Here is a 60,948-nt window from a genome sequence, read left to right as displayed (position 1 = left end):
TAGTAATCTGGCAATTTTAAGAGTGTCTAACATTGTTTTCTATGTGGTCTTCAGAATTGCTAAGATATGAGGCAACCTATAAGCTCTGGAGTTGGCAAATTATGACCTACTTGTTTTTGAAAATAAAATTGCATTGGAACACAGCCACACACTTATCCATTGTCTATGGCTACTTTTGTGTTATAACAGCAGAAGTAAATAGCTGTGACAGTGAACACATGGCCTGGCAGCCTAAAATACTGGCCGTCTATCCCTTTAAGAAGTTTGTTGACCCCATAAGAAGTCATTTCTCATCTAGAGCAATGGATCACATTGCAAAGCACCTTTGAATGCAAGCTTAGTCTGTCTGAAAGCCAGCCAAGATAACACTTTTTCTCCAAAGCTGTAAATACATAAAGATTTATCAGGAAATATTTTCTATATGGTGCTTCATTCAGGGGTTATCAGTAGGGGCCACGTATGTAAGAAAGAGCTATACAGGTAGAGACTATAGGATCTGACTAGAAAGCCCATTTCCAGTACTAGGTGAGTGATTAAAACAAACTGCATCAGAAGAAAGCATCTTGTCAAAATTACTACTTGTGAACTAAAACAAAGGACACATTCCCACTAGAACAGAAATAAATTTTAATTCATTGAAAAGTGCAGCAGTGAACAGGGTCCTTTTGAAGGGCACTTTCTAAGTCAAATGACTGAGATGACACAGAGCAAGGGCAGAATAGGAACAGAGGATGCAAACACAGGAAGTTACAAAATTCAGTGGGAACTAAGTGGTGGTAAAACTCAAGAACCCAACTCTACCCATCTAATTCCATTGGTGGATCAGTTGAATTAACTTTTGCTTTCTTTAGTATGAATCCTGGGACAACTTTCCTTTAAAAAAGCACTAAACCTTAGTTTAGACACTTAATAAGTTTAAGAACACGTCTCATAGAATAAGGTAAAACTTCCGTGGCTATCATTACTATTTTGTACAAGAGCCCTAGTGTTGTCAATTAAAATGTGTTTGCAGGCCGGGTACGGTGGCTCACACCTATAATCCCAGCACTCTGGGAGGCCGAGAAAGGTGGATCACCTGAGGTCAGGAGTTCCATCAGCCTGGCCAACATGGTGAAACCCCGTCTTTACTAAAATTAAAAAATCAGCCAGGCGGGGTGGCAGGCGCTTGTAATCTCAGCTACTTGGGAAGCTGAGGCAGGAGAATTGCTGGAACCCAGGAGGTGGAAGTTGCAGTGAACTGAGATCACGCCACTGCACTCCAGCCGGGGTGACAACAGCGAGACTTCATCATCTCAAAAAAACAAAGTGTTTGCAACAGCACCATTTGTCAAATTCAAAGATGCTCAAAAGGTGTTCCCTACTTTGCATGACAGGGAGAGCTTTGTAACAGGAAATTGTATAAGGCAAACTCTCTATTCATTCCTAAGGCCTCTGTTCATTCCTAATGTTTACATGGTTCTCTACTCTGAAGGGCACCAACATGGACCTCACCTTCTTAACGTGGAAAATCAAAATCTAAATGAATACAATTAAAAGGAGGCAGCAAGCTTCTTGCAGTGGGTCCCTTAAACATTATGAAAACATCAGTGCATTGTGTAGTCTGTTACGCTATAAACTGAGGTCTCTTTATGAAAGATTATTTTAGCACAAATTCAGAATGAAGCCAGTCCAAGAAAAAAAGAATTGGAAGCTATTTGAAGGTTAGATGGGAAATATACCAAAAATAGAAGAGCGTAGAGAGGGCCGCACCACATCCTACCACGCAAGCACACCCACTGAACTGAGTAAGAGCGGCGTGGCTGAGGTGCCGTCAGCAGCTGACTATGTCACTCTTATGAGTTCTGCTCAGGAACCAGCATAAAACTGAATAATATGACATCACAGTCCAAGACCTGGTAAGAGTTGGTTTCTTTTTATTTGGAAATAACTATGGTCAACTTTCATTAATGTGGAAGTTGACTGATAATGTTAAGAATCAAAGTGAAAAAGAAAGCCGATACCCATATTCAACAATGCTTTCAGTTAAAACATTTTTTGAATTTCCTTCTCTAAGACATTCACAGCAGAGGTGTCCATTTCACTTGCCTGTTTCACCTCTAGATACCACCACGGTTGCTGGGATCATGTGAGGTAAAGGAATAAATCCAATGACTGTTAGCCCAACAAGACTATCTGCAATTCTGATAGAAAAGCTACTTTCAGCCATGTCTTACAAAGTGCTTAAAGCTAGACAGAAGACTTTAAATAAAGCTAAAATCACTTATTGCCTGAGTTGAACAAGTTACAAACCACAGCTCTTCCTCCTCCCCTGCTGTCTCACCACCAATTAGCCTTCTTGTGAGGACAACATTAGAAACGGAACTGGTTTTTGAGCCAAGAGACACAAAAATTTAGGTGTTCTTGGCCAAGCGTGGTGGCTCATGCCTGTAATCCCAGTACTCTGGGAGGCCGAGGTGGGTGGATCACAAGGTCAGGAGTTCATGACCAGCCTGGCCAACATGGTGAAACTCCGTCTCTACTAAAAATACAAAAAATTAGCTGGGCATGGTGGTGCGTGCCTATAATCCCAGCTACTCAGGAGGCTGAGGCAGGAGAATCGCTTGAACCCAGGAGGCAAAGGTTGCAGTGAGATGAGATCATGCCATTGCACTCCACCCTGGGTGACATAGTGAGACTCTGTCCCCCCTTCTCAAAAATAAAAACATTTAGGTGTTCTCAACAGTGAAGAAACCTGAATAGATTTGATTTTGACAGGGAAATACTGATAATGATACAAGACTCCAAAACTCAGGAAGAACCCATCTAAAAGGGAAGAAGGTAGGGTAAAGTAGTTGATACTTTGCATCAACTGTAAGAAAATTTTCCGTCTTAAATGAAGAGAATTGACAGAAAAATGCAGATAGAGCCAACAGCTTCATGCATGGAACTGAAATTCAAGCTCCCTGCTGGACAAACCCTTCCTTTATCCCCGGTACAGCCCTTCCACTTGTCTGTTCAAGAGCCCTGTCTTCAGAAGGCCCTCAGAAGAGACAAACTTCACCAACTCTTGGCAGTTCTTCACTGCTGATGTTCCTAAGCCACTTCATTTTTCAGATCTCAGAGGGGAGTCTCAAGAGAAGGGACCTTGCCTCAATCTTTCCACTGTTAACTGGCACTCCCTGTGGTTGGCAGCCACTGGAAAGTAGATGACTATCACCTTCAAGAGCTACTTGGAATTGGCCTTTATCACAAGCTTACTGCTCTATTTCAGTGCAGCACTAGCCTAGAATTCACAAAAACATGAACAGAGCTTGGGTGACATGTTTTGAATTTGCAACCTTACCACACTTTGATGAACATCATAAAAAAATGTATCTCTACTTATCAATCAACAGTGGTACTTGTTCTTACTCAGATGATTCAGCTCTGATGGTTACTCTTCAAGCCATGTGATGTTAGTATTTTTGATAGTGAAGTGCTCAATCTGAAATGCTACACAGGTCCTCTGATTTTAGGTCAAGCTTATATATCAAAAGGTGTGTGTGTGTGTGTGTCCTAAAGTACTGCCACTTATCTGAATGGGTTTACAAATTCAGACTCTAACCACATGAGGAATAATCAAGAACTGTGGCCCCAGGACAAAAAGAATACAGTGAGAACAAAGACCTCAGAAGTGTCCTTGTCAGCTGAAGGAAGAGACCAGAGACAGCCACTCCTGACACATGGGCAGAGTTCACAGTTTAACACATTGCACGAGGAAGTCAGCTGACTGGGTTGCTTTTTCAAACAGGACTTAAAGCCAGCCCAGAAACTCTTCCAGGTGTGGTCTTGAAGACTAGCTACAGACACCTACTACAATCACTTCATCAGAAAGAGGCGTGCAGGGATCCATCTGCAGAGGCTGTGTGAGGTCACTACAGAAGATGTTTGGAAAATCTTCGAGTCCTGACACTGCCGCGATTGCTGAACATGAGACGGGGGTCAAATCTGTATCTGGGGACGAAAAACCAAATGTAACATTAGCTCTCACTAGCTTCTCACTCAGAATATTATTCAGTGGAAAGGATAGCAGGAAGGGGTGTAAAAGAAACAAATCACCAGAAGGGACTCTAGTGAGAAAGTCTATGGTACAAAACATGAGCCCTCAACAGTTCCGAACATTTCCATCACCAGTCAGCACACACAAAGTTACACAGTGCAAGTCAAGAGGAGAAAAACAAGTAGGTTAATCTTGAAAGGTGTCAGAAGGCAGCAAGATTTGAGATTTTTTTTCTTTTGAGGGAGTAGGGGTGGATCAACTGTTACATTATTACAGTGCTTGTGTTCAAGTCACCCTTATTTTATTTAATAATGGCTCCAAACCACAAGAATAGTGGTGCTGCCAATTCAGAAATGCCACAGAGAAGCCATAAAGTGCTTCCTTTAAGTGAAAAAGTGAACGCTCTTGACTTAATAAGGAAAGAAAAAATCGTACAGCAAGACTGCTAAGACCATAAGCATGAGTCATTTCTGGTGGGGGGCTGGCAGGGGGACACAGTCAGTCTGTCGCCCAGGCTGGAGTGCAGTGGCACAATCTCAGCTAACTGCAACCTCCACCTCTCGGGCTCAAGTGATTCTCCTGTCTTAGCCTCCAGAGTAGCTGGGAACACTGGCATGTGCCACCACAGCTGGCTAATTTTTTTTTTTTTTTTTTTGTAGAGACAGAGTTTCACCATGTTGCCCAGGCTGGTCTAGAACTCCTGGGCTCATGTGATCTGTCCGCCTTGGTCTCCCGAAGTGCTGGGATTACAAACGTGAGCCACCGTGCCCAGCCAGGAATGAATCTTCTATCTGTGAAATTATGAAGAAGGAAAAACGAATTCTAGTTTTGCTGCCACACCTTAAACTGCAAAAGTTAGGGCCACACTGCATGACAAAAGCTTAGTTAAGATGGAAAAGGCATAAAATTTGTGGGTAGAAGACATGAACGGAAACATCTTCCGACTGATGACAACTGGGACTGGCACTATCCTTGGGGCTTCACGCATCCACTGTGGGTTCTGGAATAGATCCTCTGTGGATAAGGGGGGACTACTGCATTTTAGAACTGCAATTGACCAATATTTTTTGTAAAGGGCCAGATAATAAATATTTTAGGGTATGGGAGCCATACAGTCTCTGTCCCAACCATTCTCCTTTGCTGCTGAAGCACACAAGCAGCCGAAACCAGGTAAAGCAATGTGTGAGGCTGTGTTCCAGCAGGTGGGGCTAGATCGGGCTCACAGGATCTGGTCTGATGACCCCATTTTGGAGGACTCAACGGGCCCAAATGTTTGATAGGAAAGTAATAATCATGGCTAAGGAATTTAAAACAGAAAATCAGATTAAGTTTAAGTAGTTCAGGCTAATATCAGCAAAGCCAGCATCTAGAACTTTAGTTATAAGCTTCTAAAATGTGAGGAAGACAATTTGTTGCAGTTAAAAACCAAACAAAATTTGCTTAGGAAATAATGTATTCACTTCCTTATAGGGTGACCCTTGGGCAAATCACAACTGCAAGCTCAATTTCCTCATTTGAAATTTACCCATTTGGGCTCTAAGGGCTGTGTGGAAATTCTATGAATTCTAACACTTAGAGCCAGATGTTCAGAAGAAACAGACAGCTGGCTCCATCTACCTTGCACTGGCCAACCAGATGCTAGCCTGGCAGGTCCATGTCCTGGCAGTGGTGTGGTCAGGGACTGTTTGGCCACACATCATAATCCAAGAGGTCCAGTCCCTTGACCCTCCATTTAAGATTTAATCAGATGCTGGCTTTCAGTTCCCAGAGTCAGCCAGAGAGTATATGATTAAAAAACATTAACTGCTATCGACATCTAACTTAATTTGGTTTCGAGCTAAGTAACTGTTGGAAATTGCAAAGTCAGTACATGTAAACTGGAAGTCTTGTGCTTTTATTTTAGGGACTGGACTTCCTATTTCAGGTAACTGGTACCAAGCTAGGATCTATTTCACTAACTTGGAGGAAAGACCAAAGGAAAGACCAATGGTCAAAATTCTTGACCATTCTTATTGTACTAATGGGATTATCCATATAAAAACAGTTATTTAAGTGATATAAAATAATAAATATTATCTTTTTATATTGTTACCTGGCTTTAGTTTACTGGTGTCCATGCCACTTTGGCACTACATACATTATTTAAAAGCAAACAATGAATAGTCTATCACCGAGTTTTTCTACTCATTCACATTCATTTGTCTCTAATTTGGACTAAAGATAAAATTTAATACAAAGATGGCTAAAAAATTAAGTGATAACTTTCCATCAACTTAGGACATCATTCTTCCCTCTCCTACAGTCTGAAGGTAAGAACTAAAATATTCCTTTCCCAGTGGAAGTTTGATTTTTAAACTTCATGATCTTCAAGCAAAAGATAAATGACAAGCTTCCTGCCACCAGCAGCTCAAATGCATGGTGTACTGACACCCAGTGTTACTGCTGAAAAGTTACTAAGAAGGACCATGTGGGGAACAAATCTGACTTAGCAGGTGGTAGCTAAACATCCTTCATACCTCCATATCGTGCAGTGGGCTTACATATTTCAACATCTGAGTTTACACCTTCTATTTTCATTGTGTGTTTAATATATTAAATTCACCAGCAAACATTCAAGTTTCTGTAGTAGGGGTTTCTGAGAAATGAAACGAAGGCATATACTCTTGGAAGCTCTAGGGAGCAGGGCAGCAGCTTACTTAAAGAAGCCCCAAGTGTCACCAATGCAAACAAGTGGTACCATGACAATAATCACAGCAGGAAATTAAGAAGAGCCCCATGTTTGGTGGGGAGCAGGGCTGTACCTCTGGCTAAAGTACCAACTGGCAGTGGAGAACAAAAGTTTCAAAAGCTTGATTTTCCCAGCACAACGGGCTGATGCACTAAGAACACAGTATTCCCTCTAAAGCAGAAGAATCATCATCTCACAGCAAAAAGAGCTCCCTTTGCCTTCAAGAACAGCATGGCTACTAGAAAAAACTTGGCCAAGTAAATGAACGGAAAGGAAACTTACCCAGGGTCAAAAACCCCTGGAGTGCGACAGGTTGGCCCAGAACAGGACTGTAACATCATTAACCGATAGTTCATCTTTCCTAAAAGCTCTGGGTCTATGCTTTTAGCAATGTTAGTGATCTGGTCTGGGTCTGCAGTCAGATTATAGACTTCTACAAACACCTAGAGGACACGAAAGAATGGAGGAAAGAAAAGAGCAAAAGTTAGCCGTGAAGAAATACTCTTAACGTGACTTATTCCTAAATGGGAAGGGAGGAGGTAAATAAAAAAAAATCAAGGCCCTGGAGACTCTCAATCTGGTCTCAAGATCCTCAAAGAGCTCACTGCTTCCTTGAGACGAGCGAGCATCTGTTCTGGGGGTTCAGTTGCTTCGGGTCTCCAGCCACATGCTAAAAAGGGGCCCCTGCATACCCTGTGCCTTCAGGCAGAGGCAAGAGGGGGTATGTGGAAGAAATACATTATCTTCTGTAATTAGAACAGAAAGCAGGAGCCTCCAATGGCAAGGTCTCAGAAACAAGACTTGGCAATAAAGTTACTAAAGTGAGAGCGAACATTTAAAGGTGATTTTTGCCCTAGAACTGTGAAGTTCAAATGAGAATGGATATGAAAGTACTCTTGCCTGTGTTATACAAATGTTAAGTTTTCCTATTATAAAAACTAATTGTGGATATATTGGGGAAGGACACAATACTAATTATTATTTCTAAAATAAGACAGGTCTAATGCAGTACTTTTCCCTCTATAATCTGTATGCTGTTCTCCAAATTGGAGTCAAATGTTAGGCTAGAAAGATGGTAGGTAATTTTGCCTATAATGGCTTCAGGTAGCTGCCCTCACTCACACTATCACTTATAAAGTAGTTATCAAACTGATAAACATTACAGGGGAGTGGGGAACAGGAACTGAGTTTGAGGAAAGCTCTCTTGCTTGTTGTCCAAAGTGCTTATCAGCTGCAAATGGAGTGGAGAATGAGTCCATTTCTGAGAAACACGGATAGGCATCTGTTCCAGATGGTCAGATGAGGGTTGCCAGATGGGGCAGGTGAGCATACGCTGATAACAGTAAGAAAACACAAGGGACTAGAGTCCATGGGATCCTTCAGATAACCCGGTATACCAACCTGTGTTGGCCACAAACCACCTTCTTCCATGGATGGACTCCTGGGCCTCTGACCCCCACTCTAATCTATTAGAGCAGCATTGGATTATGCTGTGGTGGGAACAGGAGTTTCCGAATATACCAGGTGCTGGTAAGCTTTCTAGAAAACGCTCCACCCAAACTACCAGGGAAGCTAACAGACAAAGCATTTATCATTCGAAAACATGAATTGTGCATTTAAAGTGTATATCTGGGTGGTGGTGGGAATGGAGAGAACTCAATTCAGAAAGATTACAGTTAGAGAAGTGAGACATGGCCTTACAACTGAAGGAAACCTAAAGTGAAGCACAGATAAGAAACACAACCTCTTCCCTAGGGAGCAGCCTTGGAATTGCTCTTATGCCACCAAGTCCAGCTAACAAACCACCAGCAAGAAAGGAGTGGAGGAAGTGTAGGCAGAAGTCCCTCTTACCTCCTGGTCATCAAATTCGCAATACTGCAAATTCCACAACGCTGACATTGTCCTCACACAGGCATAGGTATTGTTATAAGCATCTTCACATACACAGTCTGGGAAACATTGCTGTAGGGATATTTCAAAAGTTAAATGAAGACAGTTCTTCCATAGTAACAAATACCTAGTTGCCTAGAAGGGCAATCAGCTTGACTCATGCCGGACGTGCAATATGACAGCAATTAGAAAACCTTCCATGGGGAAGCCAGTGACTCAAAAATAGATGTGAGGTTTTGTTCCTTTGGCTAACTTGATCAAGGTATATGGGCTGTTCCATTTGTAGACCGTTGCCATCCTTGTGTGCTAAACTCCTGATAATAATTACTTACAATGGGTACCTGTAAAAGGTATGGGTTGGCAAGGAGAAGAAATCAACTCAAATGTTTTTTTTTTTTTTGAGATGGAGTCTCACTCTTGTCGTGCAGGCTGGAGTGCAGTCGTGCGATCTCGGCTCACTGCAACCTCCACCTCCTGGGTTCACACGATTATCCTTCCTCAGCCTCCTGAGTAGCACAGGCATGCACCACCATGTCCCGCTAATTTTTGTATTTGTAGTAGAGATGGGGTTTCGGCATGTTGGCCAGGCTGGTCTCGAACTCCTGACCTCAGGTGATCCACCCGCCTTGGCCTCCCAAAGTGCTAGGATTACAGGTGTGAGCCACAGTGCCCGGCCCAAATGACTCATTTCTAAGAGCTACTAGGAAATGTCACCCTAAAAAGTTGGAGAAGGCTAAAATGACTTTTGTGGAATCATGTACAAGTAAGTTATTTATGAGTGTTCTTATCACCAGGTGCGACTTAAATCTAACTTCTGTCTACCATATGATCTGTTATTGCACTTTTGGTTGGTTCATTATACTGTAACACTTTGGTGTTAGAAGAATCAATCAACTCCAAGTGGAAGCCTATTTTCCCTTCTCCAAAGTGGGGCCAACATGGCTGTTTCCCTCTTTGTGACCTGCCTGGCTGCCGCCAATGCGAGGCACTCATAATGGCATGGTTACAGGCAGGAACCACATCTCTCTACTGCATGCCTCACTAACATCCCTAATTTTAAAAAAATGGTACTATTATTGGGAGGGGTAGAAAAACAGGGAAGAGGAACTGATAAGAACATGGGTGGATACATGCACTTGCTACATAAATTGGAAGAATTAACAGTGCACATTCTGATGACAGGTCAGCAGCATCATTTCCAAGATCACTGGATTTACCTTTGTCCATCTACTAACCACTCACAGTCAGTGACAAAGGAACAGGACTCAGATGAAAGGTTTCAATATTTGACACATGGAAACCAGCACCTTGCCATGTTGTCAGTGAGAAAGCTGTCTAAGTTGATTCAAGCTATTACTCACAGATACGCCAGGACTCAGGGAAGGGCATGTTGGGTCAGTGACGTTACGGCCTTCTCCTTGGTATTCCACCAGGACGTCTGATCGCCAGGTCAAGTTACTGGCACCTCTCTAGAAAGAAGAGCAAGCGGAGTTTCTGTGATGCACATAGACTATGATAAAGATCACAAAGTAATTGACTGCTAAAGGGGACTTGGGAGTCAAAAGTAATTGGGCTGTTCATTCAGCAACTAAAGGGAATGACTAAAACAGGTACATATGAAAGCTACTGAGCAGTATGTTTGGTACTTAAGGGCCTTTACAAATGATGGTCAAATGCTTTGAAAATTTAATAGTTCCTTCCCAAGGCTACTTCTGTGAATCAGGTCAGGAATGGAACCTGACAAGGTAGCTAAGCAAGAATCAAAGTCACAGTGCAAGTTGCTGAAAGTCCAGACTAGAATAAATAATACTGTCATGTGCTCTACGTAAGAACTGTTTTAAGCTCAGACTAAGGAACTTATAACCTAATAGACACAAGGACAATAAAGAAATATTCCACAGACTTGTGTGCTAAAGACTGTAACAGGTTCAAAGCACCTCTTGATGGTCAGAATGAAGGTATAGTATATTAATTCACTCACTCTTCAATGTACATTCATGGTGTGGAAGGAAAGAAGTGGCAGCATTTGAAAGCAGCAAGTTTAAGACACAAATGGTGAAAGGAGAAAGAATCTAGGAACAGGAGCAAGTTTTAGATTCAAAAAGCATGAATATAGGTTGAACGCAGACCACTCAGATGTGTGGCTTCCTGAAACCCAGCTTTCAGACAAGGAAGCAGTGTACAGTGACGGTGGAGAGGCAGGCTGGTACCACACAGGAAAAGGCCCTGAACATCATGCTGCCCAGGCTTGTCCTATAAAGAACAGCAGGTGATGGGAAACCATAGCAGGTTTTTGAGCAGGGAGGTAACACAATCAAGGCAGTGATTTAGAAAAGTCAGCTTAGTGGCAGAATCTAGAGACAGAAACTGCATTATTCTTAACAGCCAAAAAGTGGAAAGACAGGAAGACCAGGTTAGAAGCTGCTCTTAAAATGGTCAAAGTCTGGGTGGGAGCTTGGTGAAATGCAGAATCTCAGGTCCTACTCTAGCTCTAATAAGCCAAAGCCTGCATTTTAGTAAAAACTCTTGGTGATTTCCATGCATCGTAAAAATCTGAGCAGCACTGCTCTAAAAAAGTGGTTCTTAAAATGTGGTTCCCAGGACAAGCAGCATCACCTGGAAACTTGTCACAAATGCAAATTCTTAGTTCCTAACATAGGTAGACAGCAACCTGGGCTTTAGCAAGTCCCACAGGCAATTCTGGGGAATGCCTGTTTGAGAATCACTGCTCTAAAGAATGCTAAATGGGGGTGAGTACAGTGGGGAATGGGTAACGGCTTGTGCAAGGCCTTGAATGCTGCAGCCACCTGAAAAGGGGGAGTTAGAGATAGGAATTATTTCCTAACTTCTTGTTCTACAATGAAACTTGAACAATCCTGTGTGGCTCAGGATCTCAGAAATCATGAGTCACTGAAGACTTAAAAAGCTCATGCTGGCTGGGCATGGTGGCTCACGCCTGAAATCCCAGCACTTCGTGAGGCCGAGATGGGCAGATCACCTGAGGTCAGGAGTTCGAGACTAGCCTGGCCAACATGGTGAAACCCCGTCTCTACTAAAAAAATACCAAAAAACTAGCTGGGCATGGTGGCATGCACCTGTGGTCCCAGCTACTTGGGAGGCTGAGGCAGGAAAATTGCTTGAACCCGGAAGGCAGAGGTTGTGGTGAGCTGAGATTGCACCACTGCACTCCAGCCTAGGTGAAAGAGTGAGAATCTGTCTCGAAAAAAAAAAAAAAAAAAAACCTCATGATGCTGCCAAACCTGAGCCATGGAAGCCGGAAGGTGGAATTGAGTGAACTGTCAGAATTGAGTGAACTTCAAAATCCCATCCTTGAATGTCAAAGTGTCCAGAGGAGAAAAGAGCACCTGAGAAGTCTAGATCAGTGGTTCCTGAACTTTGCTGCATATTAAAATCACCAGGGAAACTTGAAAAATCCCAAGGGATTCTATCTCATGCCAATTAAATCAGAATCTCTAGGGGTGAGGCCCAGGCATTAGCATTTTAGTTTCCGAGTGATTCTGATGTCTGACCAAGTTTGAGACTCATGGTCTGTAGGAGTTGTTAAACTTTTTTCGTAAAAGGCCACGGAGTAAATACTTAGGCTCCTGGCTATACAATCTCTGTCACACCTACTCAGGTAGCAGGGAAGCAGCCATCAACAATACATAAATGAATGAGTGTGGCTGTATTCTGATATAACTTTATTTACAGAAACAGGGGTGCGCTAGATTTGGCCCACAGGTTGTAGTCTGCCAACTGCTAGTCCAGCAGAACTTTCCGGCTGAAACGTTCTTGATCTTTGCTATTCAATATGATGGCTACTGAGCACATGATGTGCAGCTAGTGCAACCGAAGAAGTGGATTTCATTTTTAATTTAAATAGCCACACATGACTGTTCTAATACATCAGTATTTCATCAGAATAACCTCCAAAAACAAAACATGAACAAGGAAAAGAACCACACCTTAAGTGGCACTTCAAGAACTGTGCAGAGAAATTATACACAGCATAATGATTTTTACCCCTAGAGTGAATCAGTTTTTTTTCTAATTAGAAATAAACTTAATGCTGGGCGCAGTGGCTCATGCCTGTAATCCCAGCACTTTGGGAGGCTGAGGAGGGCGGATCACAAGGTCAGGAGATCGAGACCATCCTGGCTAACACGGTGAAACCCCGACTCTACTAAAAATACAAAAAATTAGCCAGGCCTGGTGGCAGGCGCCTGTAGTCCCAGCAACTCGGGAGGCTGAGCTAGGAGAATGGCGTGAACCAGGGAGGCGGAGCTTGCAGTGAGCCGAGATGGCACCACTGCACTCCAGCCTGGGCGACAGAGCTAGACTCTGTCTCAAAAAATAAATAATAAATAAACTTAATAAGGTACAAAGTTTAAGACTTGTATGAAAAGTTAAAAGACGTAAAATTTCCTCTAACTGATCTATAGGTTAAATGCAATTCCAACCAAAAGCCAACATTTTTCAGATAATCTGAAAAGCTGATTCTAAAGTTTATGTGGAAGATAGGATCCCCATGAGAACAATAAGCAGAGAGGTATGCCTATGCAAATTGAGATTTAGTTACACAGCTTTGTAAGACAAAATGATATTGGCACAGGGATGGACAGATTCGTGGAGCAAAAAAAGACAACTGAGTATCTATAGAGAAAGAAAAAACTGAATCCCTGACTCCTATCTTAGAAGAAAATAAATTTTAGATACATCAAGGACTTGGGTGTAAGAGGCAGAGCTATAAAACTTTTAGAAGAAAATATAGGAGAATAGCTTTCTGGCTTCAAAGTTTAGAAGCATCTTTATAAATATACAAAGGACACTAAACATTAAAAGAAACAATATATACATTCAATTCTTGGAGTGCAGTGGTGTGATCTCTGCTCACTACAACTTCCACCTCCTTGGCTCAAGTGATCCTGCTACCTCAGCCTTCCAAGTAGTTGGGACTATAGATGCACACCATCATGCCTGGCTAATTTTCTGTATTTTTTTGTAGAGACTGGGTCTTGCCATGTTGCCCAGGCTGGTCTTGAACTCCTGGACTCAAGAGATCAGCCTGCCTTAGCCTCCCAAACTGCTGGGATTACAGGTGTGAGCCACTGCACCTGGCTCCCATATCTTAATATATGGAAAAGATAAGTCATAATAAGGAGACTATGATATGCAAAAATGCAGAGGCATTTCTCAAGGGAAGAAACACAAAAAGGCATAAATGAAAAGTGATTCCCTGATCAATAACACAATTTAAAAAAACTGGGCAAAGGATCCAAATATGAACACATCTCCAAAGAAGATATATAAATGGCTGACAAACACATGATGAAATGCTAACCACCAACAGTCAGCAGGGAAATACAAATCAAAACCACAGTGAGACAGCACTTCACACCTACTACAATATAATAATCACAAAGACAGATAATAGCAAGTGTTGGCTCACACCCGTAATCCCAGCATTTTGGGAGGCTGATGGGGGAGGATTTTTTTCTTAAAATCTTCTTGGAAAACAAGGGAGGTTCTTTTGAGCCCAGGAGTTGGAGATCAGCCTGAGCAATGTAGGGAGACCTCATTTCTACTATTAAAAAAAAAAAAAAAAATTAGCCAGACGTGGTAGCCGGTGACTGCAATCCCAGCTACTAGGGAGGCTGAGGTGGGAGGATCCTCTGAGCCTGGGAGACTGAGGCTGCAGTGAGCTGTGATCAGCAACACTGCACTCCAGCCTGGGTGACGGCGCAAGACCCCATCTCAAAAACAAACAAAACCATTACAACTGCATTATTCATAATAGCCAAAAGTGGAAACAGCCCAAATATCTGATGAATGGATAAATAAAATGTGATATATTCACACACAGAATGTTATTCAGCACTAAAACGGAACAAGGTACTGACACATGTTACAATGATATGATCCTTGAAAACACTATGCTCAGTGAAAAAACCAGTTACAAGAGGCCACATATTATGTAATTTCACTTACATGAAAAGTTCAGAACAAACAAATCTATACAGATGTAAAGTAGATTCGTGGTGGGAATGGGAGCAACAGATCTAATCAATTCCCTGCACCACAATTTAATCAATTCTCTACTAGATATTTGGATTTTCAGTTTTCTCCTATTAGAGTGACTAATGTGCCTGGGGGTTTAGGGTGCTGAAAATGCTCTTAGATTATGATGATGGTTGTACCACTCTGAATATACCAACAACTATTGAATTGGACACTTTAAAAAAATGATTTATTTATTTTGAGATGGAGTTTCACTCTTGTTGCTGAGGCTGGAGTGCAATGGCGCAATTTCAGCTCACTGCAACCTCCACCTCCCAGGTTCAAGTGATTCTTCTGCCTCAGCCTCCCGAGTAGCTGGGATTACAGGTGCCTGCCACCATGCCCAGCTTGTTTTTTGTATTTTTAGTAGAGACGGGTTCACCATGTTGGCCAGGATGGTTTTAAACTCCTGACCTCAGGTGATCCACCCACCTTTGGCCTCCCGAAGTGCTGAGAATACAGGCGTGAGCCACCGCACCCGGCCGACACTTTAAATGAGTGAATTGTATGGTATGGGAATTAAGTTGTTAAAAAATAATTCACCTCATTATTAAACAAACAGATGCACAGTAAGACCAAATGCCACTTTTCACTCACCAGACAGGCAAAAGTTAACTTCTATGACTGTTTATGACGTGTGTACTCTGAAGTGGTATGTCTTGTTAAACTAACCTCTTGATAAGTTATACTGATTACACTTGTATGAAAAGTATATGAAGTAGTTTCCAAATTCTCAGACTTCTGAAATCTTGGGTATTTTAAAAATCTTTGCCAGTTCAGAGAGAGAGGTCTCCTTCAGTTAAAGCATTTCTGTGATTAGCACTGAAGTAATCTTTTTGCGTTTGTTTTAGCCATTTTTAATTCTTCTGCAAGTTGATTAGCCACTTTTTTTTGCCCATTTTCCCACTGGGATATTAATCTTTGCTAAGAACTCATGTATTTGGACTAATGACTCTTTTTTATATATGTTGCAAATGTGTTCCCAACCTGTCACCTCTCTTTATTTATGGTGGGTGTTCTTAGAGGAGAGCAAAAGAGGGGAGGAAACAACTCTCGATTTCACATGTGGTAGAAAACTCCTTCCCATCACAAGCTTTTCTGCTCCCCAAATTTAATAGTATTATTTAATATTTAAATGTTTAAGTCTTTACACAACTCAGAATTTATTGCGGTCTTGGCTCAGGCCTGATTGAGGGTGCTATACTTACCAAAATGGGCAATAAGGACATCCCATCCATCTGTGTCTTATTTAGGTCGTAGCCAGCAATGTCCAAAATAGTAGGACCCAAGTCAATGTTGGCAACCAGCATCTATAAGAATGAGGGAAAAACAATCTAGAACACAGCTGGTCTCATTTTCCTTTTCTACCTATACTAAAGTTCTCTTCCCCCCACCCCACCCATGAGACAACAGCAGTTACTATTACCTTTTATACAGCCCATGCTTTGGTCTGTTTCACAGATTCGAATATAACTATAATAACTTAAAACAAAATATAAAGGCTTATAAGGCTTGTATAATTGTATATCCCCCTGGTAAGTTACATATTTATTCTACCCATTCTGTTATTGATCAAAATGTTTTTTGAAAACTCCTTTGGGACTGCTTTGAGTTTGTTGCAAATCATGAGAAAATGTTGGTCTAATTATTTTATACAAAGTGTCTTACAACTTGATTATTCAGATTAACTAAATTTGACTTCAAATGAACTCCAGACATTTTGGAAGGCCTCAAAAATGGAATGCTTGCCATCAATGAGAATTATTAGCTCTTTTTATAGCTTCTCAAAGGGACAACACTGCCAAAATATGTTTGCAACAGGCTGTGAAGGCCGCAGAAAATTTATTCCAAAAATGTAGCAATAAAAGTTTTTTTAAGAGCAACAAACTTAGATGTTTTTAAACATTCTAGAAACTAAAGGCATTGTCCTGTATTTATACTTTGACTTATTTCCTTGGTTATTAGACTATTTTCCTTCTGTAAGACAACGCCTCTACAGGGCCTAATCCAGAGTAGCCTAATAGAAATATAAACGGGACCCCATATGTAATTAAAAATTGTCCAATAACCACATTAATAAAAACAGGTAAAAATGTATATATTTTAACCTCCTATAAAAATATCTGAAAATTAATATTTCAACATGTAATATTTTTTAAAAAATCAATGAGATTTAACTTTTTGTGAACCAAGTCTTTGAAATCTGGTATTTCACAATAATAATACATCTCCATTTGGACTATCTACATTTCAAGTGCTGGACAGCCACAAGTGGACAATGCAGGCCTAGACAGAATGTAAGCATAGAAGTCACTTGGTCAGAGGCTAGAAAAATCCTCAAGCACTGAAACAATCCATTGGGGGAAACAAAGAGGAAGTGAGAAAAACTGAGAGCTAAAGTTTACTGTGCCAGGCATTTGACATTTATTCTCATTTATTCCTCATCACAGTCCTTGGACACAGTGTTTATAGGTGAAGAAATGAAACACAAGTCACTGGAGCAAAGTTATCAGCTTATAACTGGAAAAGCCATCAGTTACTGACAGGAAATAACAGTCTTCAAAACTGTTGAGAACACTTAGATCATCTTAGGAGAGGTCAAACAGGGAGATAAAACAAAACAAAAACACCCCAGCCCTGCCACTTTTAATTTAAAAACAAAACCAAAAGTACAGATATGAAAGGCAAAAAAAAAAAAAAACTTCAGAATATTATCAGGGGCCAGGTTTCCTGATGGCCAGGACAGCTCTTACCGTGCAGAATGATAAATATCCTGGCCCTGAATCAATTAGTCTAACTCTGCAGCAGTCAGATATTACTGCCCAGAGGCAGACACTTCCGGAGAAAGGCAATCCATATGTTACTCAGTGGGGGAAAAACCTCACACACAAAAAATGATGTCTCCAGGGACGATATAAGACGCACTGTTACAGATAACTTTCCTGGTTCCAAGACCCCCAGGCAAACTGAGCAGCTTGGAAAACAGTCATCAAGTGTGAGTGTCAATATGGAAGAGGTCACAGCAGGAAAGGAGGGTCAGAGAGAGACACCATCTCCAGAATGAGATCAAGACAACAAGCCATCTACAGACCCTGAAGTGTGACTAACAGATCTTCAGTGATACCTGTAACATGAATGAAGTGAAGCCAATTCCTCAGATACTACTATGATGTCCAAGGCAGTTTTAAAAGAAAAGAGGAAACATCAAAAAACCCAGAGATATAAAATGGTGACCGTCATCTCACCAAAAATCGCAAGAGCCACCACCTGTATAATGGGAGGCTTGTTCCTTTTTTTGGTGAGATGGGGGGAAGCTCTTTTTTGTTTTGTTGTTTTTTGAGACAGGGTCTCATTCTGTCACCCAAGCTGGAGTGCAGTGGCACAATCACAGCTCACTGTGGCCTTGACCTCCCAGACTCAACTGATCCTCCTGCCTCAGCATCCAGAGCAACTGGGACTATAGGTATACACCATGATGCCCAGCTAAATTTTGTATTTTTTATTTTTAGTAGCGATGCCATGTTGCCTGGGCTGGTCTCAAACTTCTGAATTCAAGTGATCCGCCTGCCCTGGCCTCCCAAAATGCTGGGATGACAGGTGTGAGCCACTGAACCCAGCCGAGGCTCTTTCTAATGGCATTTTGCTCACTGGAGAGAAAGGGGTAAGTTCCAGTATAAATCCAAAGTCACTAAGATTCAGCACAAGTACCGTAAGCACAAGTCATTCCACGACTCTTTCTCCCTAGAAATCTGTAATGATCACACTCCCCTAAATATAATGGATAAATTGTCTCCTCTTCTAGAATTTTATTTGAATAAGCAGACAGTTTCAAAATTAGCATACTATATCAGGAGATGGGAGACTTCTAGCAAATACCAAGTATGAATGAAGAGTTCAAAAGAATTATACCTACCTCTGGTTTTTATATAACCAAGAATTTGGAAGGATTCACCCATCAATGTGATGACTTTGAGAAACACTAGTTTCAGAGTATTGCTTTTGTTAGTATAAACTTAAAAATTCATTTAAGGGCTGGGCACAGTGGCTCTGGCTGGTAATCCCAGTACTTTGGGAGGCCAAGGCAGGAGGATCACTTGAGCTCAGGAGGCCAAGGCTGCAGTGAGCCATGTTTGAGCCACCACATTCCAACCTGGGTGAGAGAGCGCCTATCTCAAACAAACAAAAAATTCATTTACGGATTGGAACAGAAAAAGCTTTGACAAGACCAAAAATATATCTATTTTTTGAGACAGATTTTTTGCTCTGTTGCCCAGGCTAGAGTGCAATGGTGCGATCTCGGCTCACTGCAATCTCCGCCTCCTGGGTTCAAGCAATACTCTTGCTTCAGCCTCCCAAGTAGTTGGGATTACAGGCACCTGCCACCACACCTGGCTAATTTTTTTTTTTTTTTTTTTTTGAGACGGAGTCTCGCTCTGTCGCCCAGGCTGGAATGCAGTGGTGTGATCTTGGCTCACTGCAAGCTCTGCCTCCTGGGTTCAAGCCATTCTCCTGCCTCAGCCTCCCAAGTAACTGGGACTACAGGCGCCAGCCACCACACCTGGCTAATTTTTTGTATTTTTTAGTAGAGATGGGGTTTCACCGTGTTAGCCAGGATGGTCTCGATCTCCTGACCTCGTGATCCGCCTGCCTCGGCCTCCCAAAGTGCTGGGATTACAGGTGTGAGCCACCGCGCCTGGCCTAATTTTTGTATTTATAGTAGAGACGAGGTTTCACCATGTTGGCCAGGCTGGTTTCAAATTCTTGACCTCAGGTGATCCACACCTGCCTTGGCCTCCCAAAGTGCTAGGATTACAGGTGTGAGCCACCATGCTCAGCCAAAAAAATAAATTATTTGATAAATCACACTTTCTCAGGTTGAGAATGTTCTTAGGATTTAAGTATATAAATATCCTAATCAAATGAAAGTCCTTAGAAAACCCTGGCTGTGGTGGCTCATGCCTGTAATGAGGGGAGGAGGGCTGATTGCTTGAGCCCAGGTGTTCCAGACCAGCCTGGACTGAAACCCCATCTCTACAAAAACAAACAAACAAAAAACAAAAAACAAAAATTAGCTGGGCATGGTGGTGTGCACCTATAGTCCCAGCTATTCAGGAGGCTGAGGTAGGAGAATCACCTGAGCCTGGGAGGTGGAGGATGCAGTGAGCCAAGATTGTGCCACCACACTCCAGCCTAAGTTACAGAGCAAGACCCTGTCTCAAAAATAATAATAATAATAATAATAATAATCAGAAATTGGAACCCTCATACATTGCTGGTTGGAATGCAAAATGATGCAACCATTCTAGCAGTTCCTCCAAAAGCTAAACAGAATTACCCAGCAATTCTAGTGGTAGGCATATTCAAAGGAATTGAAAAGAGGGATTCAAACAGATCGTTGTACTTCAGTGTTCATTGCAGAATTATTCATAATTGCCAAAAGGTAGAAACAACCCAAATGTCTATCTACAGATGAGCAGATAAACATCATGTGATATATACATACAATAGAATATGATTCAGCCATAAAGAGGAATGAAGTTCTGATACATGCTACAACATGGATTAACCTTGAACACATTATGCTAAGTGAAATAAGATTTTAAAAGGACAAATATTGTATGATTCAATTTATATGAAATATCTAGAATAAGCAAAATTGTAGACAGAAAATATATTAGAGGTTACCAGGGGCAAGGGAGATAATAATAATAATAATAATAATAATAATAATAATAATAATAATAATTCCTGGGGCTTAAATCAAAGGGTATCATGCATTGAACCTGCTTATTCTTGCTCTGAAAGAATGACACTGTTGCATAATTACTGAAAAGAACAAGATGGCAATGGGCTCTCAGAACACATCAGGTTTCCAGACACCCAAACCCTGATGTTGAATTTCTGTAGAGTTATCAAAGAAAAGGCTCCAAACATACCAGAAAGCACCCCAAATCTATTTAGTGAAAAGCACTGTAACTGCATGAGGAAGTGCAGAATCCCATATCTTGGTTGCTTCAGCTGGACTTGCCCCTCAGTTCCAGCTTTCCTGACAAGGAAGAAGCTGGGGCATCACCTGGTTCCACCTGATAATGGAGGCTTAACATCCTCTTACTTTCACAAAACTAGGGAAACCAAGGCTGATTTTGTCCAAAGCCAATAGGTCGTCTTCCTGACTCCCAGTTCAGTTCTATTTCCCTGGGACGGTGCTGTGTCATTCTAGATTTCCTACTAACCTTTTCCTTTTTAGAATTTCTTTTGCAGAACTTCTACCACCAAATCTAAAGCTAAACTAGTCAGAGAAGAAAACGTCAATAGCCAATCTTTGACATCTACACATATGACCTTGTCCCATTTCTCCCACACAGCTAAGTCCACCAGTCGGTTAAATATGCACTGATTGGCTGTCAAGGCTGCTGACAGCTCAGCTCATTATGCCCAACTCACAAGCCTGTGCCACTCACACAGAACAGCTGGCACTGAGACAACTGTGCTGCCAACACATGATGCATCACTCATCGTTTCTGACATTCTTTGTGCCAGGGGAAAGCTGGGGCATTTCATGCTTCTCAAATTACACCTGTCAATGCAGCAGTGTAAATTCTGAGAATGCACAGACTTAATTTTTAGTCCCTGATCTGCCACTTACTTTGCGACCTTGGCAAAATCCATTCAACCAATGTGGATGTTCCCCAGTGTATGTTAGGGGCTGGATATTTTAAGTTTAGATAGTTCCTCTTTTCTAGGACATCCTAGACTAAAAAGGACAAACTTAATAGGGTGTGACAAGTGTGAGGCCAGCTGGGAACATATAGGAAGGGCATCTACCCCATGTGGCAGCAGGAGTATGAAGCGACTTCCCAGAGGGAACCGTAAACCAAAGCCCTAAAGGACAATTAATTTGGCCAGCTGAAGGGGGTGCGAGATGGGCATTCCAGAAGGAAGGAGTAGTCACTTGTACAAAGGCCAGGAGGTGACAGAGAAGGTGCACTTAGGAAGTAAAAGGAGTTCAGTACAACTGCTACCTTCTGTCTCTTGAACAAGCCTAGCTTATCCCTACATCTGGGACTTCGCATTTACCGTCCTGCTCAGGACACTCTTCCCACAGATCTCTGCACGGCTAAATCCTTCTCAACATCCACGTCTGCTCAAATGCCAAAGACCTAAGAGGCTTTCACTGACCACTGTAGCTTAAATATCTGGTGCTCCCTGACACAAGGATTTAAGAACTGATCTTGTGACCAAGCATGGTGGCTCACACCTGTAATCCCAGCACTTTGGGAGGCCGAGGCAGGCAGATCACGAGGTCAGGAGATCGAGACCATCCTGGCTAACACAGTGAAACCCCATCTCTACAAAAACAAAAACAAAAAATTAGCCGGGCATGGTGGCAGGTGCCTGTAGTCCTAGCTACTAGGGAGGCTGAGGCAGGACAATGGCGTGAACCCAGGAGGTGGAGCTTGCAGTGAGCTGAGATCGCGCCACTGCACTCCAGCCTGGGTGACAGAGCGAGACTCCATCTCAAAAAACAAAACAAAACAAAACAAAACAACAACAAAAAAAACAAAACTCATCTTGTTTGATTGCTCCTTGCCGTATGCAAGGCTCCTTGGTGTACCATGCTGGCAAAGAAGATAATTAATACTTGTTGACTGAGCTATAATGTAGTGGTTAAGTATACAGACTTTGGAGCCAGACTGCCCCAGTTCAAATGCAGGGCTCTGCTACTTTTTGGCTATGTGATCTTCAGCAAATAACTTCTCTGCTTCAGTTTTCCTCATCTGCAAAATAGGGATAACAGTACCTCTATCTCATCAACTGTGAGGACTGAGTGAGTTAAATCAGGTAATACATTTAGAATAGCACCTGTCCCATACTAAACACTCAATAAATGTTAGCTATATTATTGAAATGCCTTCTCAGGAACCAGACTTCACTTAGATTGCTTAGAGAAGGTGAAGTTTCTGATTTTTAACATTTAGATGGCAATGTTAACTTAAAGAAAAAAAGGAACAGTTTTTTCCACAGGCAGCTGGCCGACACATTTCACTATGATCTCATTCAGCCTCCTTCCCATGTGGGCTGAGGTAGCCCTGCTCCTAAAAACAGAACATGGCTGCTGACATGGTCTCCTCTATCAGTTCCAAACACCAACCTCAAGAAAACACTTTTAAGATTTAATGGTCTTCTAAACTTGCTTATCTCCTTTGAAAGACGAAGCCTGTTTAGAAGGCACTGAAATTTGTAGGGAAAAGTGACTAGCTTTAGGAACGTGGGTCTTCAGAGAAAAACACAAAACGTAATTATGAAGGCCATTTTACCCTTCCAAGAGAATTTTAACAGAATTCCATCAAGAGTGTTGTAAAAGGAAATATGTGAAAAACAGACATTTAAACAAGTAAACATCAAGCTCCAAAATTAAACTAAAGTACCCAATATACCCAGAAAGTCTGGCCCATTTAAAAACCCACTTTGCAATTTTAGCTTAAAGTGTGTATTTGTTCATCTTCTTTGGTCTCACAGAACTGGGACTGAAACTGAAATTGTGATATCAGGAAGGAGAGAAGACATAGCTGGTGGAGCCTGTCAATTCTTTTCTCCTGAGTGTTGGAGGACACTAATTTGGATGAAGGTCCTCATGACCGCTAGGAACAAAGTGCCTCAGCGTCAGGTACCACGTTTAGAAAAAGACGCTGAAACTGAATGGGAATGACAACAGAACAATGTGGCATATTATGGCAGTTCTAGGAGAGAGAACCAGGAAAGCAACAAAGCATTCATAAGGTAGAGCCCAGCACAGGGAAAGACTAATTCCTAGAAGACATGTTTTTGATAGCCTTATACTCAAAGCAAGGTCAGGCCAGCAGCAGACATCACCCGGGAGCTGGTCAGAAATAGAGAAGCAGAATCTGCATTTTAACCAGATCCCAGGGGATTCACACACACAGAAAAGCCTGAGGGGTTCTGCTCTACAAGGCAGTGGACCCCAAACCAGGCTGCCTCTCAGAATCACCTGTAAACTTCAAAAGGGAAGAAGGCAGATGCTGGGTCCCTATTCCAGACCAAGTGAGTCAATCACACTCTTTCTGGATATTGCCCAAGCACGTACCATTTTTCTTCTTCAGTTTCGGAGGGCAATTTTGATGCACACCCTCTATTGAGAGTCACTGCTCCAGAAAAAGTAAAGGTCTAGTCTCAAAAGACAAAGAAAAGCTATGCATCCTAATGAGACATGTATATGTGGGGTGAAAATACAGATATAGAGAGCAGTGGGAAGTTAAGGAAAAAAAAAAAAGGAATCATTGTTTCCACTTAAAAACCCTTCTGCTGCTCAGCCCCAGTGGGAAGAGGAATCTAACCAATCTCATCTCAGGAGGAAACCCCTTATTTTTTCAGGCAAGTGCCTACTTGTCCACAGCACCAGCTTGTCAGGCACCTACCTTGCTTGTCTGATTTGGTTTGATCCCAGGCCCTCGAACCAACAGTGGAACTTTGATATCAAACTCATACAGCTGTCTCTTGTCTATTGGCAAGGAAAACTGTCCTGAAAACAAAACACACAAGGTAAAGATGGAGCTAAGACAGGAGCCTTGCTCATGATTTGTTTCACTCATTTAATCCACAGCCCAAACTAAAACAACTTTGTTCTACTGATTCTGGTGTTTTAATAGAAAGCTGAAATTTGCCTGGGTCTCTTGTTACTACAAGGCAGGAAAACAACAAATTCATCTTCTCTAAACAAATGACTAGAAGGGACTCCCTGGCTTATGATAGAACAAAATGAGCAAAAATAATGACAGGAAAGTATTGAAACACAAATACATAAAAAATTATGCATGCTACTCAGCCTCATCACAACTGAATGACGTTTACTCCAAAAACTGTCAAATGAACAAAAACACGTGTCCTGTGTTTCCTGAATAAACTGCATCTCAAAATAACCAAATAATTTGATAAGGGGAAGTTCTTCTCTGAGGAATTTCAGCTAATAAATACAAAAGAAAGGACAGGATTACAAAATCAACATTTTGCAGTTTCTGAGGGAATAATGAATTTAGGCAGCAATCATCAATGGAACAACAGAAAAGCTCATAGGAAGAGCTAAGGCTGAAACCACCTGACCCATCAATCAACACCAGCACCCCAACAACAGTGCAGCCAGATGCCATGGGCCTCATGACATGATGCAACAGGAAGTACACAGCAGCAGGCAAGGATGTACTGTCACCTGAAAATGCAAATTTCTATCAAGTCCCTAATCTAACTACCAATCTATAGGAAATGCTAACTAGAGATGAACAAGTTAAGGCACTGTAAGACAGCAGTTAGTCAAATTCAGAATGTGAGACATTCTGATGGACAAAGACCCACTTCTCCCTGTAAATTCATGGCAAATGACAGAGTTAGGAGATACAAGAACTAAAGGTAGTATGTGGACTTTGCCTGCATCTTTTTTTTTTTTTTCTTTTTTTTTGAGATGGAGTCTCACTTTGTCACCCACACTGGAGTGCAGTGGCATGAGCTCGGCTCACTGCAACCTCCACCTCCTGGGTTCAAGAGATTCTCCTGCCTCAGCCTCCCAAGTAGCTGAGACTACAGGCATGTGCCACCACACCTGGCTAATTTTTGTATTTTTAGTAGAGAAAGTTTTGCATGTTGGCCAGGCTGATCTGGAACTCCTGGCCTCAGATGATCCACCTGCCTTGGCCTCCCAAAGTGCTGGGATTATAGGTGTGAGCCACTGTGGCTGGTGGTCTGCATCTTGATACATAATAACCAGAGTCAGATGCATAATCCGATGTTGAATCCTGGAGTCATGTGTATGGGAGTTGCTTCAAAACCTTCTAGCAACAAAAGAAAAACACAGGGAGAGTAGGAAGAACTCAAAAGACTGGCCTCATGCAGCTGAAAATCTAAGCCGGATAATGGAGGCTATTTTACTATTCTCTACTTTGAGTGTTTAAAAATATTCACAGGCTGGGTGTGTGGCTCATGTCTGTACTCCTTGCACTTAGGGAGGCTGAGGTAGGCAGATTACCTGAGGTCAGGAGTTCAAGACCAGTCTGGCCAACATGGCAAAAACCCATCTCTACTAAAAATACAAAAATTGGCCAGGCGTGGTGGTGTGTGCCTGTAGTCCCAGCTACTTGAGAGGTTGAGGCAGGAGAATCGTTTGAATCTGGGAGGTGGAGGTTGCTATGAGCCGAGATCATGCTACTGTACTCCAGCCTGGGCGACAGAGCGAGATTCTATCCCCCCCACCGCCCCCCCCCAAAAAAATCACAATAATGCATTAAATGCCTAAGCGATCTCCTCCTATGCAAGCAAGTCTCAAGTGAATCCCATTCAAGTGGACATTTATATATGTGGATAGAAGAAAACGTTTGCTTTTAACAACAGAAGGTCCAAGTAGAAAGCATGAAAGTCAAGGACACAGAGCTGACTCATCCTGCGGCTTTTGAAAACAACAAAAACACCCAAAAAACAAATTCCATGAATGGCAAGAAAGTTTTCCCCACAAGACAACCTCCTTTTGGTTTTCCTGTCTCAAATGCCTTCCATACGGCCTGCGTCCAACCCATCAAGCTCATGCTCTGCTCCCACTCCTAGAACACCATGTCATCTTGCATGTGAAACAGCAAATAATGAAACCTGGTTTCTCCACGTGGGAATGATGTGGTGCTCCAACTGGAGGGGTCCTAAGGACAAGATCCTCCCTCTGGCATGTCCACAGTTATAAAAAGACTAGAACTCCCTCCCAGGGCTCATTGGGTGAAAAAGGAAAGACATATTGTCAAAGATCACAGCAGTACCTAACCCTGCCTCTGACCTGTGTGATAGCCATTGTCTGAGGTATAGAAGATGTAAGTGTTGTTGAGCTCCCCAGTGAACTCCAGTCTCTTGACCAGTTTCTCCACAAGGTCATCAACTGAGAGGAGAGTTTGCCACCTGGATGTGAACAGAAGGTAGAAATGAGACTTCAGGGGCAATGGCTGAGGTATCACTATCTTGCCAAAAAAAAAAAAAAAAAAAAAAAAAAAAAAAAAAAAAAAAAAAAAAAACAAAGACACCCCCGTTTAAAAAAAAAAAAAAAAACAAAACACTCTCCCCCAAAACTCAACTCCCCAATCTCCATTCTCTAGACCTTCCCATTGTAAAAAACAGATTAGAAAATTCCAGAACATAATTAATTCATTCCAAAGTTAATTGTTTCCAAAGAAATAAACTCATTTTTAAATAACCAGTTAGCTTTACTTTTTATGGCCAATAGTGATGAGAGTAGAGACAATCAGAAGGAAGAGTTGTCCATTCTCAGTACTGTGTATTACAGATTAATTCAGATAGGACTGTGCTACAAAAAAGCTTAACATGTTTGAACTAGGAGCTGGCAAACTATGACTCATGGGCCAAAGCTTGCCCACTGTCTGTTTTTATAGTTTTATTGGACCACAACCATGCTCATTCATTTACATATTACCCAGGGCAGCAGAGCTGAGTAGTTGTGACAGAATGTATGACCTGCAAGCCTATTAATATTTAATATCTGCCCCTTTACAGAAAAAGTTTGCTTATCCCTGGTCTACACTAAACACTTCCTAAGAGAAAGTAATGGATTTTTAAAAATTGACTTAAGAGAATTTCTTGAAAATTCCAAATGGCAAAGGCAGATATTTTGATCTTGTCTAAGCTTTTCGGTCATTTGTCACATATGACCACGGGCTCTCTCAACCAAGTGACCTTTTCTTTAAAGCAGGAGAAAAAAATTCTACCACATGGTTCAAGTTTGCAATACTTTTGCCAAGTCCTAAAAATGGGCAGTCTAATTAGTACTGGGGTCCAAAGGCCACCTCATTCACTTGAGTGTAAAGGAATCTCTCTGCTTCTGGTGCCCCATCGAAGCTTCTCTCCCACTGACTTGCTTCCCTCTCACTGACTTGCTTCCCTCTGTTTTTGTTTCAGAGACAACAATGTGGTGTGGTCCCCTCTTCATGAGCTGATTTGTAGGGTCCTTAAAACCACTCAGACTGTTATGTAGCAGCAGCTCTTACCTTTTCCTAAATGCATTATCTAAAAACTGTATTGAAGAATTAGTCATTGGAGTCTTGGCTTGCCTAATTAACCAGTGCTTGTTCTAAAATTTAGAAGAAAAAAATGTTAACACCAAGTCACCACAGTCAAACAAACTACTGGATTACTAGAGTAGATAATAAATAGAATCATTTCACTCATGCTTCAGCAAGAAGGAACTAACTGGAACTTGTTTAAGCAATTTCAGACCTTCTCTCCCCTCCTGTGTTCCTAAAATAGAAATTTCTGTAGATTAACTCAATCTCTCATTCTTCAGCTTCCCAGCATCTCCCGAACCATAAAAGGTCTTGGCTTCTCTGTTAGCAGCATTAAGAGATTTTAGAGGTTGTCACTGGGAAACTACTAGCTAAAACGAGATTACATTTACAACTCTGATCTTATGCCTTTGGTCTACTACAATTACAAAATAGGCAAATAACTTTACCTTCCTCTAAGTTGCTTTTTTTGAGACAGAGGTAGAGGTTGCATTGAGCCAAGATCGCACTACTACACTCCAGCCCAAGCCCAAGCTGGAGTACAGTGGCACGATCTCGGCTCACTGCAACCTGTGCCTCCCGGGTTCATGCGATTTTCATGCCTCAGCCACCTGAGTAGCTGGGGTTACAGGCGTGCACCAACATGCCTAATTTTTGTATTTTCAGTAGAGATGGGGTTTCCTCATGTTCACCAGGCTGGTCTTGAACTCCTGGCCTCAAGTGATCCTCTTGCCTCAGCCTCCCAAAATGCTGGGATTACAAGCATAAGCCACCGCACCTGGTCTACCTTCCTCTAAGTTTTGCCTAGCCAAGATATCAGTCACCCTAGATCCCAAGGAAAAATCTTATTACAGCAATTTCCTAAAACTTCAAGTCTAAATCTGGAGGGCCCTCCCATTTAAACAAAGACATCCCTATAGACTATTCTCTCTATTCATAAAACCCTAAGCCACCAGATCTCAAACTATGCTCCTCAAAGTGTTATTAAGTTTGAGAAATGCTATGCAGCATATTCTCCTGCTAGAAATTCACATTCAATCATGAATAACTCTGAGAAGTCCTGTAGCAGAGTGACTTATTTAACTCAAACTTTCCAAACTTACTTGACCATGGGAACTTTTTATTAACTTCTTTTGGAACACAGATTGAGAATGGTCCTATTTTACTTTAGTTTTATTTGTTTTATTTTATTGAGATGGAGTCTTGCACTGTTTCCCAGGCTGGAGTGCAGTGGTGCGATCTTGGCTCACAGCAAGCTCCACCTCCTGGGTTCACGCCATTCTCCTGCCTCAGCCTCCCAAGTAGCTGGGAGTACAGGCGTCCACCACCACGCCTGGCTAATTTTTTGTACTTTTAGTAGAGATGGGGTTTCACCATGTTAGCCAGGATGGTCTCAATCTCCTGACCTCATGATTCGCCTGCCTTGGCCTCCCAAAGTGCTGGGATTACAGGCATGAGCCACCATGCCTGGCCAGTCCTCTAATTTAAAACCCAGTTCACTCAGCTTTGAAATTGTATTTAACAAGCACATGCCTATAATGTGCCAGGCAATATGCTAATTGTTTCTATGTACTTGAAGTTCCATGAAGCATCAAGAGCTCCCACTTCACATGAAAAAATGAAGTTAAGCATCATGCTCATGGTCTGTACTGAGCTAGAAAGTGGTAGTTCTGAGTTTGACTTTATGACTCATTCTTTCTATAACTTTACAAGCAATTACAACTTCTGGATAACAAACCTGAGGCAATGCAGGCCTTCTGTCTTTGAACCAGGGAACTGTCTATACACCAAGCCAAGGGAAGTATAATTGGCACATGAGGCAAATATGTGGGTTGTTGTGGCTCTTAATCATGTCACCTGGTTCATTTTTCCATTCAACTTCCCTTTCCAACCATATTGCTCTGTGCCACCCCTTCTTCCCATGCCTCAAAGGCTAGTGAGGGCCACCAGGAGGCTGGTGCGGTCCCGGCTATGCCAGGAGGAAGGAGAGTCAGCACAGAGGTTACCAGGAGAGCCTGAGTGATATTCCTGTAAATTGGGAAAGATGGCATTCTTTACCATTCCCTGTCAACTCTCCAGCTGCTCACTGGATGTATAGCAGGAACTTTATCTGTACTTGCAATGCAAGTTCATACTATCGGTTGTACTAGGGACAGATGCAATTACCTCTAAAATATTGTGAAGAAAAACCCACTAGATGGCTCAAAGGCTTCCTGACAAGTATATCATATAGTTAATTATACTGAGTATGGCTGAATACAAGGGTTGGGGGAAGCTACCGTTCCATGGATGTTGAAGTTCTTGTTTCTTGGTGCAAAGACATTCTGGAAAGCCTTCTGGTACTGAGGTGCAGCTGTCCAAGGCGAATGAGGCGCTGGAGTGGCGATCATCATGAAGAAGGGCTCAAAGTTGGACTTGTAGTCCAGAAAGTCCAAGGAGACATTAGCCTGACACATAAAAAGACTTGTCATCTCCTACCTTACCCAACAGATGAGTATTTAATAGATAAATGTCTTCTGGTGAGCAGACAGTACAGGGTCTTATTAGCTTTTAAGCAATCTTAGCACATGATCTTATGTCATAGCCATTTGCAAGCATATTGTTGGAAAACATATATTTGTTTTTTAGGCAATACTTTAAAAACTGAGAAGCACACCAAACTAAGAAGGAAATTAAGATCTTGATGACTTTATATGACCTAGAAATCATGTCTTCCACAAAGAAGGAAACAGTAACTTGGCTATTTTAGTATTAACTTACACTAATGGAGATTATGGTATCTACACGTGATGCCTTAAAGAATGTAAAGAGAGTCAACTTAAAACAGTGGGAAAGGTAGATTAAGTTACCTTAACCTTATGAAAATATGTAGAAGGTAGATGTCACAAATTATGCACTGAAGTAGCTAAGTGAATAATATTAGATTCAAATACATTCCACTAGGGCTTTAATACATGGACTTAGTTTTTCCTTTGCTTATCAGGAGATACTTTATGAAAATGAAAGCATGCTATATACATGTTGTTTTTCATTGTTCTGAAGTAATTTCATTTATTCCCAACACTAACTCAAAAGATACTGACTGTATCTATCTCCTGTAACCCCTCCATCCACCTTTCACTCCAGTCCTATCAGCTTCCTTGTGGTTTCTCAAATATTCCAGGTAAACTCCTGCCTCAGGGCCCTCCCACTTACTGTTCCCTGACTCTGTAGCACTCTTCCCCCTGATCTGCACAGCTCATTCTCACCTACTTCAGGTTTCTGCTTAAATGTTATCTAAGTAACCTCATAACCTAACATTTCTCTAACTGATCACCAGCTAACGATGCAACACATAAGACTGTGTGTGTTTGTGTGTGTAAATAAAATTACCTTCCACAGAATCAGGGACTTTGCTTCATTTACTGCTGAACACTGGCTACACTAGGTGCTGAACTATTGAGTGAATATATAATACTATTGAAGACTGTCGTTAGAAACGCCTCAGAATAGGAAAGTCCCAATTTCACCTGCTTTCAGTAATTTTTATATATAAATACCCAATGCCCAAATAAATCCAGTATCCCTATCCCTCCATCCTCATAATGGGTCCTGTGAAGCTGCCATCTTGTAGCTTGTGAGTAAAACTGGGGTCAAGAGTAGGCACCCTTACAAAGTAAAACCTCTACAAAGTAATCTCTGTAGTCGAAGAGATTAACCTTTGGAAAAGGGATTTGTTGCTGGAATTTCAAGAGCATTAGATCTGAGCCTGGCTTATACACAAAGAAAACACCCTGAGGAGTTTGTAATCAGCTAGAAATACTCTTGGGCAGTTAGACCAAGTTACTGTGCATTTATATTACCCAACACAAACAAATAAGATTATAGGTTTTCTAGGCAGAGTCTTCAATCAAATGTGAGCCAACCCTGTAAGGACAGAGCTACAGAGCTTCTGCAACTCACCAAAACATCTGTCAGGTAGTCCACACTATAGTTTTCACCATGCTTCCGTGCCTTCCCATTGATAGACAGGGTATAATTATAATACTTAGAATTCTTTTCCTATTAAAAAGAGGAAAGTCAAATTTGTTATGAGGTCAGTGCACAAAGTGGAAGTCTGAATCCATGCTGGGCTAAACTGAGCAGTGATAAGACATTAAAAAGATAATTACTCAAGTCAATACTGAATTGGATTTTTTGACTAGGGTTTTATTAAAGACAAGCATAGTTTCAATTATACATTCTAGTTTAAAAGCCAGAAGTAGATGAGGTAGAAAAGCAAACTACTTTGCTAAATCTTGTACAATGCAGGAAAAACATCCCAGAAAGGAGTGACTCACAAGTCAATGGACTTTTTTTTTTTTTTTTTTTTTTAAAGAGACAGAGTCTCTCTCTGTTGCCCAGACTGGAATGCAGTGGCACAATCACAGCTCACTGCAGCCTCAAATTCCTAGGCTCAAGTGATCTTCTTGCCTCAGCTTCCCGAGTAGCTGGGACTACAGGCACACGCCACCACACCCAGCTAATTTAAAAATTTTTTGTTGAGATGGGGTCTCGCCATTTTGCCCAGGCTGATCTCGAACCCCTGAACTCAAGAGATCCTCCTGTCTCTGCCTCCCAAAGTGTTGGGATTCTAGGCACGAGCCACTACACCTGGCCACAAGTCAATAAATTTTAAGGTTTTTAAAATGACTAATTGTAAAAGCAAATAAAGTTATGTCAATATCAGAGCTAAATTAAACATATTCTGCATCTGTAGGGCTGCATAAAATTGTCACGGACTTCAATAATCACTCACCAAGGCATACCAGTAACTCCAACCTAGAGGAACGTGTTCTAGTCCACCTGCATCTGGGGCTCCATACTGAAAAGCAGAACAAATAGGGACAATTACAAGTCCTTAGATATGACCAGATCAGAAAGAAACAGGAAATTTTACCATCTTTTTAGACCAGTGCCTGAAACATAGTAGGTACCTAATTTCCCCAAATAGACCCTAGTCAAAAATAAACTCTAATAATCCTAGGAACTTCTAAAGCAGGAGTTGGCAAACTACAGCCAGTGAGCCAAATCTGGCCTGATGACTTTTGTATGAACAGCAAGCTAAGAATTTAACAATTTTAAAATACAAAAGTTAATCAAAATAAGAATATTTTGTGAAATGTGACAATTACATAAAATTCAAATTTTAATAGCGATAAAGAGTTTTATTGGAACACAGCCACATTCATTTACATAGTGCAGTGTCTGTGGCTGCTTTCACGCTACAGAGGCAGAGCTGAATAGTAGCAACAGAGACATATGGCCTGCAAGGCCTGAAATGTTTACTATCTGACCCACTACAGAAAAAGTCCACACAGCCTACCCCACACAGCCTATTCATGGGGTGAATGCTGAGCTGCTGATACCATAGACTGAACAGTCCAACTGACCCTAAGCAGTTCAAATAATCAGACTATAAGCTATTGACTTATTATATGTTGAACATCCCAAATCTGAAAATCCAAAACTTTTTGAGTGCCAACATGACAGACAAAGGAAATGTTCACTGGAGCAGATTTGGACTGTTCAACCAGTAAGTATCATGCAAATATTTCAAAATCCAAAAAATCTGAAACACAAAATACTTCTGGTCCCAAGCATTTTGGATAAGGGATAATCTGTATTTCAGTTGCCCTGCAGATGAAACCCACTTTTAGAGCTCGATTTATCTGATGAGATGAATAAAATAAAGAAACCACAGAATTATCCCACTTTATCCTTACAAGGTTTAATGCCATCCACTTAAGGCAGAATTTAATCCCTGAAAACAACATCTTTATACTTTAACGGTCTCTCTTAATTTTATATACACAATAGATGACCTTCAATATGCAAAGTAGTGTAAGCTCTCTTTATGACCCATAGCCCCAACCAAATGATCCAGTATCCACAGTTCCTATTTCTCATGATCCTTTTCAAACTGACTCATCTTCCTGTAAACTCACAAGGTTGCAGATTCCCCCAATTATTGGGGGGACGGGAGAATTAACAGAAAATCCAGATCAGATATTAAGATCTCTAGCAACTACAGATAAAGAGTATAAGTACATTTTCTCTGTCTTGAACCCCCAGTTTAACTGCAAGAGCTAACCCCAAACATTCTCAAACATACTATTTCCTTTAAGCTTGGACTTTGGGTAAAAGCTAAGGCCAATGTGTGAATGTGGGCACATGGAATCCAGCCTTGACAGGTCACCACGAGGTATCCCTCCATCCAGGTCTACAAGGCTGGTGTACCAGCTGCTGGCCATACACTTTAATGACCTGCACGACCCTGACTCTGGGTAACTAATCTCTGCACATTTTGTTGCCATGTTTCACATTAGAAAATGAGTTAAGCATTAAGTTGTTATAATTCAGAAAAGATTCTAAGAAATCTGAGGAAAGATTCTAAGATGAAAAATGTCTTCAGTTAGACACTGATAACAGGGAATGGAAACAAAGATACCATGACAGCCACATGACAAACAGAATTCCTGAGGAAAAAGGGAAGACGCATCAGACAGCAGCACTCTTAGGACAATTTTTAAATACATGCTCCTGGGACTATTGAAAGGAACAAGTGCCCATATCATATAAATACACAAGCACTTACCTAAATCATGTAAATATGTACATGTGTACTTATATGAACATATTTACATGCTATGGGTACTTGTTCTTGTTTAATGGGCAGATTCACAGAAAACAATGAACACCAAGAAATCCTTTAACATTAATTGAAATTAACAATAAAATTAACATGAATTATATTCACATTTTAAAAGCCATTATAAAAAAAGATACAGATCATTCAACATACCTCATTTAAATATTTCCCTGCAAAAAAGGTCTGATAACCACACATTGATCTGAGAATTGCTGGGAAAGTATTTGGTTCTTGGATCTTCTGCCAGGACTTACTACTGCAGTTCCCCTCTAGAGTGTTGTTCACAACGTGATGATTATGTGGGTACTTTCCTGTCAGGATACTGGCTCTGCTGGGGCAGCAGAGAGCACTTGGCACATACTACAAAGGAAAGGAAGCAAAAAGGACAAAGTCACACAAGAAAGATGGACTTCTCATCATTGTTAAAGAGAGTAAAGAAAAGCTCCTTAATACTCTACTTCAAATATGTAGTTTCTCATGGAATATATATATATTTTTTTCTACACATGACATACTTCAGGGCTGCTTTAAATCATAGTGGAGACATTAAAGCAGACAGAATAAACTGAGAGAACGGATTTCTTTCTCAAGTGGCTTCTTTCTGCAGGATAACGGTAATTCTAGTCTCATCTGCCATAGAGATAGTTGTTTTTTTTCTTTTGAGGCAAAGTCTCACTCTGTCACCCAGGCTGGAGTGCACTGGCGACAAGCACAGCTCACTGCAGCCTCGACCTCCTGGCGCAAGTGATCCTCCCACCTCAGCCTCCCAAACAGCTTGGAGTACAGGTGCGTGCCACCACTCCTGGCATTTTTTTTTTTCATTTTTTTATTTGTAGAGATAACGTTCTTCCTGTGTTGTCCAGGCTCGTCTCAAACTCCTGGATTCAAGTGATCCTTCCACCTTGGCCTCCCAAAGTGCTGGGATTACAGGTGTGAGCCACTGCACCCAGCCAGAAATAATATTTATACACAGGGGGCACAGCATGGTGAGAGACGGGTCTTAACCAAAGACAAAGTATACTACTTGGATATAATTGAGACACAGTGGTTCATTTGCAGGCTGATCTGCAGCTTTACACATTTCTGTATCATTTTATACACTGGACACAGACTTTTTTCCCTACTGTAATTATATTTCCATTAGCTACTGTCAGCAACAGATTTTCCCCATTCTACCCAATCATATTGGTACACATCACCAATACTAGCTTATACTTGGACCAGCAGGGAAGGGATGGGCATTTGAGCACACACTCATGTCAAAATTGGGTATTATCCTTTTAATATTAGCAAGTTTTTTTGCCTTTAAAATTTGATTTGGCATTTTTATTTTTATTTATTTTTTTGAGATGGAGTCTCACTCTGTTGCCCAGGCTGGAGTGCAGTGGTGCGATCTTGGCTCATTGCAAGCTCCACCTCCCGGGTTCACACCATTCTCCTGCCTCAGCCTCCCAGGTAGCTGGGACTACAGGCACCTGCCACCATGCCTGGCTAATTTTTTGTATTTTTAGTAGAGATGGGGTTTCACCGTGTTAGCCAGGATGGTCTCGATCTCCTGACCTCATGATCCACCTGCCTCGGCCTCCCAAAGTGCTGGGATTACAGGCGTGAGCCACTGCGCCTGGCCTTGATTTGGCATCTTTTTTTTTTTTGAGACACATTCTTGCTCTGTCACCCAGGCTGGAGTGCAGTGGCACGATCTCAGCTCACTGCAAGCTCCGCCTCCTGGGTTCATGCCATTCTCCTGCCTCAGCCTCCCAAGTAGCTGGGACTACAGGCGCCCGCCACCACACCCAGCTAATTTTTTGTAGTTTTAGTAGAGACGGGGTTTCACCGTGTTAGCCAGGATGGTCTCGATCTCTTGACCTCGTGATCCACCCACCTCGGCCTCCCAAAGTACTGGGATTACAGGCGTGAGCCACCGTGCCCTGCCGATTTGGCATTTTTAAATAATGGTGAGGATGAACATTCTCCACATGTACTGACTGACTGTGTTTACGTGAACGGTTTGTTCATATACTTTGCTCATTTTTTTCCTCCAGGGTTGTTGGCCTCTTGTTACATAAGATTTAAGTTAAGGAAGAATTCAGTCATGTTACAAATACTTCCCATTTTTACTTTTGCCTTTTAATTTTATTAGATGTTTGACTTCTTAAGTTTAAATTGGCAACTCTTAACTCTTTCTCTGTTTTCTGATCAATTTTATGGTCAGTACACAGTTTATCTTAATATTACATTTTAGCATCTGGTACAGCAATTTCTTTTTTTTTTTTTTTTTTGAGACAGGGTCTTACTCTGTCACCCAGGATGGAGTACAGTGGTGTGCTCAGCTCACTGCAACCTCTGCAACCTCAGGGTTAAGCAATCCTCCCACCCCAACTTCCTAAAGTAGATGGGACCACAGACAGGCACCACCATGCCTCTGTTTTCGTTGCTGTTGTTGTTTTGAGATGGAGTTTCGCTCTCGTCGCCCAGGCTGGAGTGCAGTGGCATAATCTTGGCTCACTGCAACCTCTACCTCCTGGGTTCAAGCAATTCTCCTGCCTCAGCCTCCCAAGTAGGTGGGCTTATAGGCGCTCGCCACCATGTCCGGCTAATTTTTTGTATTTTTGGTAGAGATGGGGTTTCACCATGTTGGGTAGGCTGGTCTTGAACTCCTGACCTCAGGTGATCTGCCCACCTCATCCTCCCAAAGTGCCGAGATTACAGGTGTGAGCCACCATGCCTGGCCCAATGCCCAGGTATTTTTAAGTATTTTTAGTAGCTATAGGCTCTTGCCACATTGCCCAGGCTGGTCTCAAACTCCTGAGCTCAAGCAATCCACCTGCCTCAGCCTCCTAACGTGCTGCGATTACAAGCATGAGCCACTGTAATTTTCTTAAAAAATTACTTTGATTATTCTCATCTATTTATTATTCCAGATAACTTTTGGAATCAACTTGAGTCTCAAATAATCTTGTTAGGATTACAACTAGAATAAACTTTTTATTATATAATATTGTGTCTTAGCTGAGCACAGTGGCTCACACCTGTAATCCCAGCTATTTGGGAAGCTGAAGCAGAGGATCACTTGAGGCCAGGAGTTTGAGACCAGCCTGAGCAACAGAGTGAGACCCTGTCACTAAAAAAAAGTAGAAAAAAATTGGCCAAGTGTGGTGATGCATGCCTGTAGTCCCAGTTACTTGGGAAGCTGAGGCGGGAGGATCGTCTGAGCCCAGGAGTTTGAGTTCAAGTCTTCAGTGAGCTATGTCACTGCACTCCAACATGGGCGATAGAGTGAGACCCTGTCTCAAAAAAGAAAAAAAAGAAAAAAGAAAAGAAATGTATATAAAATGATGTGCATATCTACGTATCAAATATTTTTTATCTTGCCACTCGCATTTTGTAAAATACATAGGTCATAGCCATTTCTGGCCCCAACCAGTTACTCTTAGTTTATAAATTATGAATGAGGCTAGGCATGGTGGCTCACACCTGTAATCCTAGCACTTTGGGAAGCTGAGATGGAAGGATCGCTTGAGCTCAGGAGTTCCAGATCAGCCTGGGCTACATAGTGAGTGAGACCTTTTCTCTATCTTTACATAGAATAAAAAGAAATAATTACGAATGAGATATTTTGTCTCCCACCTTCTATTTTTCTAACTGATTACATGGAAGAAAGTTATTTTTATTTTTTAATTTTTATCTTGCTGAATTCTAGTGATTTTACAGGGTTTTCAATAATTATCCTGTGTTTCTTAGATAGAAAATCCAAACAAGCAGAAATAATTTTTCCAATATTTTTACCTCTTATTTCCATAAGACTTACGGCAATGACTAGATAGTCAGAACAACATTAAGTGGAGCACTGTTACATCCCTAACAGCAATGCCCTGCGTCTTTTACCTTATGTATTTGAAATAGGCATCACAGTCAGGATGTATTCTTACGATAGCTTATTACCAGGAAAGGATGCTAAAATTTCAGAGTACTTTCTAGTATCTATTGGGAAGAACATTCAATTTTCCTTCTGTCAGTTACTTGTATCATGTTGGTAGACATATAATAACCAACATCATGTAGTATTTACTATAAGAAGTCAGGCATTAGCTGGGCGAGGTAGCTCAGGCCTATAATCCCAGCACTTTGGGAGGCCAAGGCGGGCAGATCACTTGAGGTCAGGAGTTCAAGACCAGCTGGCTAACATGGTGAAACCCCATCTCTACTGAAAATACAAAAAATTAGCAGGGCATGGTGGTGGGTGCCTGTAATCTCGCTACCCAGAAGGCTGAGGCAGGAGAACTGCTTGATCCCCAGAGGCGGAGGTTGCAGTGAGTCGAGATCGTGCCACTGCACTCCAGCCTGGGAGACAAAGCAAGACGCCACCTCAAAAAAAAAAAAAAAAAAAAAAGAAGAAGAAAAGAAAGAAAAAATAAGTCAGGTACCGATAGAAGTGTTCTACACCTATTAACCTATTAACTCAACCTCACAACAACTCTGAAGAAGATTTTGGTACTCCCTTTTATAAATGGGGAGGAAGAGGGCCAGAGAGGTTAAATAGTTTGTCCAAGGTCACACTGCTAGAAAAGAGGCAGACAGGGTGTTCCAGCCTAGGCGGTCTGGCTCCAGAGTCTGAGCACTTAAACATAACACTATGCTACTGTTCAGGGATTTCCTGATAGTAGGGTACCCTTACATTCCTGGACTACCATTCACTTGGTTATGTACATGGTTCTTGAAAATGAATTGCTAATACTTTATTTTGAATTTCTGCATCTATATTTATGGGGCGTGTGTGTTGCTGTTTGTCAGTTTTGGCTATGAGGGTTGATTGGGTTTTTACCAAGGAAAAGTTTACACAGCATACATATTCCTTGATTTTTTATAATCCATTTTCAAACCTCAAATGGTGAGGTTTAAAATAAAATTCTCTAGTTCTGAGACTGGCTTAGAAATATCTGCAATTAATCTTCAATTGATAAGAGGTAATATTTCAATTAAAAGAGTTTATACCACATTATATAAATCCTTCCTTCAGATCAAGCATTTAACAAGGAAAAAACCACGTAGATCATACCAGATTCCCGAGAAGAGAGTATTTTCTTAGAAAACAAACACAGTTAAATTAACAAAATTGAATTCGCTTTCAAACTTACAGCGCTGGAAAAAGTCATCCCCATCTCTCCGATGAGAGCTTTGGTTTTCTTTAGTGGTGTCTGTAAAAGTAAGTAATTATCCATTAAACAATTTCTTCCAATAAATTGAGACACACAGGCCAGAATTCCTGTTTTGTTACATCTTACTCAATCTTTTATTCCCAAATGGTCAGCTCTAAGCAACAGCCAAAGAGAGTCCTGTATGATTCTAGAGACAAGTTTTGTTCCGGCCAGCTCCATCCTGTATAAAAGTGCAGGAGGTCAAAATGCTTGCAGGAAGGGAAAGTTCAGCTGATGGCAATAACATCTTTGTGCGCTTATTAGTCATCAGCCCCTAGATGAGGCAGATAGGGCAGACCTATCTCCATGAATTAATCTTTAGAAGTAGGATGTGGGAAATGATATAAAGGGAGCCTTCCGCCCTATAGAAGTAAGACAACAGTTGGATTCTGAAAGCCAGACAAGGCCTCAGGGCTCAGAGACTGATTCAAACCTCACGCACTCAGTGGTGGAGGCCAGACGCACACTGTTCAACTACCAGCTACTGTTGTCTGCATAGACCCACAAGCACCTCAGGATAAGGACTTGAACCAGGTGGCAAGCAGGTGTACACAGAATACTGTCAGGCAAAAGGCTACTCAGAAACTATTTTATGTCTTGCTTTTCATCTTTTGTTCAAAATCTAAGATCCTTACAAGTACAGAGAACAATTAACTTCCCCCTAGAGTGAGAACAAAAGTATGAAGACAGTCATTTAAATACGAATAAAAGGAACACTAATATTCTTCAGATTCCAGACAGCAAAAAGCACCATTGAAGAGGTCATTTTAGTTGTAATATGTGTCAGTTCACGATGATTCTGAGATACCTTTGAAACCTAAGACCATATTGAATGCAGTTTTAAGTATATTTTGTTGTGCAATAATTCCTTAAAGATCGCTAATCTAAATATATAAGTAGATTAACAGGAGCCTCATTTTCAATAATGTATAAATGACTTTTCCCCATTGTTTTATATAAATGCAAAACCTACGGAATCCATAAACGCAAAAGGATGAGGATTCTAACTTATCCAAAAAAAGCTCTGATAATTTCATGAGTAGATCCAGAAGAGGCTGCCAAGAGATGCTAGAGATGCAGAAGATCTTCGCCAGCCTTCCGAAGCAAGGTCATCAGCCATACTCTCCTCAAAGCATCACTGGGTACCATCCTCAGGAAAAGAATACTGGGCTTAATGAGACACTGGTTTGATAAAAAACCTGAGTTACTATGAGGACATTTGAAGGTGAAATGAGGATTCAAAGAGTAAGTGGAGAAAAGGACCAGAGTTGACTGTATGGGACTTAATTGCCAAACTGTCTGATAAATATGTAAAACTATGAAAGAATATCTGATTTACAGTAAGACTGTGTAATAACATTTATTAAACACAACATGTGCCAGGCATTAATCTAGGCAGTGGTGGACAGAGGATAGATGGTCCTTGCCCTTATGACCCCTGCACTCTTGGGGACTTAAAACAACTAACAGGTAAACAATCAGTCATTTCAGGTGGTGATAAGTTCTATGAAGAGAATAAACCAGGATGATGTGATTGCAGCTGGTGGGAGGAAAGGGGAACTACTTTAGGTGGGTGGTCAGGAAAGGCCTCTCAGGAGGTAACTTCAGTACGGAGAGCCATGCGATGAGGAGTCAGTCATGCAAAGATTCAGAAGATGTTTCAGGCTGGATATATAGCAAGTATAAGGGCTGCCAGAGGAAGGAGGGAGGCACCTGGGAGGAAACAGAGAAGCCAGTGTGGTGATGGAAGCAGCTTAGGGAGGAAAAGGGAGAGTGAGGTAAGACGAGGTCAGAGAGGTAGGCAGGAGTCAGCAATGCAGGGCCATACAGGAATTTAGACTTTAGGCCTGGTGCAGTGGCTCACACCTGTTATCCCAGCACTTTAGAAGGCAGAGGCAGGAGGACTGCTTGAGGCCAGGAGTTTGAGACCAGTCTGGGCAACACAGCAAGACCCTGGCTCTACAAAAGACATAAAAATTAGCTGGGCATGGTAGTGCACGCCCATAGTTCCAGCTACGTGGGAGGCTGAGGTGGGAGGATTGCTTGTGCCCAGAAGTTTGAGGCTGCAGTGAGCTATGACTGCACCGCCGCAATCTAGCCTAGGCAAGAAGAGTGAGACCTTGTCTCCAAAAAAAAAAAAGAAGCTTTTATTAACTGTCATCTTTATACTGCTAACAATAGTACAAAAGATAACCATAATCCGTGCTTAATTGAAAAAGTCCCAAACAAGAAACCACACTGTACCCAAAATGTGTGTCTCTATGCTAATTACAATGTAAAATGAATCCTTAAGATCTAAGCAAAGACAGCGGCTGGTCAAGTTAGGGCCATGCAACAGTCTTTAAGCAGCAGCCAATTTCATGCCTTCATGTGGGCAAACATGTTACTCTGCTCAACCCAAGCAGAATCCTTTTCATTAAAACCCTAAAGAATCATTTACTTTCCTGGTTCCATGTACAGTGGCTCTGAAACGACAATTCTGGTAATTCTGTGGCTAACAATGGAAATTGTTTTGCTTTCAATGAAGCAATGACATATTCATTCTCACACCTGTAATCCCACCACTTTGGGAGGCTGAAGTGGGCAGATCACTTGAGGTCAGGAGTTGGAGATCAGACTGGCCAACATGGTGAAATCCCGTCTCTACTAGAAATAGAAAAATTAGCCAGGCATGGTGGTGGGTGCCTGTAAACCCAGCTACTTGGGAGGCTGAGACAGGGGAATTGCTTGAACCCAGGAGGCGGAGGTTGCAGTGGGCCGAGATCGCGCCACTGCACTCCAGCCTGGGTGACAGAGCAAGACTCCATCTCAAAAAAAAAAAAAAAAAAAATTCTTCCCCTACCTTTCATCATAGTTTCTTCTGTCACTTGCCTGCGGTTTTGGCCAAATGTCACTTTTCTTAGAGTAAGTGATTTTTTTTTTTTTGGAGACGGAGTCTTGCTCTGTCACCCAGGCTAGAGTGCAGTGGCACCATCTCGGCTCACTGCAACCTCCACCTCCTGGGTTCAAGTGATTCTTCCACCTCAGCCTCCCGAGTAGCTGGGACTACAGGCACGTGCCACCATGCCCAGCTAATTTTTGTATTTTTAGTAGAGACAGGGTTTCACCATGCTGGCCAGGCTGGTCTTGAACTCCTGACCTCGTGATCTGCCCACCTCGGCCTCCCAAAGTGCTAGGATTACAGGCCTGAGCCACCACGCCCGACCGTGAATGATTTTTAAAAGAGCAACTTATGCTTCTGTGAAGAGCAGTGTGTCCACCACACTATAATGATGTTTAAGTAAAATCAAGAAAGTGATAAGAACAGTGTCCTGGCAAAACAAAAAATAAAAACAGAGTCCCACAGATACCTGGAACAAATACAATGAAATGTTAAAGACGATGCTACTATATAAAAGAGCATTTCAAAGATGCCTGAAAAATTCCACTATAAATTTAAATCATGTTGTAAATGCTATCTACAATCCTTTGACCTGAGTTAGTTTGGTGGGGGTTGACCACCATTTATTTTGCCAACTATGGCAGCAATCTGTAATCTTTTTTAGGTTAGAGCTCTTTCCACAAAAATGAAGATATTATACACAAAGTTTTACATGTAAATTAAGGAGTTCCATGATGTCACTGGCATCCCCGAATGTCACCTGCAGACATCTCTGACCTATGGTGTGATTATGCTGGTGTGGGTATGTGGAATGAAATCTGATTATTATCACAGTATTCTAGAATAGGAGAAAAAGCATGGTGCTCTGAGGTCATAAGATACCCAGGCTTTGTCCAGTATTAGCTATATGAACTTAGTCATGTCACTTGACCACCTTCCAGTTTTAGTTTCCTTTTAAAATAAGGATATTATGTACAGCAGAGGACTCCTGTGATGACTGAAGCACAAGTATAAAAATCCTCATACTCTGCTCGGCTCCAAGTAAGTTCTCAAATGCTCTTGTCTTAGCTCTTCCCCTTGGAGTCCTGCTTGACAATTAGTGGTAGAATATTCTGAAAAAGCCTAGAAGAGAAGCCAGAATTCTTGAGTTTGGAACATTAAGTTTGACTTATGCCCTCCACTCAATTTTGGTACCTCTCTCCAGCAGAAACGCTTATTAAAAAAAAGAATCTGGGCCGAGACAGTGGCTCATGCCTGTAATCCCAGCAGTTTGGGAGGCTGAGGTGGGCGGATTACTTGAGTCCAGGAGTTCAAGACCGACTTGGACAACATGGAGAAATCCTGTCTCTACAAAATATTTAAAAATTAGCTGGACGTAGTGACACGTGCCTGTAGTTCCAGCTACTAGGGAGACTGAGGCAGGAGGACTGCTTGAGACTAGGAGTTCAAGGATGCAATGAGCCTTGACTGTACCACTGCACTCCAGCCTGGATGACAAAGCAAGACCCTGACTCAAAAAATCTGCTGCTGGCTTAAGGAAGCAAATTGGATTAACATACTAAAAGGAAGAGACCTCAAATACACACAGACTACAGCCATGGTTTATAAGAATTGATGAAACAACTCTGAATACCTTATATTTAAGTAATGAATTTTGTTTTCAACACCTAAAAAAGCCTGACCTTTTAACTGAGTACTTTAGTCACTGCTAGAGAAGGCTTGCTTTTTCTGGACAAAACACTCTTCAAGGACGCAATTTTTTTTTTTAATAAAAAAGGAATTTTGTGGGCAGACAAGTTAAGTGCAGTAGTTGGAAGAGTAGTGAACCTAAAGTGTAGGAGGAAAATTAAATCAAGACTGATGTCAACATGGCTTGGTAGAAACTAACAGACAATGAAGCATATATGGCAGGAAGAAATGTGTACTCAAAATGCAAGTCTCTTAAACATCAGCTATAAGAGACTCTCAAGCTCTTGAGCACAACCTAAGAAATATATTTTACAACTCAGGAACAAAGAGAGATAGATAATGATTACCTTTATCACTCACACACACGGACATTTTCTATTCTATTCCAGAGGAAATAAAAAATGTTGGTAGTTACTCACTAAACTGATTTCACAACTCACTCACGGGTTGGGACCAGAGGTTTGAAGGACACTGAGCTAGGGTGTGTAACTACACAAGAAAAGTTAGGAACGTCTTGCCTGGAGTATTTCATAGTCTCAGCATTCGGCTGAAAGCAAAAAGAGAACTGAAACGAATAAAGCAATAGAGCATTTGGTTTTAAAGCGAAGAGAGGACTGGTGAACCCAGGGTCAGAGGACTCTGCCTCAACTACTCATGTCTTGGGCAAGTTACTTTCTGGGCCTCCATGGGGAAGGGGTTGGAGTGGATGTTTCCAAAGGTCACACATTCCATAATCCTGCAATACACAAGCAAAATTAACTCTGGGAAAAAAAATGAAGTCTTGTGACAACACCCATTAGATAGAAAATGAAACACTGACAGTCTCTAATGCAACAGTCAGGTGTTCAATCAGACTAATTGAATTTTCTTGATTCTTGTGAGGCAACACACACCCTCAATAGTTCGACGGTTGGCCTACCAGATTAGTTCACTTCAGGCTTTTTTTTTTTTTTGAGACGGAGTCTCGCTCTGTCGCCAGGCTGGAATGCAGTGGCACGATCTCGGCTCACTGCAACTTCCGCCTCCCGGGTTCAAGTGATTCTCTTTCCTCAGCCTCCCAAGTAGCTGGGACTACAGGTGTGCGCCACCACGCCCAGCTAGAATTATTGTATTTCTGGTAGAGACGGGGTTTCATCATGTTGGCCAGGATGGTCTCGATCTCTTGACCTTCTGATCCGCCCGCCTCGGCCTCCCAAAGTGCTGGGATTACATGAGTGAGCCACCGCGCCCGGCCCAGGCTTATTTTTATTGACATCAGATACAGACATTGTATGCAGGCACAAACGTGGAGGTGGTCTAGGTCCCTCATAAAGGGGACTGGACTTGTCTGTGATCCTCTAATCCAAAAGAAAAACAATCAGGGCTTGAGTGCTCTTAGCACCTGATTCTCATTGGTTCAACCCATCCTCCACTGGTCTCCACATGTTTATCTTGAGATATTAACGTAAACTCCACAGCAGTACGGTCCAGACTAGAAGCTCTGTGTGCTGTACGCATGTGCCTCAATCCAGAAAGGAAAAGAGTGTTGCAGTCCCTTACACCGGCATAAAGGGCCTCAGGTGGGAAAACCAAACCTACCCAAGGGTAAGACAGCCAGTTCGGGGAGGGGGGTGGTGGGGACCGGGAAAGAGAGCAACAAACCGGAGAGTCAGCCCGAGAGATAGAGGGGCGGGGCAGAAACAGAAGAGTTACCAGGCCGCCGAGCACTTCGTCCTGGTCGTCCGTGAGGAGCAGCACCACGTTGGGCCTCCGGGTTCCCGCAGCCACCCCCAAGACCCCCAGGCAACCGCCCAGCACCAGCAGCAGCAGCAGCGCTGGGCGGCAGGAGGGCAGGTGGCGGGGGCTGCCCCGCCGGAGCCGACCTGGGGCTAGAGGCAGGAGCCGCATGGCGGACAGGCTCCGGGGTGACCCCGGGACGGGACGGAGGGACGCACAGGTAGCTGAAGGGCGAGAGGCCGACCAGCCGAAAGAAGAAAAAGCCGTGCCTTGAAGGCCGGTGGCTGGGGTCAGACGTTTTCTCCCCAGGAGCGATCACGTGAGCCGGGGACAGGGGGCGGAGCACGCTGCGCGGCCACGTGATGATCGGCGTGGGCGGGGCCGCGGACTGGCGCAGCCGCGAGAGAGGCACCAGGCAGTGGCGAAAAAGGGGCGGGGAACAGCAAAAAAGGGCGGAGAACCGGGAAAAGGTCAAGACCCGTGCGTACCTCTCGCGCAGGCTCGGGTTGCGTTCTGGTAGGACGTGTTTCTGAGCGCTTGGTGGAAAGATTTAAATGGGGGAAGAGAAGACGAAAAGCAGGAAGGAGTTGGCAAATACTAACCAGCCGATTAACGAAGAGAAAGGAGGACTGTACGTAGCAGATATTATCATCAGCTGGTGAGGAAAGTGGACTCTACCATATTTAATCCCCAAGTCGACGGGCACTTATTCAAGGCCCGGATGTTTAATCGTTTTTAATTTTCTCTACAACTTGTGAGATAAATCTTAACATTCTCATTGGGCTCAGCCATTAAATTCGGAACTGGTTAGCTCTCTTAACTCCAAAGCCTGATTATGTTCTGCTTTCCTCAGCTGACATCGTAGTTTCAAACAATTTAGGGATGGCCTGACAGCTTTATCCTAATGGTTATCCTAATGGTCCTTGGTGACTTTTTAAACACCCTCTTGGAACATGTTAGAGGATGTGCAGATCGAACAAAAATCTTGAAACGTGGTCATCCAACTGCATTATTAAGTAATCTTTAGCGGGGAATAGCCCTTGAAACTAGCTCCAGATATTTCTGTGGTCGCTCTGGAACAATTAGACTTTGCCCCTCTCCTGACGTCGGGCGCGGTGGCTCACGCTTGTAATCCCAGCACTTTGGGAAGCGGGTGGATCACCTGAGGCAGGAGTTTTAGACCAGCCTGGCCAACGTGGGGAAACCGCGTCTCTACTAAAATACAAAAATTAGCCGGGCGTGGTGGCAGGCGTCTGTAATCCCAGCTACTCGGGAGGCTGAGGCAGGAGAATCGCTTGAACCCGGGAGGCGGAGCTTGCTGTGAGCCACTGCACTCTGGCCTCGGGAACGGAGCGAGACTCTGTCTCAAAACAAACAAACAAAAAATCACAGAGATCTTCCTGGCAAGGTGAAGTGTCAAATCATATCCCCAGACCGATATAACAAGGTATACCTCCTTGCTGGTAAAAGTATTTTCTTTGAGTTGAACTGTTTGCCAAGAAGGGTGTCTTAAAACTCATGAAAACTATCCCAGAACTTAAAGTATTAAAAAAAAAAAAAAAAAAAACTCGTGAAAACACTTTAGGGTAAAAATAATGATGGAAACACTTTGAAACCTCATGTGTACAAGGATAGGGCTTATGCAAAAAAAAAAAAAGAATTACCTTTATTACTTTGTTTTTTTTTTCACCACAGAGGGGTAATATGCGGAGTCCTAACAAGGTTTGAGGTAGGGGGTCGTAACTCACACAATAGTGTGAAAACCCAATCATCAGCCTTATGAACCACAAAAGGATCTTAATACTTTTTTTTTTAACTAAGCCTACAGAAGGCAAAAGAAGCTTTACAAAAACTGAAGTAGTTTTTCTGAAAAAACAATTATGCCGGAAATATGGTCAGAGCAGTTCCTAGACAACCAGAATACTTGGTTACGGCCTTGGCCTAGGCCAATTTTTCAAGCTGGTTAGAATAACTAATCCTTACGTATTCAGGTTTCAAGACTTCCAGGAAGACTTTCTTGCACAAAAAAATAACCTATTTCATCTGTATTGAAGCCCCAAATTGTAAAATTGTTTCTTTTCTATTTTTTTCAAGGCTAGATTATAAACTATTTGAGGCCAGAAATTGTGTAATTAGTTGCCCGCTTTGTTTAGGATGCTGCTGTCAGAGGCGATTGAACCAGAGCAACTCCATCTTGAACAGGGGCTGAGTAAAATAAGGCTGAGGCCTGCTGTGCTGCATTCCCAGATGGTTATGCATTCTAAGTCACAGGATGAGATAGGAGGTCATAAAGATACAAGATAAAAGATGCTGGTCATAAAGACCTTACTGATGAAACAGGTAGCAGTAAAGAAGCCAGCTAAAACCCACCAAAACCAAGATGGTGATGAAAGTGACCTCTGGTCGTCCTCACTGCTAAATTCCCATCAGCGCCATGACAGTTTACAAATGCCATGGGAATGTCAGGAAGGTACCCTCTATGGTCTAAAAAGGGTAGGCATGAATAATCCATCCCTTGTTTAGCATATCATCAAGAAATAACCATAAAAATGGGCAACCAGTAGCCCTCAGGCTGCTCTGCCTATGGAGTAGCCGTTCTTTTATTCCTCTACTTTCTTAATGAACTTGCTTTCACTTTACTCTATGGTCTTGTCCCGAATTCTTCCTTGCTCGAGATCCAAGAACCCTTTCTTGGTGTCTGGATCAGGACCCCTTTCCGGTAACACTGCTACACTAGTGCTGAAGAGACATTGTCCCTCGTTATGGAATTTGCCGTCTAATGGCAGAGAGATGGACAATCTGATCTTGTATCTTGTATATGATTACAAATAGACATGCTATGAAGGAAAAGTAAAGGGTGCAATGAGTATTTAAGGTGGTGGGAGGCTGACTTAGTCTAAGGTGCCCTGAGGAAGTGATCTTTGAGTGAAATCTGAAGTTTGAGTAGGAGATAATTGGTTAATGGAGTATTGGGGTGGTGGAATGTCTCCTAAGCACAGAGTACAGCATATGCAAAGGTCCTGAGCGGGTGCATTGCAATAACTAAAAGAAGTCAGTGTGGTTAGAGCAGAGGGAGAGAGGTGGTGAGGGCCCAGATCCTATTTTAAGGACTTGGGTTTTTATAGTAAGGCTAATTGGAAATTACTGAAAGAATATAAGAGAAATATAATCATACATGAACTTTTAGAAGATCCTTTACACTGTGGCATGAAGAACAGATTGGAAGAGGACAGGCATGGGCGAGGGTAGACCAGTTAGGTGGAGAGAAAAGTGGATAACAGGGACAGATTCAAATTTTGTGGGGCCTGAAGTTTATGTGCATTTGGCGAGTGGAGGCTCCTTAAGAAAAAGAATAACAATTTTAGATACAAAAGTAGGTACACAACTGAATATGTATTTAGATTAAAACAAAATACAACGTTATAAATTTTTATAAGTTGAAAAATATTACAAATAATGCAAAAATTTAAGGTAACATATTTTTATTAAGTAACTGCCAGGCATACTTCTTCATACTTTTTTCCCCTTACATTATATGGCGATGTACTCTTTAATCATCTCTTCACATGATGATAGTTTATAATATTTTCTAAAGAGAATAGAAAGATAATTTAGTTTTTTCTCTAATGTGTTTGATCAGTATTTGCTTTTTATTGGTGATAATTCAGAAAAGTTATTTTTCACCTGCACAGTTCGTTATTGGTTTTATATATATGTTTAATATTTTTGTCAAATTTCAGAAAACTCTATCAAATATCCTCTTAACATAGGCATTTCGTGACATTCTGCATTTTATTTATTTTATTTTATTTTATTTTTTGAGATGGAATCTTGCTCTGTCTGTGCTCTTGGCTCACTGCAACCTCCACCTCCCAGGTTCAAGCGATTCTCCTGCCTCAGCCTCCTGAGTAGTTGGGATTACAGGCATGCGTCACTATGCCCGGCTAATTTTTGTATTTTTAGTAGAGATGGGGTTTCGCCATGTTGGCTAGGCTGGTCTCGAATTCCTGACTTCAGGTGATCTACCCGCCTTGGCCTCCCAAAGTGCTGAGATTATAGGCATGAGTTTTATGTTATCTTCCTCAATGCTGGTGTGAGATCAAATCAGAAAGAAATTTGAATATTTTTCAATGAGTTTATATAATTCACAAATTATCAATTTAATAGCCTATTTATTACTTTCATTTGCAATTTATCTCTTCATCTTTCCAGCTTTATTGAGATATAATTGACAAAATTACGTATATTTAAGGTGTACAACATGATGTTTTCATATATGTATACAGTGTGAAATGATTATTCTCTTCCTCTTAATGTATTACTGTTTTTCTTATGATTGAAACTTTTTTTTGTTACTCTTTATTTCTCAATGTCAGGATAATTTCTCTTTACTTTCTCATTCATCTTTATCACTTTGGTTTTGTATGCTATTAATTTTTTTTTTTTTTTGAGACAGTCTTGCTCTGTCACCAGGCTAGAGTGCAGTGGCATGATCTCGGCTCACTACAACCTCCAACTCTCAGGTTCAAGCGATTCTCCTGCCTCCACCTCCCAAGTAGCTGGGATTACAGGTGTACACCACCACACCCAGCTAATTTTTGTATTTTTAGTAGAGACAGGGTTTCACCATATTGGTCTGGTCTCGTACTCCTGACCTCAGGCTGGTCTTGAACTCCTGACCTCAGGTGATCCACCCACCTTGGCCTCCCAAGGTGCTGGGATTACAGGCGTGAGCCACCGCACCCAGTCTAGCCAAGTTGTTTTTTAAAGAGCATGGAGCCCTTTTTCCTAATCATTATAATAGCTAACAGATGACTGATTGTAAATACTGTTTAACCACAGGTTAAAATAACTCATGTTTTACTTTGTTGAATAATGTCTCAGATGTTTTCAGTTGGCTAAAAATATTTAAAAATTGCTCATAGGTTTTCCTATTAGAAAGTAGTACCCAATAATTGCCAACTCATCAGTGGTTGTCATATCCAGAATAGAATATATAATATTATTTGTTGTTTGGTTATGTGTTTGACTTACTACTTTTTAAACATTTTTTTCATTATTTCAATTTTTTCCATAAATTGTTTTAGTAAAATAAGTCGTTTTTTCATTTTGACGTGTTTTTCCAAGAGCTTAAGCAAAAATGGATCCAATTCAGCTATTAGTTGAAAAATTCCTGTGGAATTTTCATTATGGGAACAATAGTACTTTTCATCATGACCTCTGAAGTGTAACTTTCACTTAATGTTTAATAACCTCAAAACTTCCATCTCTGGCCATGATGGAGTAACAGTGCCAGACTAATTCTCTTGCTAAAAACAACTAGAAAACAGGGCAATATAGATGCTTTTATACAAGTGACAATAGTGAAGGACTGTGATCCACATGTAAAGAGAAACAAACAATTGCTCCAACTTTTTGCCTGGTGGAGGGACATTCTGAACCAGAGAGCAGGAAATAGGATCTCATGCTTGACAAAGTTGACTTGCTAACTTTGGATGGACAGAGATCAAAGTTGAGGGAGATTGAGGCAGCTGGAAGTTTGCAGGGAAGAATTCCAAAGAGAAGGGTGCTGTATAGATTTTAAAGCTCCATAAGTTTGTACAGATGTCTTTCTGAAACTTCACTGAACACTGAGATGTGCATTCACAGGGTGAACCACCACCAGAAGGCAAGGCAAAGAATGACCAAAGTAATGTAAAATAAATAATTCTCAGAGGGGTTGGGATGTTTGAGATCCAACCAGCCATAGGGGAAAGTCCTCCTTGATCATCAGGAGCACTCCTTAGGAACCTGGAAAGGTCATGCCCCAATAGTGGAGCTAAACTATCATGAGTAAAAAGTACTCTGCACCCACAGAAACAAAGCTTGGGTACAGCCCTCAAAAGATCAAACTAATCTGCAGGGAAAGTAACTTGCCTTCCAGAATAAGGCTCAACACTCTTTCAGGGAAGACTACAAAACCTAGATATTCAACAATATGAAATTCACAATGTCCTGCATTGAATACAAAAATTACTACATAGGGCCCGGGCGTGGTGGCTCATGCCTGTAATCCCAGCACTTTGGGAGGCCGAGGCGGATCATGAGGTCAGGAGATCAAGACCATCCTGGCTAACACGGTGAAACCCCGTCTCTACTAAAAAATATAAAAAATTAGCTGGGCGTGGTGGCGGGCGCCTGTAGTCCCAGCTACTCGGGAGGATTAGGCAGGAGAATGGCATGAACCCGGGAGGTGGAGGTTGAAGTGAGCCAAGATCACACCACTGCACTCCAGCCTGGGCGACAGAGCAAGACTCCATCTCAAAAAAAAAAATAAATTACTATATAGGCTCCCAAACAGGAAAATGTGACCCCATGACCAGAAGAAAAAATTGTCAATAGAAACAGATAATAAATGACAGGGATGAAGAAGTTAATAGATTAGTGTGTTAAAACTCCTATTATAACTTGTTCAAGTATTTAAAGAAAAACATGAGCCAACTGAGAAGAGAGGTGGAAGATATATAACTGGGCCAGGCACAGTGGTACACATTTGTAATCCCAGCACTTTGGGAGGCCTAGGTGGGCAGATGGCTTGAGCCCAGGAGTTTGAGACCAGCCTGGGTGACTTGACAAAACCCCACCTCTACAAAAAAAAAGAAAAAAAATACACAAAATTAGTTGGGCTTGGTGGTATGCTCCTGTAGTCCCAGCTACTCAGGAGGCTGAGATGGGAGGATCACTTGAGCCTGGGAGGTCCAGGCTGCAGTGAGCCATGATCATGCCACTGCACTCCAGCCTGGGTGACAGAGGGATACCTTGTTTCAAAAATAAATAAATACAAATAAAATCTATAACTGAATAGCACTTTATCTGAAAATTCACTACATGGATTAACAGATGATTAAACAATATGGGGGGGGGGATAAGTCAACTTGAAGATATAGCAAGAGAAAAATATCCAAAATAAAGCAAAGAGAGAAAAAAATGAAAATAAAAATGAGCAGGGCCCCTGTGACCTGCGAAACAAAATCATGGGGTCTACTCTTTACGTAACTGGAATTCCAGAAGGAAGAAATAATTTTTCGAAGAAATAATAGTTGCTGTCTGCATACAGAGAAAACTCTGATCTCAGATTCAAGAAATTCAATGAACCCCATGCAGAAAAAACATAAAGAAAATCATACTAAGAAACATCACAATCAAAATTCTGGAAACTAGTAATAAAGAAAAGTAGACTTTATGACAAAAATATTATTAGAGATAAAACAGGGCATTTTATAATTATAAAAGGTTCAATCCATCAGGAAGATATAACAATTATGAATATATATGGACCTAACAAAATGCCAAAATTCTTGAAGCAAAAACTGATAGAAATAAAGGAAAAAATGGACAACTCGATAATAGTTGGAAACTTCAATACTCCACTTTCAATAATGGATAGAGTAGCTAGGCATAAGATGAACAAGGACATAGAAGACATGAATAACATTATAAAATAGGTAGACCTAACAGAGATCTACAGAACTCTCCACCCAACAAGAGCAGAATCTATACTCTTCTCAAGTGCCTGTGGAATATTCTCCAGGATAGACCATGTACTAGGCCATAAAACAAACCTCGATAAATCTAAAAGGGTAGAAATAACACAAGTATGTTCTCTCAACACAATGAAATAAAATTAGAACATAAGATTCCCAGAGAAATTTGGATAGCTCACAAATATTTGGAAATGAAACAACATACTCCTAAATAATCAGTGGATTAAAACAGAAATCAAAAGGGAAATTAGAAAATGCTTTGAGATGATGAACATGAATACACAACATACTAAAACTTGGGATACAGCTCACATAGAGCTTGAAGAGTAATTTGCGGCTGTAAATGCCTATATTTAAAAAAAGAATGATCTCATATCATTAATTTAACCTTCTACTTTAAGACACCAAAGAAAGCAAAATAAACCTAAAGCAAGCAGAAGGAAGGAAATAATAAAAATTAGAGCAGAAATTAATGAAACAGAGGATAGAAAAAAATAGAGAAAAATCAATGAAAGCAAAAGCTGATTCTTTGGAAAGATTAACAAAATTGTCAAATCTTGGTGGTCCCTATCATATCTCCATTTAAGTAGCCAGTCTGGCCCCTGCAGAAAGGATCATGGGAAATGATCATAGCCTACCACAAGCTCAACCAAGTATTAGTCCTGATGCTGTGGCCATGCTGGATTTGATACCTTTGCTAGACAAGATCAATATGACCACAGGTAAATTTTAAGCAGCCACCGATTTGGAGAATGCATTCTTTTCTGTCCCAATCAGAAAAGAGGCTCGGAAACACTTCACATTCATACGGAATGAACAACAAAAGACATCTACAGTTTTGCCCCAAGGTTATGTTAACTCATCTCTGTGTCACAATATGTAACTATGTGACTATGTGTTATAATACAGCCCCGACAAATCCAGACTGCCCAGGCATCCTGCAGAACATCTTACTCATCCAATACATTGATGACATCATGCTGATCAGGCGGGATGAAAAAGAGGTGACTAGCATCTGGACACCTTGATAAGATACACGTGCTCCAGGGGAGTGGGAGACAGGTTCTATGAAAATTTAGAAACTTGGTACTTCAGTAAAGATTTTTAGAGGTCCTGGGGTGTGTCATGATATTGCCTCCAAAGTAAAAACAAACTGCTGCATTTTCCATTTCTTACTAGTGAGAAAGAAGCACAGTGCTTGGTAGAACTCTTTGGATTCTGGGTGCAATACATTGTATGCTTAGGAACACTGACCAGCCCATATATGAAAGGCTGCCAGCTTTGATGGGAACTGGAGCATAAGTGCTCTGTAACAGGCAGGGCTGACTACATAATCTGTGGGGTCCAGTGTGAAACAAAAATGTGGGTTCCTTTGTTCAAAAAGCAGAAAAAATGTGCCACTTAAGTTACTAAAATATAAAACTTTTTCTTTAAAAATATCTTACTTACAAAATATAATAGGGGTTATAATAATACATGAGTAACAACATAATCTTAAATTTATATAATATAAATAATGAGACTTTATTATGTGATATCTTGATTACAAGTTTCTTCTGACTTGCTTTTCTGCAAATTCAATTGTTTTTTCTTTTAAACAGGGTCTCACTCCATCACCCAGGCTGGAGTGCAGTGGTATAATCACAGCTGACCCCAGCTTCAACCTCCTGGGCTCAAGCAATCCTCCTGCCTCAGCCTCCTGAGTAGCTGGGACTACTGGTGCATGTTACCGCACCCAGCTAATTTTTACATATTTTTGTAGAGATGAGCTCTCCACCTTGCCCAGGTTAATCTCAAACACCTGACCTCAAGTGATTCTCCCACTTTTGCCTCCACAAAGTGTTGGGATTATAGGTGTGAGTCACCATGACTGGCCTGCAGATTCATTTCCTAGGCCATCATATGTTTTCAGCAAATTCATTTTCAATTTATATAATTGAAAGCAATGTCAGTGATTCTTGGCAAATGCAAGATTGCAAATATGTTTTGATAACATTAATTTTGAGAAGGATCTTTCTTCTGATGTAACTGTTACTGTTGCTGTTAAGACTATTTTATAGACTGTATAACAAAGGAATAAATTTGACAAATTATTTCAAAATAGAAATTTTAGCACATGGGCCAAGTGTGGTGGCTCATGACTGTAATCCCAGCACTTGGGTAGCCTGAGGCAGGTGGATTGCCTGAGCTCAGGAATTCGAGACCAGCCTGTGCAACGTGGCAAAACCCCATCGCTGCAATAAAATACAAAAATTAGTTGGGTGTGGTTGTGTGCACCTATAGTTCCAGCTACTCAGAAGGCTGAGATGAGAGGATCGCTTGTGCCCAGGAAGTTGAGGCTTCAGTGAGCAGTAATTGTACCACTGCACTCCAGCCTGGGTGACAAAGCTGGACCCTGTCTAAAAAAAAATTAGAAAGAAAGAAATTTTAGTACATGTAGAACTGACGATTCCTGTAGATTTTTTTTTTTTTTTGAGACGGAGTCTCACTCTATTGCCCAGGCTAGAGTGTAATGGTGTGATCTTGGCTCACTGCAACCTACGCTTCCCAGGTTCAAGTGATTCTCCTGCCTCAGCCTCCTGAGTAGCTGGGATTACAGGCGTGCACCACCACGCTCGGCTAATTTTTGTAATTTTTTTTTTTTGAGATGGAGTCTTGCTCTGTTGCCCAGGCTGGAGTGCAGTGGCATGATCTCGGCTCACTGCAACCTCCACCTCCTAGATTCTAGCAATTCTCTGCCTCTACCTCCCAAGTAGCTGGGATTACAGGCACATGCTGCCATGCTGGGCTAATTTTGTTGTTGTTGTTGTTGTATTTTTAGTAGAGATGGAGTTTCACCATCTTGGCCAGCCTGGTCTTGAACTCCTGACCTTGTGATCCACCCGCCTTGGCCTCCCAAACTGCTGGGATTACAGGTGTGAGCCACAACACCTGGCCTAATTTTTGTATTTTTAGTAGAGACAGGGTTTCACCATGTTGGCCAGGCTGGTCTCAAACTCCTGACCTTGTGATCCACCCGCCTTGGCCTCCCAAAGTGCTGGGATTACAGGTGTGAGCCACTGGGCTCGGCTGAAAAAGTTTTTGAAAAATATCTAACTCTTCCTACAAATCAGTTTTAAGTTGAATTTAATTTTTAATGTAAAGTATAAATTGTAATTTTGCAATTGTAAAATTGTAACTGGCATAACAATTACATTGTAACATTTCCTTTGACATTTCCAGTAACTTTTGAAGGTCATTTGAAAAACTCCATGGCTTCAAACTTTTATACGATTCAAAGTGCTTATTTATACATTCTATCACCGTATCTCTAATTACAAGGAAAAGGTAATTTTAATTAATAATAGGCTCATCCGAAACTTCCTATGAAAATAGTGTTCTTTTTTGTCAAATGTGAGCATCTTTATATTTCTAAAGCTGTGGATATTTGATTTGCCATGTTGCAGAAGTTTTCAAAAGTAGAGACTCTACACCCTGAAGAATTGTAATAGTTCCCTGATATGGTTTATTACAGTGTCTGCGTATGGTAAATTACTGACATGTGTACTGCCTGAATGGCAATTCTTTTTTTTTTTTTCCTGTCACCCAGGCTGGAGTGCAGTGGCGCAATCTCGGCTCACTGCAAGCTCCGCCTCCCGGGTTCACGCCATTCTCCTGCCTCAGCCTCTCCGAGTAGCTGGGACTACAGGCGCCTGCCACCACGCCCGGCTAATTTTTTGTATTTTTAGTAGAGACGGGGTTTCACCGTGTTAGCCAGGATGGTCTCAATCTCCTGACCTCGTGATCCGCCCGCCTCGGCCTCCCAAAGTGCTGGGATTACAAGCGTGAGCCACCGCGCCCGGCCTGAACTGGCAATTTCTGTCCCATCTCTCAAGCCTGAAAATTAAGATTTGTGTAAATGCCACAAAGATGGGATTTGGGAGGTAGCCAGGCAAGCTAGGCTTCCACAGCAGGTCCCAGGGCTGGCTTTATGCAGAATCCCTTTACTCTCCTACTGCTGCCACCACTGCTGCTGCTTCTCAGCTATTGCTGTTGTCAACTGGCACTGGTCCCCACCTAGCTACTTCGGGGCCCTTAAGTGCCCATGACTGCCCTTAGGTGTGCACGTGTGACAATTGCATGGTGCCTGGTGCTGCCTGCTGGACCTCCTAGCTTTGCATAACTCCACTTCTCATGCACGTGGCCATTGTCTCATATGACTGCACTTATAAAACACCAATTCTTTCTTCTTTTTTTTTTCAGACGGAGTCTTGCTCTGTCGCCAGGCTGGAGTGCAGTGGTGCAATCTCAGCTCACTGCAACCTCCACCTCCCGCTTCCTCAGCCTCCCATGTAGCTGGGACTACAGGCGAATGCCACCAAGCCCAGCTAATTTTTTTGTTGTTGTTGTATTTTAGTGGAGATGGGGTTTCACCATGTTGGCCAAGATGGTCTCAATCTCCTGACCTTGTGATCCGCCCACCTCGGCAGATCCCAAAGTGCTGGGATTATAGCCATGAGCCACCGCGCCTGGCCAAAACACCAAATTTAAAAACAAAATTGTTCACCATTTCAAGATGGTGATAATACAGCATTAAACCAGGAGTAAAGACCTTCTGAGAGTGGGGTTCTGTACAGCATATCCATGAAGCCCATCCTGGTTGCAGGTCCTAGCTGTGGTTCAAGTAGCCCTTCTGCTTGGGCCATATACTCCAGCAGAGCCTAAGGTATTCCATGTGTAAGATGCAATGTGGTGCAAACCCCAATAGGAAAATCACAAGGCAGGCCCATAGGGTTCTGGGGCAAGGTCATGACATCTATAGCAGGAATTACACACCATTTGAAAAACAGCCCCTAGTGTACTGAGCCCAGATCGAGATGGAACTCTTATCCATGAGGCACCAGATGACCATGCTTTCTGAACTATTCATCATGAGTTAGGTTCTCCTGAATCTACCAAGTCATTAAGTTGGTCAGGACCAGCATTAATCCTTTGTAAGCTAAAACACTATATTTGGGAATAAGCACAAGCAGGACCAGAGGGCAACAAACAAGTGCATGAATAGGTAGCCTAGACTCCCATATCACTAGTCATAGTTACACCACTGCTCCTCTCTCAGCTCATGCCCAAGGGCCTGTATGACCAGGTGAAGGAGGAGGAAAAAGCCCCAACTTGGTTTATAGACAAACAGCATGGTGTATAGGTGCAAGGTAGAAATGGATGATAGCTGCAATCACTCAGCATTGGCCTTGAATCATAGTAGTTTAAAACAACAACAACATGGTAACAGGAAGAGCTTTAGGTGGTACACCTGACCATTCAGTTTGTGTGGAAGGAAAAGTGGTCTGAGATTAGAATATATATGGACTCACTGGCAGTGGTGAATGGCGTTGGCTGGCTGGTCATGAGCCTGGAAGGAAGAAGATCAGAAGATTGGAGAAAGGGAGGTCTGGGGTTGTGGCACGTGGATGAACATATAGGAATAGGCACAAAATGGCCAGGTGCGGTGGCTCTCGCCTGTAATCCCAGCACTTTGGGAGGCTGAGGTGGGCGGATCACCTGAGGTCGAGAGTTCTAGACCAGCCTGACCAACATGGAGAAACCCTGTCTCTACTGAAAATACAAAAATTAGCTGGGTGTGGTGGCACATGCCCAAGGCTGAGGCAGGAGAATCGCTTGAACCCAGGAGGAGGAGGTTGTGGTGAGCCGAGATAATGCCATTGCATTCCAGCCTGGGCAACAAGAGTGAAACTGTCTCAAAAAAAAAAAAAAAAAAAAAGGAATAGGCACAAAGTGTGAAGATCTTTGTATCACATGCTTATGCCCAGCAGAAAGCATTCATGTTGGAAGAGGCACTAGACAACCAATTAGACAAAATGGCTTAGCCAATTGATATTAACCAGACTTTGTTGGTGGCCATTCAAGTGCTGGTACAATAGGCACATCACTTCCTTTATTTTTTTTGAGACAGAGTCTCACTCTGTCGCCCAGGCTGGAGTGCAGTGGCGCAATCTCGGCTCACTGCAACCTCCGCCTCCCCAGTTCAAGCAATTCTCCTGCCTCAGCCTCCCAAGTAGCTGGGATTACAGGCGCCTGCCACTGTGCCTAGCTCATTTTTGTATTTTTAGTAGAGATGGGGTTTCACCATGTTGGCCAGGCTGGTCTTGAACTCCTGACTTCGTGATCCACCTGCCTCGGCCTCCCAAAGTGCTGGGATTACAGGCGTGAGCCACTGCGCCTGGCCTACATCACTTCTTTTAAAACAATGTCACTGTGCCAGGAGTTTGAGATCAGCCTGGGCGATATAGCAAGACTCTGTCTCTAAAAAAAGAAAATCACTTTAATACAGATGAGAGACAGAGGCTTAATTTTTAGCTGATATGTATTGAGCAGCCATAAACTTTCTTTCTACTATTGCAAAGGAAAGGTTATATTCTGTCACTTTGAAATCTTGTGTAATAATAATTAAGTAGTAAACTAGATACCCACAATTCCTGTAAGCATCATGACTTGAATATCATTCTGCACTAATAGTTTACTCACTGTCTACTATGTATTAATATGCATTTCCTAAATTCTAAGATCTGATGGCTTTAAAAAGTACTAAAGTGGGGCCACATCTTTGCTGTTTGCAAAACTCAGCCATTCCACCCTGTGGGCTTTGAAGAGTCCAAACCAAATGAGGGTGGAAGGGATCCCCCAGCACAGCACAGCTGTTCTACCAAAACATGGCCAGACTGCTTCTTTAAGTGAGTCGCTGATCTGTTCCTCCTCACTGGGCAGGACCTCTCAACTAGGGCCTCTAGCCACCCTGCCAGTGTTCTCTGGCCAGAGATTTGAAAACTTCCTAGGACAAAGTTCCTAAAGGGAGGGGTGAGCTACCATCTTTGCTATTTGGGCAACCTAGCCATTCCAGCCTCTAGGTGTTGAAGAGCCCAAGCCAACTGGGAGAGGGAGTATATACCAGCACAGCATGGCAGCTCTACAAAAGCATGGCCAGACTGCTTCTTTAAGTGGGTCCCTGATCCCCTTCCTTCTGACTGGGTGAGATTTCCCAACCGGGGTCTTCAGCCACCTTCTACAGGTGTGTTTGAGCCAGCAACAGGTGTGCACTTCCCTGGGATGGAGCTCTCAGAGGAAGGGGAAGGCTGCTGTCTTTGCTGTTTCACAGCCTTCACTGGTGATACTTCCAGGTACTGGAAAACCCAAGGTGACTAGGACCAGGCTGCCAGCAAACCACAGCAGCCCTACAAAAAAGTGGTCAGGCTGTTAAAAACAAAAACCATCCAAAGGTCAGCAACCTCAAAGATTGAAAATAGATAATCCTACAAAGATGAGAAAGAATCAGCACAAGAATGCTGAAAACTCAAAAAGGCAAAATGCCCTCTTTCCTCCAAATGACCACATCACCTCTCCAGCAAGGGTTTGGAACCAGGCCAAGGCTGTGATGGCTGAAATGACAGAAGTAGAATTCAGAATATGGATAGGAACAAACTTCACTGAATTAAAGGAGGATGTTGTAACCCAATGGAAGGAAGCTA

At 42.0% G+C, this 60,948-nt stretch overlaps 1 protein-coding gene and 1 non-coding gene across 3 annotated transcripts; both read right to left on the bottom strand.

Annotated features, from left to right (window-relative positions):
• Nucleotides 1-610: 610 nt before the first annotated feature.
• Nucleotides 611-46,268, bottom strand: GNS (glucosamine (N-acetyl)-6-sulfatase). Of its 2 annotated transcripts, none has more exons than XM_032173155.2 (14): nt 45,882-46,268; nt 39,560-39,619; nt 34,578-34,784; nt 32,532-32,597; nt 31,697-31,795; nt 30,034-30,201; nt 27,740-27,822; nt 26,521-26,639; nt 24,131-24,234; nt 15,902-16,003; nt 9,998-10,105; nt 8,598-8,708; nt 7,029-7,189; nt 611-3,972 (listed from the first exon to the last, which is right to left on the bottom strand). In XM_032173155.2, exons 1-14 carry the CDS (start codon nt 46,074-46,076, stop codon nt 3,894-3,896), a joined length of 1,662 nt encoding a protein of 553 aa, XP_032029046.1. In that variant the 5' UTR covers nt 46,077-46,268; the 3' UTR covers nt 611-3,893. The 2 variants fall into 2 exon arrangements, with proteins under 2 accessions (XP_032029046.1, XP_058282612.1); XM_058426629.1 differs by lacking the exon at nt 45,882-46,268 and adding an exon at nt 45,109-45,128.
• Nucleotides 46,269-47,594: 1,326 nt separating this feature from the next.
• Nucleotides 47,595-47,701, bottom strand: LOC116481367 (small nucleolar RNA U13). The gene has a single exon (XR_004251530.1). It is a non-coding gene; the product is annotated as a small nucleolar RNA U13 (small nucleolar RNA).
• Nucleotides 47,702-60,948: the final 13,247 nt, after the last annotated feature.

Source organism: Hylobates moloch, unplaced genomic scaffold (genome assembly GCF_009828535.3).
Source record: "Hylobates moloch isolate HMO894 unplaced genomic scaffold, HMol_V3 SCAFFOLD_13, whole genome shotgun sequence".
Lineage (NCBI taxonomy): Eukaryota > Metazoa > Chordata > Mammalia > Primates > Hylobatidae > Hylobates > Hylobates moloch.
Note: the sequence above shows the minus strand (reverse complement) of the source record. Positions and strands in the feature narration are given on the sequence as shown.

Bases quoted from the DNA above. Each gene is read 5' to 3' on its own strand.
- GNS (XM_032173155.2), bottom strand. From the start codon at position 46,076: ATGCGGCTCCTGCCTCTAGCCCCAGGTCGGCTCCGGCGGGGCAGCCCC. The intron at 31,796-32,531 runs GTGAGTGATTAT...TCTTTTTAATAG, and splicing joins GGAGTTACTGGTATGCCTTG to GAAAAGAATTCTAAGTATTA. The intron at 27,823-30,033 runs GTAGCTTCCCCC...TCTAAATTTTAG, and splicing joins ACTTCAACATCCATGGAACG to AACAAGCACTGGTTAATTAG.